Here is a 72,089-nt window from a genome sequence, read left to right as displayed (position 1 = left end):
GTTTAACTATTTCAAACTATTTTAAATATTCTAACTATTTTAAATACTAAAAACTTTTATAAATATTTATTACTGTGCATTTACACATTCTGAAAGTTAAATAAAGAAATGTTGTTTCTGTTAAGGAAGCAGTGATTTTAAGTAATGGGCCAAATCTCCCTGATGGCTGGTTGGCAGTTCTGTACAGAACTGTAACATGTTCCAGACATGTGTGCCAGTGTACTGCTGCTGAGAAATATGGAACACACTGAAGATCAGGTGCGGGCACATCTGATCTCCCTCTGTGTCCTGGATTCACCAATGAGTCCAGGGACGTTCCACGAACTGTAACTGGCCCCTTTGCTTTATACTAGTAATAGCTCATTTGAATTAACTTCACAAGCAACAAGGCAGTTCTGGGAGCAGAATATCAAGATTTATTGTCTACAGGCCTGGTTGCCAGTTGTGACCTGCTCCACTTATGGGCTGGCTGTACAACTGAGGGTTTGAGCTTAATGGGAGCCACATGGTTACAAAATGTTAGTGCAGCCATGTGGCTAGTGTTGGGAATGAATGTAGGAAGCAGGTTAGATTGAGTACAATCCAGTCCAATATCTTTCCATAGCAGCAGAGCATAACTGTGGAGGTGCAAGGGAACATTGAAGACCATATAAATAAATAAGTAAGAGCTAGTGTACAATTACAAAAAAGTAATCAAAAGGATTATCTTATTGAAACTTACAGGTATCCTGAGTACAGAATAGATGTTGAGAGGATGTTTCCCCACATAGGAAAGTCTAGAATTAAGAGGTTGGTTTCAGAGTAAGGGATCATCCATTTAAGATGGAAATGAGGAGGAATTTCTCTCATGGGTAAGGTGTTCTCTATCTCAGAGAGCTGTGGAGGCTGAGTTATTGAATACATTCAAGGCTGAGATAGAATATTATTGGATTATAACAGAGTCAATATGGGAAACAACCAAGAAGTAAGAGTTGAAGCTAAAATCACACCATCCATGGTCTTATTGAATGGCGGAGCAGGCCCAGAGGATCACATGGACCATTCCTGTTTCTCTTTCTTATGTTCATATGTAATGCTGGCTAAAGTGAGCAAGCAATACCATGATGAGAGCACATCCAGAGAACTGCAGTTGGTTTTAGACACTAAAGAGGTCCAGCATCAGAATGATGCCAGGGCTTATGTGGATAAGTTATGAAGCACACATTTTGCTTCTACCTGTGTGAGTGCAGCAGTTACACAGCTTGATTCCATACAAGCTCAGGCTGTTCTCATGCAAGTTCCGTAACTATGCTTCCAGCTCACATTGCTGCAATCATAGCTCTGGATCCCAATGTTCAAAAGGATGGGCAGAGTTTCACAGAAGTCCATCAATTTGTTCTCCATATACAGTAGTAAGATTACTGAGGTGCCTCCTGGGAGAATGGACCCCACCCATGATCCCACCATAGCAATTCTGCCTGTGCGCTTGTTTTGCCTGTAAACCAGTCAGGGTGTGGTATTGGCACTCTTGCCAAGAAGATATAGGCTACAACAAGGCTCTCTAGGCCCAGAGCTGCTGAAGGTTTTCTTCAATAACCATCTGCAGTCTTGTCCTTTGAAAGTCATCAGTATTCCATCAACCACGCTATAGACAATACAATAGCAATGCCTAGGAGCACGAGGTCTAGAAAAGGCAGACAGGGAATGCACAAGGCTGATTAGTTGATGTTTCTATGGAATGCAGCATTGTTTGATTTATAAATGACTTAGAATCTTCACAGTGTTCAAAAAAACGTAGCCGATGGATATGTGACGTAGAAACAATGATTGAACGCTGTGCTTATGATTCACCTGACAAACTCAAGAGCACAGGATTTTCAGAGTCAATTTAAACTTTCCTTGGGGTGATCTGGCAGTGCAGACTGTTGGGAACAGCTGGAATCCTTCCCACTGAGGTAGAACAAACTCCAGCCAAGTCAACTAAACCCCCCTATGATGACAGATTTTGCTCACAACAACAGAGCTCACCCACTGCCTCTCCCTTTGTTTTAAGTATAATAATGACAACCCAAAATGGGCTTGGCATAGTTCACTACGGAAGCTTTGGTAAAACAGCTAGCGGCAGTAAACTGACATCCAGATATTGCTTGCTTCCAATCACAAGAGTATTTTCGGGCGGCTAGACAGAAGCAGACATCTGCCACCTGGGGTCTGCTGTTATGAAGTGGCTTAGGTCAGGAGGCAGTAATCTGGTTTCTACCACATTGCAAGGTAATTTCATGCCTAGCCTTAGGGGAAGTGCCGCTGGCTCTGGGAAACATGAAAGTGGTGTCCTTTTTCAGGATGTCAGCATCTGTTCTCCAACCACTGACACTCTGACAATGTCCTGTCCTATGGTGTGACCCAGACTGCTGCTGCTCCTGTTACTCATAAGATATAGAAGATGACCATTCAGCCCAGCTCTCAGAACAATCCCAGTAATCTCATTCACCAACAAACTATTCTCTCTCACATGCCATCAACTCCACCCTGATATTCCTACCATCCACCCACACTGAGGTAATTTAAGTGGCTAATTAACCTACCAACCAGCATGTCATTGGGCTATGGAAGGAGACCAGAGCATCTGGGGGAAACCCACACAGTCACAAACAGACAACGTTGGAGGTCAGGATCAATCCTGGATCACTGGAGCATGAGATAGCAGCACAACCAGTTGTGGCACTGTGCCGTTGTAGATAGTGCAGTCCTGTTCAGGACATTTAGATCCAGAGCTACTCATAGTGACCATTTTGGCCATCTGCTATTGCACCCACTGAAACGAAACAATCTTCTACTGCCCTCGATAGAGTCTCAAGGAGGGTTCTGCATAAAGCCGGTAGGCCCAGAAAACAACTTGGAAGGCTGTAACAAAAGGGAAGCATGTGAGTTCCTGTTATCACTCTCGAATCTGTGAGAGCTTCTGTTGCCTTTAATTGCCACATGTTTATATTAAATAAATATTTTGTCATTATTACCTCCAGGCTATCAACTTCAGTGAAATATGCAGCAGGGCTGTTGAAGAATGCCTCCGAACTATGGAATGTACCACCGCTATATAGTATTTTTGTAATTACGAGGCACTTTTAGCTGTTGTTTAATGCATATATGTATGATTGTTGCTTCGTGGAGGTCAAACTTACTTATGATATTTGTAAATTAGTTTCAAGCTATATATGATTCATCCTCATTATACTCACATACGATATGCCTGCATAATATGCCTTAGGCAATTTCAGCAAAATCATTTAGTACCATCAAATGTGTTAATAAGGCTGTTTCCTCTATTTTCTAATGTGAGGAATCAATGACTTATTTCACCTTTAAGGATGGCACTCCTTATAGAGCATTTGCATTTATCTTTCATACATGCACTGTTTAGCAATTTTGATGAATGCATCTTAAGGCAATGTGATCAATGATGTGCAGTGCTTGAGGGACAACAGTATTAGTACACAACCTTGGGTCAAACGATAAGCAGATGGCTGGACCTCATCAACATGGTCTGTGGGCAAGAGCCTTCTTTCCGTCCTTCTTTAGGAGACTTGGAATTAAGTCTTACATCCCCTCAGAATCTCCAAGTTCCTCTGCAGCACACTGACACCTAAATAAAAACTGACTGTGTTGGCCTATAAACAATGCAAAAACTGAATGGGGAGTTATGTTCCCTTTGAGTGTCCTACAGTGTTTCTGAATCAGAAAAACAGAAGGTACATTTTAGCTGGGAATGTGAAAATAAGCATTAGATCAGGATTAAGTATAGTGCATACGTATGTTAAACATTCTATGTGCGGTCATTTAATGGAGCACAGATGTTGGATGCAACTTAGCCTACTCGATGAATTAAGTGAGTTTACCATATTTGTACAAATTACACACAAAAAGATTGAAACTATGTGGAAGAATTTCTAGCATGCAATCTTCCTCCAGAATTGATTCTGCTGAAGTCAGTTCTGAAAACTTGCAGTTGAAAATGGGTAGTCTTGGGCCTCCAGAAAGTAGCAATCTAGTTGGCGCCACACAGCTGAAATAGAGGTCAATAGCATGTAATACAGATTTATAAAAATTAACATAGACAAGCAAAGCTTTGGTTGTGAGGCGCGTTTAGTAACGTGAATGGAAACAAGAACAGAGAAAAAACCTTTGTAAAAGAACAGTTAACTTTTTAAAGAGACAGATTTAAATAAAAATACACTCAACTAAAATTGGATTGTTCAGTAGATATTTGCTTTTTCAATTGCCTCATTGATGTCACAATATTACTAAAATAAACTGGTCAGACATATTGTTTTATTTTAACATCCCATATCTCACTTTATTAAAGCACTGAAGCCATTCCTCCTTTTAGTGAATGTGTGATAACAATCAACAAAATTATAGTATCAGAAAATCCACAGTATTTTAGTTGGCAATTGTTATGGAATCATAATCTGCTGTTTAAAAATGGCTCTTAGTTTTATTTACATTGAAGTATTTTATCAACATTTGAATAAAATCACCATTCAAATCAGGTCAATATTTTTCTAAAATCTTTGCCAAAGGTTCCAAATGAAAATATGTGTTATGTAGTCTACAATGGATATGTTTACAGCTTCCTGCCAAATCTGTCTTTTTCTATTATAATAGCATTGAGATTTTCTTTCAAGTATTGCGTGCATGCCAGATATCAAGGATTTAACCCAAGCATCAGCATACACAAGAATTGAAATTTGACCACATTTGGAGAAGTACATTAAACACACACATATTATCCACATTAAGCTATTTCAACATATGCACGTACATCAGCTGCACGAATAACAGTACACACACCATTTCAACAAAAATCCACACGCAATGAGCCATCTGAATAATATAGCCTCTACTGCATTAACCATAACTGGGGTGGTACAAGTGGCGCAGGAGATGAGGAGTTAAAACAGAGGTGAGAGAGGGAAGAATTCTGGCAGGCACTCTGTTAGGCCAACCCAGAGCAAATAGTCTCCATCACTGCCAAACTTATAGAGTGAATAACTGGCACACTTGTCCCAAAATCAGGTAAAAGGTGTTCATATTCATAGCAGCTACCTCAGTATCTCAGTGCAGCACATGTTGCAAGCCCATGCCCAAAGGTAGAAGAGAGCAACTACAGCCCATCATGTTTCCCAGTTGGAATGAGCCATATGTATGTGATATAACAAGGACAATCCAGAGTGTGTTAAACCAACAGAAAGCACACATGCACAATGGCCTCTTGCAAAGCAGTGATCTACAGAATCTGCTGAAACGAGCACCCACCCACCCACAGACACTCAACCACCGGGTGACCAAATGTTGCAATTTGTGTGGGGAGACAGGTCATCTCTACAAAATCTGCCCTAAACCACAAACACAGCTATCCCCAAGGAGTGAGATAAAAGGAGACGCAAGAGCAGAGAGCAGAAAGTCACAGCTACTCCAGTGGAAATCAGAAATCTGACATCCACTGTCACTCAAAGCAACAAGCACCGTGTCAAAGTGGAAGAAGAGGAGGAGGCAACAGGACACCAAGCAGGAGAAATGGAATGAACACCCAAAAACCACCATTGAATCCAATCAGCAAGCTGTAAAGGAGATGAAAAGTGACCCAGAGGACAGGGCAGGCTGATCACACAACAGAAATGCACGAAGCCTACCTCAGATAACTGAACATCAAAGAGGAAAAGAAGTCATTATTGAATTGAATTCCCCAATTAAAGAAGAATCAAGACAAGAACCAAGGTGTTGGGAGTAACAGTACCAACACACCCCATCTCTGGGGAAAAAGGGTGCTATGAAGTGAAAGAAAAAAGCACAGTCACTAGAATCAGAGCAGCACCCCACACATCTCCTGTCCTGGTCCAACCACGTAGATGCCTCGACCAAGAAAGCTCACCAGTGCCTTTACTTCCTCAGGAGGCTAAAGTAACCTAGGAGCAGCAATATTGAAGGCAAAGATCAAGAGGCAACTTCAAATGAGAACTAAGCAGATCTCCCCGCAATGATACCATATATTTTACCACAGCAGAATTCAGCAGCTGGGAGAGATCTAGATCTGTACCCCAATGCTGGGCAATACTGTTTGCAATATGACTTTAGACTGTTTATTTACATTAAAATGGATTTAAAGATTGCATCCAGAAACAACTGTTGGAAGATTATCAGATCAGTGAAAGATGTTCTCTGCTCTGCCTGAAACTTGCTTGTCTTCTAATGCAAGCAGCTGTCCAGAACCATAAACTGCAGACTGGTATTGGTATTGGTTTATTATTGTCACTTGAACTGAGGTACAGTGAAAAATTTGTCTTGCATACTGTTCGTAAAGGTCAATTCATTACACAGTGCATTGAGGTAGTGCACAGTAGAAACAATAACAGAATACAGAGTAAAGTGTCATAGCTACAGGGAAGTGCATTGCAGGTAGGCAATAAGGTGCAAGATCATACCAAGGTAGATTGTGAAGTCAAGAGTCCATCTTATCATATAAGGGAACCGTTCAATAGTCTTATCAGAGTGGAATAGAAGCCGTCCTTGAGCCTGGTGGTATGTGCCCTCAGGCTCCTGTATCTTTTGCCTGATGGGAGAGGGGAGAAGAGAGAATGACCCAGGTGGGTGGGGTCTTTGATTGTGCTGGCTGCTTCACCAAGGCAGCGAGAGGTATAGACAGAGTCCATGGAGGGGAGACTGGTTTCTGTAATGTGCTGGGCTGTGTCCATAACTCTCTGCAGTTTCTTGCGGTCCCAGGCAGAGCATTTGCCATACCAAGCCATGATACATCCAGATAGGATGCTTTCTATGGTGCATTGATAAAAGTTGGTGAGTGTCAAAGGGGACATGCCAAATTTCTTTAGCCTCCCGAGGAAGTAGAGGCGCTGGTGAGCTTTCTTGGTCATGGCATCTATCTGGTTGGACCAAGACAGGCTATTGGTGATGTTCACTCCCAGGAACTTGAAGCTCTCAACCCTCTCGACCTCAGCATCATTGATGTAGACAGGTGCATGTACACCGCCCCTTTTCCTGAAGTCAATGACCAGCTCTTTTGTTTTGCTGACATTGAGGGAAAGGTTGTTGTCATGACACCATGTCACTACAGTAAGCTCTCTATCTCCTTCCTGTACTCTGACTCATCCTTATTTGAGATATGGTTTGCTACTGTGGTATAATCTGCAAACTTGCAGATGGAGTTAGAGCTGAATCTGGCTACACAGTCATGGGTATATAGGGAGTAGAATAGAGGGCTGAGGAAGCAGCCTTGTGGGGCATCAGTGTTGAGAATAATCGTGCAGGAGGTGTTGCTGCCTATCCTCACTGATTGTGGTCTGTTGGTCAGAAAGTCAAGGATCCAGTTACAGAGGGAGGTGTTGAGTTCCAGTTCTCGGAGTTTGGTGATGAGTTTGCTTGGAATTATAGTATTGAAGGCGGAGCTGTAGTCAATAAACAATAGCCTAACATAGGTGTCTTTACTGTCCAGGTGCTCCAGAGAGGAGCGTAGGGCCAGGGAAATGGCGTCCGCTGTAGACCTGTTTCAGCAATAGGCAAATTGCTGTGGGTCAAGGTTGTCTGGGAGGCTGGAGTTGGTGCGAGCCATGACCAGCCTTTCAAAGCACTTCATGATGGTGGATGTCAGAGCCACTGGTCGGTAGTCATTAAGGCATGTTACCTTGTTTTCCTTAGGTACCAGGTCTTCTTAAAACAGATGGGAACCTCAGATTGAAGCAGGGAGAGGTTAAGTATGTATATAAATACCCCCGCCAGCTGATCAGCACAATATCTGAACACATGGCCAGGGACACCATCTGGGCCAGATGCTTTCCTCGGGTTCACTCTCTGGAAGACTGATCTTAAATCCTCAATGGTGTCATGGGTTCAGTTGCATTGGAGGCTGTCAGGGTGGGTGGTGACAATCCACTCCCCTTCTGTTCAAAACGTGCATAGAATGTGTTAAACTCGTCAGGAAGGGATACGATTCAGGAAGGGTCACTCTAAGCCCAGCTCTACATGATGAGGGATACAGAACATGGAATATAGAATATAGAACAGTATAGCACATGAACAGGCCCTTTGGCCTACTATGTCTGTGCCATCTATGATGCCAATGAAACAAATACCATCTGCCTACACATTGTCTATATCCCTCCATCCCCTACCTGTTCATGTCCCTGTTTAAATGCCTCTTATATGTTGCTTTCATATCTGCTTCCACCATCACCCCTAGCAACATGTTCCAGGTACCAACCACCCTCTGAGCTCTGTGTGAAAATCTTGCCTCATAAAGACGGCGGAAGTGGGAGAAGTTCTCAATGAATACTTCTCTTCGGTATTCACCAAGGAGAGGGGTCTTGATGACGCGGAAGGGAGTGCTGGTAAGGGTAATGTTCTCGAGGTTGTAGATATCAAAAGAGAGGATGTGTTGAAATTGTTAAATAAAATCAAGACAGATAAATCTCCGGGGCCTGACGGGATATTCCCCAGGCTGCTTCGAGAGGCGAGGGAGGAGATTGTTGAACCGCTGGTAAGGATCTTTGAGTCCTTGTTGTCCACGGGGATGGTGCCAGAGGATTGGAGGGTGGCGAATGTTGTCCCCTTGTTCAAAAAAGGTAGTAGGGATAGTCCAGGGAATTACAGACTGGTGAGTCTCACATCTGTGGTGGGTAAGCTGTTAGAAAGGATTCTAAGGGATAGGATCTATGAACACCTAGAGAATCATGGACTGATTAGGGACAACCAGCATGGCTTTGTGAAGGGAAGATCTTGCCTCACAAGCCTGATAGAGTTCTTTGAGGAGGTGACAAGGAAGATTGATGAGGGTAGTGCGGTGGATGTGGTCTATATGGATTTTAGTAAGGCGTTTGATAAGGTTCCTCATGGTAGGCTTCTTCTGAAGGTCAGAGGCCAAGGGATCCAGGGAAGCTTGGCTGTGTGGATTAGGAATTGGCTTGCCCGTAGAAAGCAGAGGGTTGTGGTGGAGGGAGTGCCCTCGGATTGGAGGGCAGTGACTAGTGGTGTCCCGCAGGGATCGGTTCTGGGACCTCTACTTTTTGTGATATTTATAGATGACTTAGATGAGGGGGTGGAAGGCTGGGTTAGTAAGTTTGCGGACGACACTAAGATCGGCGGTGTTGTGGATAGTGTGGAGGGCTGTCGGAGCTTACAGAGGGATATTGATGAGATGCAGAGCTGAGCTGACAAGTGGCAGATGGAGTTCAATCCAAAGAAGTGTGAGGTGGTACACTTTGGAAGGACAAACTCCAGGGCAGAGTACAAGGTAAGTGACAAGGTACTTGGCAGTGTAGAGGAGCAGAGGGATCTGGGGGTTCATATTCACAGTTCACTGAAAGTTGTGTCACAGGTGGATAGAGCAGTTAAGAAGGCCTACAGGATGTTAGCTTTCATAAATCGTGGGATTGAGTTTAAGAGCCGCGAAGTGATGATGCAGCTTTACAAAACTCTAGTTAGACCACACTTAGAGTACTGTGTTCAGTTCTGGTCACCGCATTATAGAAAGGATGTGGAGGTATTGGAGAGGGTGCAGAGGAGATTTACCAGGATGCTGCCTGGATTAGAGCATATGGAATATGAGGAGAGGCTTAAGGTGCTAGGGCTTTATTCAGTGGAGAGGAGGAGGATGAGAGGAGACATGATAGAGGTATATAAAATATTGAGAGGAACAGATAGAGTAGACAGTCAGCGCCTCCTTCCCAGGGCACCAGTGCTCAAGACAAGAGGACATGGCTTTAAGGTTATGGGTGGGAGGTTCAGGGGAGATGTCAGGGGGAGGTTTTTCACCCAGAGAGTGGTTGGTGCATGGAATGCACTGCCTGGGGTGGTGGCGGAGGCAGATACATTGGACAGGTTCAAGAGTTTGTTGGATAGGCACATGGAGGAATGTGGGATAGAGAGATATGCAGGAGGAAAGGGTTAGATATTGTGAGGGTGGTTTGATGGATGGCACAACATGGTGGGCCGAAGGGCCTGTTTTGTGCTGTATGGTTCTATGGTAAATCTTCTTTAAAGTTTCCCCTTTTAACTTTAAAACTACACTCTTTAGTATTTGATATTTTCAACCTATCTATGCCTCTCATAATTTTATAAACTTCTGTCTGGTTGCCCTTCAGCCTCTGATGTTTCAGAGAAAACAATCCAAGTTTGTCCAACCTCTCCTTATGAGTAATACTTTCTCGTCCAGGCAACGTCCTGGTGAACCTCTTCTTCACACTCACCAAAGCCTCCACATCCTTCCTGTGATGCAGTGATCAGAACTGTATACAATACTCCAAATTTGGCCCAACTACAGTTTTACAGCGGCAACATGATTTCCCGACCTTTATATTCAACACCCTGACAAATGTAGGCAAACATGCCGTATGCCTTCTTTACCTCCCGAACTACTTGGGTGGCCAGTTTCATGGGAGCTGTGGACTTGGACCCCCAAGGTCCCTCTTTACATAAATGCTCTGCCATTTACTGTATTCTTTTCTCTTGCATTTGACCTCCTGAAGTGCAACACCTTACACTTGTCCAGATTAAACTCCATTTGTCATTTGTCTGTCCTTATTTCCAACTGCTGAATCCTTTAACAACCTTCCTAACTTATTCACAACTCTGCCAATTTTTGTGTCATCTGCAAACTTACTAATCAGCCCTACGAATATGCCAAAGCTTGCTGCAGCCAGGGAAACGTCTCAATGGGAAAAGATCATGGTTTAAGGCCATTGCACACTGAGGGGTTGGAACTGTATAAAAAACTTTTAGACTATTTACTCAACAAATGTAGTTGAAGAAAAACTGATATCATGCTGATATAATGTAAATGGGATGACATAGCCTGCACTAAGAATAATTCCATATATATGCATTTGCAGATTTTATGTCTTTGAAATTAAAAAAATCAACTCACTGCTGTCCATTTCAATCAACATATTATTCTTGGTAATATGATGTCAAGAAGTTCATGAAAACTATTACATACAAAATACTTTTTCTGTGCCTAAGCAACAAGAGGTTACTGAAAAAAATGCACAGCACAAAGAATGCTTCTTGCTGACTCTCACTGTCATCTGTGCTTATTTAATTTTGCTTGTTTACAGACTGCAGTACTATTTTGCATATGCATGAGCAAATAGGTTTGGAGAGAGTGTAAAATCTCAATGTAAGCTCTCATTTGAAAGCACTTAGCTGGAAGCACAAAAGGATTCCAAGAAAATACTTTGCAAATACAGGAAGGGAAAAAAGATGCTTATATTTTCTGGCAGTATTCTATTTAACCTCAGGTTATATTGTTTAACGGAAATTGCTGAATCCAACCTGCAAATCAATGCCAATGTTAACATATTTACAAAGCTCTGAATAAAAAATATTTAATAGAAAACCTTATAATGTTCCAGGCTTTTTCTTAGGCTACATCTTTCATATACACTGACATGAGCATTACAGTCTCAGTTCTAAGGGACAGTATCCACAGTGAACCAGTTTTCTTCCTGCCAAATCCATGTCCTCATCAGGACTACTGCTCAACCACCGTTCAGGACAGCAAACACCTCCATCATCATCAATTGCTTATCGGAGACATTCTCTAATGGAATACAATGTCTGCTACTCTGGAAACATTCCAGTGTTACAATCCAAAAGTTAGTGCAACTTGTCCAGTGACCACACCCTAACACAATTGTCAGTTAATTAAGGAGTTTTCAATATTATTTTTTTGAAATTACATTTTCTGTTATTGGAATATTTTTTAATTATAGATATAGAAGTATAATTTCAATTGCATTAGTAAAATTCACAGAATTCATAAATCATTGATAAATTAAAAGGATAATAGCCAGGATGTATTATTCATTTCTGAAAACAGCCTTTGTCTATTTATGCAGAGTGCAACTTTCCAATCTCCAAGGATGCACTTCAGATTGTACTTGAATACAACATAAGGGTCTGCTAGCTAATGAGTCTACAAATGGAAAAACAGAAGGAGAAACAAATATGTTTGCCTGCTTCAGGCACTATAATGCCTAGTAACTGTTCCGCATGTTCATAACTGCAAGTTGTGAGGAAATACATTTACTTCAGTTTGTGAATGCCCATTTTAGAAAGCATAAAATGCAATTAATTCCTTCATTTATTCTAGATGATTATTGGGGGAGTCATTGACCCTGCCAGCCCTCCCTTGAGCGAGCCTTTGAATCCATGAATTATTTCATCAGTTTTTAATGAGACATCTGAACTCCAATGCCAGTTCGAAATTAGGGTAGACATCGGAACCAAGGAAGGCAGCAAATGCTCACCATGCCAGGGCGAGAGATATTAACTCAGCTACATAATCTCTGTAAGTTTCTCACTCAAAACCAGTGGGAATCAGCAGCTGACCAGAATATCAGGCTTAAGGTAGGAACCCAATTTTCTTCTGCCTGAGTGGATTAATATCAGGGCCTAGGCATCTGTGAAATCTTTGATGTGAACTCATATCCAACTACTTAGTAAACTGATAGCTTATCTATCAATTTACCTATCATAGCATAAAATTCATCAGACATCTCCAGCATATGTAATGTACTACTGTAACCATGATATACAATATAAATACAAAACAAACAAGAATAATCTGTGATATTGGCTTCATTTATTGTATCATTGTTCACTTTTCAGTGCCCCACCAATCTGATATATTTACATAATTCTTGTGGCCAAAACGAAGCTCAATAAAAATGAGCAACAATAATGTAAATCTCAGGGCAACCAATGACAATAATACTTGAAGCAAATTATGCTGTCACTACATTACTGATCTCCATGGCCTCTTCTCATTCCTGATACTATACTTGATAATTTACCATGCTTTCACTGCTTAGTTTAAATTGAGAAATAATGGCTCTGTGAAAGAAAGTTCCATCAAGTCAAGTCTTCCCCTATCCTCAGTAATAACTTTACCTTTGATCTTCAGCCTGTTACTGCTTTTCCATTACATTTTTATGAGAAAACAAAATTCATTTTAATTTGTTTTCTTTTCTGCTGTTTCTGAAATGGCATTCACAGTGTATTGAGGCTTACTAAAGGACACAGGAAGCTGTAAAATGGTAATCTGATTAATCCTTGGTAAATGTGCTGTTGCTTGACTCTTATGTTTGTTATCTTTGGACGGGCACGTAAGAAAATTAAATTGAAAGACAGAAGAAAGAAAATTGAAATGTCAGTGGTGAAGGTTCAGAGCTAAAAATGGGATATTCATTTGAAAGCTATAGGTCACTATGTTGTCTGTACATGTCTAAAATGAGCACTACTCAAGTTGTCAAGCTTATTGTCATATGCACAAATACGGCGAGGTACAGGTACAATGAAAAACTTATTGCAGCAGCATCACAGGTACATACATTCAGACAACACATAGGACATAAGTTAAGCATAAGTTATACAAGACAATGAAGAAAAATAGACTGTGCAAAACATTAGTGCATAAAAAACACAGAGACAAGTCCATAGTAGTGCAAGAGGTGGTCCAAGGTGTTCCATTGCTGAGGTCGGGTTAGGGTTGTGCAGGTTGGTTCAAGAACATGATGGTTGCAGGAAAGTAGCTGTTCCTGAACCTGGCAGTGTGGGACTTCAGGCTTCTGTACCTCCTGCCCACTAGTAGCAGCGAGAAGATGGCATGACCCAGATGGTGGGGATCCTTGATGATAGATGCTGCCTTTTTGAGGCAGCGCCTCATCCACAGTAGTGGATCTTTCCTATGAGGTGCCCTGTGCATCTTGATTGCATTCCAGTATTAACCTTCACATTCTAATGTGTAGTGGTTTGTAGACATAAGTGCTTACTTGAAATGTGCTACTTATTCCATTGGCTGTTTTTTTTTGAAAAGGATCTTGGAGGAACATGGTTTTCTCAAGTGTAATCTCTTGAATGTGAACTGTTGCCTGTGGTATTCAGGTCAACAACAGAGATTACAGAGGACGCTAACAAGCAAAATGCAATCTTTAACATGACAAAATGTACCAAGTTTTCCCATGGGAGTGTCATCAATAAATATTTTGACATTCATCCACATGTGGACATTGGAGGGAGGAAATGCTGGAGTTTAAGGTTCAGCCAGCTGAAGACTGACAATCACAAAGCTATGAAAATCATGGTTGCCAGCACTGGTTGCCGAAATCTCTCAGCATCGGAGAAGCACAGAGATTTTGGAGGTCTGTGGGACATGAGAGAAGCTAGAATATAAAGAGGATAACATTTTGCAAAGTACCAATTAGACCATATCAGGACCATACCAGGACAAAATTTATATAGTTAAAGAAATCATACATCAGAAAGGAAATAATGATAATCTTAGAAAGAGTGAAACAAAGATTTCATCATAATATTAATGGGGCTCTAAGGCTTCTAATGGCACCTTTAAGTGCCTGCAAACATTGGGCAAAACACCAGCAGTTCATCATTGTTTCAACATGTGCTTTCTTGATGCAAAACCATTTTTATTTTGTGTCATCACCTATTCATAAGAGGAAGTTGAACAATAGAACAATAATATGTCAAAGACTTGTAAAGATACCTTTAGGATAAAGGTGTCCCAGTTAAGTTGAATGAATTTTACACACATAGATAAAACCTTTGTAAAGCTATCAGGGATGCCAAGAGACAATACGAGTCCAAAATCAAGTCCCAGACCAGCCTCCGGTTGTGGCAGGGCTGCAAAACGAAGTCGGGCAGCATCGGCGACAACACAGCATCCCTTCCTGATGAGCTTAATGCATTCACCATTGCAGACGTCAGAATAGTCTTCCGGAGAGTGAACCCACGAAAAGCATCTGGCCCGGATGATGTCCCTGGCCATGTCCTTAGATCCTGTGTAGATCGGCTGGTGGGAGTATTTGCAGACATTTTTAACCTCTCCCTACTTCAATCTGAGGTTCCCACCTGCTTTAAGAAGACCACTATCATTCCGGTACCTGAGAAAAACAAAGTAACGTACCTTAATGACCATCGCCTGGTGGCTCTGACATCCACCATCATGAAGTGCTTCGAGAGGCTGGCCATAGCACACATCACCTCCAGCCTCCCAGACAACCTCGACCCACTGCAATTCACCTACTGACGAAACAGGTCCACGGCGGATTCCATCTATATGGCCCTACAATCATCTCTGGAACAACTGAACAGTAAAGACACCTGCATTAGACTACTGTTTATTGACTACAGCTCTTCCTTCAATACTATAATTCCAAGCAAACTCATCTCCAAACTCCTAGAGCTGAGACTCAACACTTCCCTTGCAGCTGGATCCTTGACTTCCTGACCAACAGACTGCAATCAGTAAGGATAGGCGGCAACACCTCCGCCACAATTATCCTTAATACAGGTGCCCCACAAGGTTGTGTCCTCAGCCCCCATACTCTACTCCCCATATTTTTACAACTGCGTGGCCAGATTTTGCTCTAACTCCATCTACAAGTTTGTAGAAGACACCACTGTAGTGGGCTGAATCTCAAATAATGATGAGTCGGAGTACAGGCAAGAGATGGAGAGCCTAGCGACATGGTGTCATGACAACAACCTTTCCCTCAATGTCAGTAAAACAAAAGAGCTGGTCATTGACTTCAGGAAAGGGGGTGGTGCACATGCTCCTGTTGACATCAACCGTGCTGAGGTCGAGAGGGTTGAGAGCTTCAAGTTCCCTTGAGTGAACATCACCAATAAACCTGTCCTGTTCCAACTACATAGATGCCATAGCCAATAACACACCAGCATCTCTACTTCCTCAGGAGGATAAAGAAATTTGGCATGTCCCCTTTAATCCTCACCAATTTTTATTGATGCACCATCCTATCCAGATGCATCATGGCTTGGTATGGCAACTACTCTGCCTGAGACTGCAAGAAACTGCAGAGGGTTATGGACGCAGCTCAGCACATCACGGAAGCCAGCCTCCCCTCCATGGACTCTGTCTATACCTCTCGCTGCTTTGGTAAAGCAGCCAGCATAATCAAAGGCCCCACCCACCTTGGACAAACTGTCTTCTTCCCCCTCCCATTGGGCAGAAGATACAAACGCCTGAAAGCACATATCACCAGGCTCAAAAAACACATATCACCAGGCTCAAAGACAGCTTCTATCCTGCTGTTATAAGACTATTGAATGGTCCCCTAGTACGATAAGATGGACTCTTGACCTCACAATCTACCTTGTTATGGCCTTACACCTTATTGTCTGCCTGCACTGCACTTTCTCTATAACTGTAGCACTGTTCTGCATGCTGTTATTGTTTTCCCTTGTACTACCTCAATGCACCGTTGTAATAAAATGATCTTACGGATGGCATACAAAACAAAGTTTTTCACTGTACCTTGGTATATGTGACAATAATGAACCAATTTGCCAATTTACCACATAAAATACAATCATTAAAGTATAATGCTTCAATAAAACAATATAACAAACAGTTCCACATTTACAAGTTCAATTTATCTGATGGTTTCTTCACTCATTTGGCTCTGAGACATGACCAGTGGTGGGTAACATCTCTTCCTGAGGCGTGTCTCCAGCATTTCATCAATTTCAGATGCAGTTGAGGATACTCTATCTTTGGAAAATCATCACGTATCCTCAACCAAGGTTTGATCAGCCAAGGACAAGAGTTACTCTTAGGTTCTTGCAATGGGCTTAACATTGTTTGTATCCCTTCATAAATGCCAATATAGTCACTGTCACCAAGCAAAACATCTAGCATCTTGCTTGATATGAGATAAACCTGGGTGTTCTTCATGCTTCTTTTTCAGTATCGCTTTTCCTTCTTATGATGAACCAATAAATCTGGATGCTTAAAGCAGTATACCATTCTGCAGTACCTTGTGAGACCATTCTGGATGCTTAACTCATTGTTTTCCTGTAATAATATGTCAGCTTCACATTCTTTTTCCCATCCATGGCAAATGTGTGTTCCGTCCTGTGAGAGGGTGGGGTCATATCTCATTATGGTAACAAGCATAATGTCCATGGACTCTAGCAGTGACACAATCTCATTTTTACTGGTATTTTACATTGAAGTACAAGGAGTTACCACATGCTACTGGCAACCAATGCAGCACTTCTGCACTCTGATTGTTCGCTCCACTCTTGTACTTCAAAATGTAATCATACAAAGCGAATGTTGTTATTCCATCTCTGTATCCCTTTCTTCACCAAAAGTAACCTGCAGGTGTTTGTGGTCCATGAAAATCATAAAGTTCTAGCCATATAAGTACCTGCAGAACTTTGTCACTCTGTTAGTGACATTCAAACCTCTTTTCTCTTATTCTGAGTGTTATTTTTCTGCTTTGGAAACACACAGAATGATAAAAGTACACCAATGTCACAAGGCAATGCATCACAAAAGTAATGCCTTTGCCGGATCATAATGAACAAGAACCTGTGAATTCACCAGGAACTGCCTGAGCTCATGAAACACAACTTATCGTATCTTTGTTCACTTACTCGTCATCTTGCAACATAGCATTTTGTGCAGAGGCCCTAATACCTTGCTTATTGAAGACAGAAAACATTTATAAGAGATGAGGATTCCAAATTAGACTTTCAATTCTGTCGATTCTGTTGGATTGAATGCATTCAGCATGGTTCTCAGCTGCATGGCACCCTACAGCTTTTATCTTACAACCAAGATGAACTACTTCTGATGCAGCAAGGCACACTTTCCTTTCTCAACTGTGCTCCTGCTTCTCAGAGCCAGGATACCTTCTAGGTTATCCTTGTGTCCCTCGTCTGCACTCCAGACACCAAAAGATCACCCAGGTAGCCTATAACACCTAACAGACTATGGAACAAAATATCTGTTATCCTCTCGTTCATCCATTGGGTGCTATACCAAATGGAAGTTTGTTTATGAGAACAGTCCACGGAGGGTATTAATTTTTGTACTCCTTTGAACCTGTGCTGGTATGTACGTGATATGTCAATGCTTCTGTCCTCCTCCTAGTTGAACCAACAAATCAGTCAGAAGTAAGAGGAGTTTATTTTCACTTCACAGTTAGTTACTAATTTATAATCCCCATAGATCATAATGGTGCCATCTGGTTCCACTACAGGAATGAATGGTGCAGTCCGATCAGAAAACTCAGTCAGATACCAGCTTCCCGTGAACTCTCTGTTTTTTCCTAACCTTCAGACTGTAAGCTACAGAATGTACTTTGAAGAATCTAGATGAATTTTGGCGTTTGTACCTTGAATGTTATCTAATTCATCGAGAAACACTTTAGGGATTCTTATCAAGTACAGTTGATACAGATAGCTTCTTCATACCCTTGATCCCATTCTAATTTAGCTTTATCTTTGATAGCCATTACTGACCTGTCACATTCAATCCTTGCCCTGGAAAAATTAGAAGTGGGAGCTTTGCTTCATTTTTACCGGTTCTCATTCTAACCTCATACATCCATGTTACATTGATCTCTTCCCCAGTGTAGTTAAGCAGGAAGGAAGTGAATCCTTAGCTGCACTGTACCATCTGGCATAACTTCCTGCTCACACATCATCATACACAGCATCTTGTTCCATTGACACTCCCTTTCCTCAATGTCCTTCAGACAAAGTAAAAAACAGTACAATTCTAATGTAGCATGATCAGTCTTTGTGACCCATCTTCTTCACCTGGTTCAGCTATTCTTTTCAAATCTGCCACAGAGTCTAACAGTTTTGATATTAATTCTGGCGATTAAACTTTTACTATTAAATGTAGGACTGGGTGTGGGATGTTGATGCTATTCAATTAGATTAACCAACTCTTCAAATATCTAGTTTGGTTGGAGCCAGCAAAGTTGTTATCGACTTGTTTGACCAAGCAACTACAGAAATGAGCAAAATGGACTTTTCTGCAGCAATATCATTAACAGTGGTAAAATTTGTTCCATTTTTTTCTACGTTTAATTCATGATTTGGCTGAACTACTGAAAACACTTGAAGCAGTTGTTATATTCATCTTGACTGGTACAAAACCATGACAGAATTGATGGAAGCATAAAAAAACTGACTCAGTGAGATTCAATTTAGTCTCAATAAGCAATGCTGCTCCATAGCAAAAATAACAATTATGCAAAAGGCAAGCACACACATACACCAGTAATCTTCTTACATCTTCTGCAACCAGTGAGGATAATGGTGCTTCTCAGTGTCTGCAAATATCAAGTAAAAACAACTTAGAATTCAGCAGTGTGTCCCTATGTTTTGGTGGCAAAGCGGGTTTTATTTTGTGTTATTTCCAACCACTGGAGGAGTTGAATAATAAGTCTCAATATCTTTCAGGATACCACAAAGGGTAAGATTATGAGAGATAACATAGATCAGGTTTATGTTCTTTGAAATAATGATTAAAGGGTGGCATGAATGAAACTTTTATGATTTTGATTAAAATTTGATTGGAAAAACTTCTTCGTGTAAACTAATTCGTAAATTTGTGGAAATCTCTCACTCAAAAATGGATATTAGCTTAATTAATTTCTTTTTATATCTCAGATCAATAGAGATATTAAGGATATAGAAAGAATGGAGCCAAGGCAGACGAATTGACCCATGGATCGGATGGAGATGTATTCTCATTGAATGGTAGAACAGATCTGGTTTGGTGAATGGAACAATCTTCTTCTGTTCCTTAACGTTTCTTGTCATAGAGTTTAGAGTTACATAGTATGGAACAGGCCCTTTGGTCCGACCTGCCCATGCTGACCAAGGTGCCTTCCTAAGCTAGTCCCATTTGCCTGTGTTAGGCCTCTATCCTTCCTAAGCCTGTTCTATCCATGAATCTCTCCAAATTCTTATAAATGTTGTAATTGTACTCATCTCTGCTACTTCCTCTGGCAGCTCCTTTCATATACTCACAACCCTCTCTGTGAAAAAACCTGCCCCTCAGGTTCCTTTAAATCTTCATAAATAAACCCAGCACAGAAACTTAACAGGACCAAGCTTTGGATGTTGTCCATTGCCAGCCTAAAACCCAGAAAAAAGCACCTCTGGCCTCATTTAAGTATTGTCAAAAAGTAATCAAAAAGCTGTTCTGATGGAAGAGTTCATCTATCTGAAATGTTGACTCTGTTTCTTCTCCATAGATGCCTGAAAAAATTCATGTTTTTTTTACAGAATCACTCCAGTGACTTTTTTAAGGATTGTCGTTTGGCTGCTTAATTGCCAATACCTCCAGATGGCTGGGTTTGCAGATGGGGCATATGAATTAGTGAGGAACTTGTATTCACATGAACAATTAGTCAAATAGCTAGTTCAGATGAGCATTAAGAATCAAAGAGATGGTCAAGATGTCATAATCCTTTCAACATATTTTTGACTGCCCTGTAAATGCTTTATGGATGGCCAAACTGACAGCACCTCAACATCACTTGTTCAATGAGCCTATCAAGAATTTGCTGGAGAGGTTTAGCATTACAAGGTAAGGAAATTGGATGTAACCGTATCAAGTTATAAATTGTAGGGAAGGGGTCAAATTTGCTACTGATTCACAACTGGCCAACGTTCATTGTTGTTTTTCTTCAAGTTGTTTTTGTTCTGGATTTCCATCGTAATAAATGTGAAGGAAGTCCTAACTCACACAGCCGATAAAATCTCAGTCCATCAAATTGCTTGGAGAATCAGAAGGCCTAATCCTTGTTTTTATGTAACATTGATTGGTTCCACACAAATCATTGTAATATATTAGACCAAATTCACTGAGATCTTTCTGTCTTCTAAATAAACTGAGAGAATATTTCTCTAGGTAAATTATTTTCAACTGTGGAAAAACTCAATGAGGTAATACTGTATGAAATGATAAATTAACCATAAATTAACTCATAAATACCTTGTGGACTTACTTGTGATATTCCTTGTATCTTACTCTGTTCTATCAAACTGTGTGCATGATGCAGAATGCTTTCATTAGAAAGTAATTGTTGGCAACTTCTAAACACATGTGTATCATTTCAACCATGTGCAAGAGTCATTTTTGGTAGAGTGATCTGTCTGCTTGAATAAATTGGAAGTGAAATTGCATAATATTGCATACTGCTGGTTTGATAACATCAAGTTTCCAGACTGCTACAACTGTTGGTACAATCATGTTGCCCCTATTCTAATGATTTCTTAAAATGTTTGTTTAGCCTCCTCTATTATAGATAACACATTGATTTTTGTTTCCTGTAGGGTTGGGTGTGAAAGTGTTACTAAAATAAATTTAATGCATTTTTTAAGGGAAGATGTCGATTTTTTAAAGATATTTCTATAGGCAGCATCTTCAGCTTTCCTTTCTTTCTTATCTATTCCACTACCTTTAAAATAAAATCAGGCAATGTCATTTCAAGACAGTTACAATTAAATGTCACAACCAACCTTAAAAGTCAGGCTTTATTTAGTGTTTAAAGCTGTGTTCCTTTACAACACTGAATGTATTTAAAAATGGTTTTGCCTTTTTAGAGAATTAAAACATTAACTTGGCAATATGATACTGAATTGCATCTCAACTGAACAAGTTTCTTGCCAGGAGAGGACTGGGGGTGCTGTAGGATGAGCTGAGCAGAAATAACCCACCTTGTCTTGTTGCCAAATAAACCTTTCATGAATCAAGTCCCAACATCACAGTGTCATCCATGCATAACGTATTGTGACACCTTTGTCTGTGTTCTCTGTTAACACACATTTGCCAATTCTCTGCCTAAAAGACAATCGGTAAAGAATACAAGTTAGTCAGCAGAAATAAGATGTTCATTTATTCGAAACTGTCACCATAAATTGTGATATTTTTGACTTAAATGTCCCAGAAGCAATGATTCTATTTAGCAATGTTCAAATTATTCCTCAAAAATTATTTGTTTTTTTTTAAGGGTTGAATTCATTCCCTCCTATAATAAAATCCATTATTACTGTCATATTTTGTTGTTTTACACAAGTCACCTTTAAATTAAATTTGACAACTGATATTTGGCAAAAAAGAATATGTCCTCACAATATATTTTTAGGGTTTCAAATGGTTTCTGTAGATTTTCATTGTAAGTCACTTTGTTGAACAGAATCCCCAAGCAACAGTGTGAGAGAGGGAAAGACATGTAACCCCACAGGAAGTTGAACTTCGGCTATAATTTTTAAAAAATCTAAAGAACAAAAATAGTTTCAGTAGATTGTTGCCCTTAAATATTTTCATTAGAAATAACTCCCAGTCTGTAAGAATAAAAGATTATAAAAATGAAAGGAATTAGTGGAAGAAGGAACTTAGAGTGAGAAGGTGTAAGTCAAAAAGAGGTCCTTGTTACTGTTTTTGCCTATTGCTCTATTAGAATCACTGTGATGAGGTAATCCTTATTTGTTTTAAGCTCTGGTGTGAGCTTCATCTTCTACACTTTTACATGCTGGCTGTGAAATTTGCCTCTGTAGCAACTGTTGTTTGGGTGCTACATGTGCTGATTTATTTCCAATTTACTGTGCAATGTATGTGTGAATATTTGTAGTGTTAGCTGTGGTGTCTGTCCTTATGAGAAGGGTGGAAGTGTGGTAGATGTTTATGTATGTCAGAAGTATACGTATTAGACAGATTGTCGTTTCAGTTCTTGTGCAATACTGATTTGACACCAGTATTGCAAAATTGGACAATAATGAGGCAACTGATCCCTTCTAGATAACACAGAGGATCCAGAATTTAGCAGCAGAATGACCCTCTCACCTGTGCTCCATAAAGGGAGAATTGCTGACTTGCAGTTTTGTTGCTAATGATTTGTGGAGTGAATGTTACTGGAAGCTATGGGTTAGTCTTTTCCCAGACCTTCTGCACTTCTGGTAAGCAGTAGTACATTGACTGGTTTTGCAGAAGGAAGTCAGCATGTATGCTGGCTTCAATAGAATGCCAGCCCTCCCAGATGTCATATTACAAGCAGTGTAGTAAAATTGAGAGAATGAGGAAAAGTGCAAGGCAACCTGCCAGAAGAAGAGAGGAGAAGCCCCTATTCAGTAGGAGGGCTGTGGGATCCATTTTCCCAAGTGCACACCAGTGAGGAGAAATGCCATGGTAGACACTGTTTCACTGAGCTGATAATGGAAATATGTTGCCTGCTATTGCAGTGGAGAAGGCCCTGGACCACATTGTCATTGATTGTAACGGTTGTGATCGTCATCAATGCTTCTGATTTTTCTGGTTTGCAACAAGGGCCACCTAAATTATTTCAGTTTGTAGCACATTGGAGCATTAGGGTAGTTACAGATGCTCTCCATTCCAGGAGAGCTGAATGCTTCTCTCCTTTCTTTGTCAGACAACAGCAGCTGGGAAGAGCATGCAGCAGTGGGAGCTTCCTGATGGTAGAGGCTACCTTTTACAATGCTCACACAGTAATAATGGTGCCATATTTGAATGCCAACTTACTCCGTCAATGTAAAGGCTTCCATTCCCTGAGTCTGCTGTTGGCCTGTAACCAAACCTAGCCCATCAATCAGGATGTTTTAATATTGTGCCAATCCACTAACCACTGCCTTTTGAGCTACCGTGCCAGATCAAAGGGAAGCTACTGTAAAACATGGATTATCCTCTTAACAAGTGGCTTTTGACTCTGGTACATTACCCACACTAAAGCACAATATGTCCCCACAGAGAACTATGTTGCCACCCTTGACCTCACTTGGACAATGCTTCCTTTGTCTGGAATTGAAAGCAAATTGCAGTATACATACCAATTAGCCAAATTTGTGGCTCTATGTTGTATGCTGCTCAAGTTGGCAAATTGTAAAGGCTCAGCCCTTGTTGGTTGTTTAAGGGAAGGAAAAACAAGAGACTTCAAGAGCTGATTTCTAGCCAGGCAGTTAGAATTCCAATTACAATACATTTCCAATTGTACCTTCACTCTTTTACTGATCTTTACAGTATATGATTTATGACAATGACAGATTATACTGATCTATAATGAAATGGTGCCACAAATAGCATATGCAATGGATAAACAGCACATATAAATCAGACATTATTAAATAAAGATAGAAGTACTGAATAATAAGTTATAATATGAATCACAAAGTAGACTTTGATGTAATTGATGAAGGAGACAAAGTCTAAAATAAATATTTTATCATAGGTTACATATAAAGTAAATTGTACATAAAATAAGCTAGATTGTGAAGATTGATTTTCTGTTCATATCAAATTCTCTAATTAAAGGCCCTAAAAGGTGTAGGCTTAATGAAAAACTAATTATGTAGAGTGGATTACTCACAGGATAACAGCTGGAATCACCAGTCTGTGATTTTGGGCTCCTGAACCCATTGAGCCATGTTAAGCTAAATTAATGGATTCTGAACTCTTAGGTTAATTCTTGATGGAGTATGAGACAAAGAACATTCCACAGAATTAAGCTAAGTGGTGAAATTCAGTGGAGTCTAAAGGCAAATATAATGTGAAAATGAAGAACAAATATAAAGGGTTAGGATGCTAGAAAATTGCTTTCAAAGATGAAAATAGTAGGGGTCAAATTGGTCAACTTTTATACCATTAAACAATGCCATCAAGCAAGATCTGGTAAACCAGAAAATATTTTGCTTAATCATGGGATTAAATATGTTGAATGAATGATGTGAGTTATCTTTCATTATAAAAGTTTACTCCTGAGATCATGTTAAGTTTATGTTAACTCATATTTGTTATGTTTGTAATGTACTGTGTTGCTGCTGCAGAATGCTAATTTTCATGGCACTTATACCCCGTGTATGTATGCCGATGACAACAATAAACTTGAACTTGAATGACGATATAACTTTTGTGGTAAAGTTATTCATCCAGTGGTTCATCGTTCCAGTTAATTTTATAGTTTCCTACTAGCTGTCATTTGCTTCCTTTTGGATGCAACAGCCACAGTTTGTGGAATATCCAGCATTTTCTTTTTCTAAATGTAAACTAGATAACAAAAACTTGGGAGAATAATTTATACCTGTATTTGATGTGAGCCATAAAACTGGTAAATTGCTTTATTATTGTCACATGTACCGAGGCGCAGTGAAAAACTTTGTTTTGCGTGCCATCCATACAGATCATTTCATTACAACAGTGCATTGAGGGAATATTGAGGGAAAATTGAGGGAATTGAGTGCACTAGGGAAAACAATAACAGAATGCAGAATAAAGTGTTGGTTACAGAGAAAGTGTAGTGCAGGCAGACAATAAGGTGTAAGGCCATAACGAGGTAGATTGTGAGGTTAAGGGTCCATCCTATTGTACTAAGGCGCCATTCATCAGTCTTATAACAGCAGGATAGAAGCTCTCCTTGAGACTGGTAGGTATGTGCTTTCAGGATTTTGTATCTTCTGCCTGATGGGAAGGTGGAGAAGAGACACTGTCCTGGGTGAGTGGGGTTTTTACCGAGGACAAGAGTCCATGGAGGGGAGGCTGGTTTCTGTGACGTGCTGAGCTGTGTCCACAGCTCTCTGCAGTTTCTTGCGGTCTCGAGCAGAGCAGTTGCCATACCAAGCCGTGATGCATGAGATGCTTTGTAAGGTGCATCAATAAAATTTGGTGAGGGTCAAAGGGGACATGTAAAATTTCTTTAGACTCCTGAGGAAGCAGAGGCGCTGGTGCGCTTCTTGGCCATGGCGTCTGTGTAGTTGGAACAGGACAGGTTATTGGTGATGTTCGCTCATAGGAACTTGAAGCTCTCAACCCTCTCAACCTTGCTGACATTGAGGAAAAGGTTGTTGTCATGACACCATGGCAGTAGGCTCTCTACCTCCAACTCATCACTGTTTGAGATACAGCCCACTATGGTGCCATCATCTGCAAACTTGTAGATGGAGTTGGAGCAGCATCTGGCCATGTAGTCATGAGTGTATGGGGAGTAGAGTAGGGGACTAAGGACGCAGCCTTGTGGGGCACCGGTGTTGAGGATCATTGTGGTGGAGGTGTTGCTGCTTATCCTTACTGATTGCGGTCTGTTGGTCAGGAATTCAAGGATCCAGTTGCAAAGGGAGGTGTTGAGTCCCATCTCTAGGAGTTTGGAGATGAGTTTGCTTGGTACTATTATATTGAAGGCAGAGCTGTAGTCAATAAACAATAGTCTAACATCAGTGTCTTTACTGTTGAGATACTCCAGAGATGAGTGTAGGGCCAGGGAGATGGTGTCCGCCATGGACCTGTCTCGGCAGTAAACAAGGTGCAGTGGGTTGATGTTGTCTGGGAGGCTGGAGTTAATGCGAGCCATGACCAGCCTCTTGAAGCACTTCATGATGGTGGATGTGAGAGCCACCAGGTGGTAGTCATTACCTTGTTTTTCTTAGGATGATAGTGGTCTTCTTAAAGCAGGCGGGAACCTCAGATTGAAGTAGGCAGAGGTTAAAAATGTCTGCAAATACTCCCGCCAGCTGACCTGCACAGAACACCATCCAGGCCAGATGCTTTTCACGGGTTCACTTTCCAGAGACTGTTCTGATGTCTGCAACAGTGACTGTGGGTTCAGGTGCATTGAAGCCTGTCAGGGCGGGCGGTGATATTCCAATCCCCTTCTGTTCAAAACATGCATAGAAAGCGTTAAGCTCATCAGGAAGGGATGTGCTATTATCAGCTGCATCATCATTATCAGCCCTCTCTAAACAAGCTTGGATTTTAATGTTGAATGTTTGTGAGCAACTCATTCACATTGTGCTGAAATTTACGGTAATCAAGGAAGGGAAGAAGTGAGGTGCTTCACCGACAGGCAGCAACAACTACCCTGTAAAGGTGGAAACATGACAATAATTTGATTATTAACTAGTATTGTCTCACATTGATGTGTCCTGTTAGCCACTCAGGCTTCTTTATGTCTGTGTAAAATTTAAAATAATCACTTCTGCAATGTGTTTTGTAACTCTGAAATTCACAGAGGACTCATCAGGCAACAGGAGGAGAGGTGACCTAGTGATTTAGTAACCATAGTGAGGATGAAGATAAGGAGGCAGAAGAAATGAAGGAAGCAGCTCCTCCCCTTGGATAACTAGGACAACAGGCACTTACAGATAACTGTTTCCAGTAACTGCAGCTTAACTAATACCTTCCACTATACTCAGTTTTTTTTAACTTATCAGTGAATCATTATTAATGAGAAATACAAAGTGCTTCAAATTTATTAGCTGATACTTAAATAATGATGTGCTGTTGCTATCAACCACCATGTGACCCATTTCATTAATGATGCTTTTTGAACTGTTCATAGTGTTACATCTTCAAAATGTGGAGGAGCAAACTTTAAGCCAAATTGCAGTTTTTCAATATAGATCTAGGGGTATGCCTCCTTGAGGAAATGCAACATTCTGACTAACTCCTGAGAATCTCTGGCCCATGACCACTTAAAGTGGAGAAGGACCATTTGGGATGGTATAAAGGCCATGCATCAGGTATATACAAGAGGCATTATATAAGTGGTGGAAGGAGTGCACCACCTCACCATCTACTCATCCACCTGTCCTATTGGCTGGCATCTGTCCCATAGGTGGAATAGTCTGCAGTTCCCAGATTGGCCTCATTTGCCACCTCAGAACCCACAAAACTGAAGTGGAAGCAGGTCATTCTCGAAGCCAGGGGATAGCCTAAGACTAAAGAGGGGCATGAAGAAAGCCTTGCAGCCCCGAGAAAGGACACAAATTGGTGCTGCTGTAGATGAATTCTTGATCTCCCTATCAACCTCGTCGTACCTTTGCACTTTGTTTGTATACCTACACTGCACTTTCTCTGTAACTGCAACACTATATCATGCATTCTGCTTTTTTTAACTACGTTGATGATATTATGTATGGCATGATCTGTCTGGATGGCACACAAAAAAGCTCTTCACTGTATCTCAGTACATGTATAATAAACCAATCTAATTGAATGTCCCCGTTACTTGACTGATGAATTTAGTGGTACCTATTGCATCAGCAACTTCAATACAGTTAAATGATAGAATGATGCAACTCTGACAGCAACCTTTTGATTTCTCCTTTTAATTATGTTTGCTCTTGCATGAAATTGCTCCAGCATTCGCCAATGAACGAGAAATGCCATTGATCTGTTACTGCAACAATAACCTTTATAATCCTTTGAGGAGGCAGCCTGTTTTGCACATGCATGGATTGACTGGTAGAGTCAATTGTATGGATTGCGTCATTGAGTCAATGCATGGATTGACTGATAGACTGAGAAGAGACTGATTTATCTATTCCTTCTGTTCCCTTGCCACAGGATCTGGACAACCCTACATCATTTTGCTTGATCAGGTATAAAATTAGCCTGAGAGTGCCACTGAGGTCAGCCATCGCGAAATGAAGCAATGTGTTTTGTACCAGACGAGGGGTGGTGGGAGAGGGTAGAATAGGTGGGAAATAGGGGTGATGCAAGTGGGTGCACAGTTTCATGTTCCTTCTCATCTACTCTTGCATCTCCTGAGCCAGCACTAGATCACTCCTACTGCCAACAGTGCAGACCCACTTGTTGGAGGTCAGTGATGCCTTGTAGGGCCATTGATTTGTCATTTTGCCTAAAGTAGAAACCATCTCCCAGGGCTTCTTTTGTTACATTTGTTAGATGGTGAATTTATTGGTGGCCTATCTGCAGTCTTCTTTGTCCCTTGTGTTTTCTATTCGCTGCAAGACACCACAAGTGGACCCATGAGTGAGTGAATGGGGACGATTAACTGGATGGATGCACTGCATTTAGGGATGGTAGGTATGAAACCAATGCAAAAGGATTGAGGTGAACGGCAATGCTGGATAGTTTAAAGGAAAGTTACATGGAAAGTGAACACCATGTGCAGCAGAGAACTGAGTCGCCATGAGGAAGGCTGTGATAGAGGTTGCATAGTGAGGCAGAGTGAAGTCCATGGAATGGATAGTTGGGGGTTGGTGTTTAAATAGACATTAGGGGAAGCATAAAATGTACTCACATGTGACATGATTAAGTCATTAAATTGCTTCCTATGTTACATCCAGGATGAAGACAAAATGATCCAGAGACTCTGGCAGGTGGAGAATTAAAGTAATTAATCTGCAATTTTATGAAAGCAACTCTCAGTAACAATAAACATGCAATTACTAGAAAACTTACCTGGTTCACTAATGTCCTTCAGGGAAGGAAATCTGCCCTCGAGTCCTGCTTTGGCCTATGTGTGGCTTCAGCCTCACCAGGACTAGAATGTAAAAGCAAGGCTGTAATTCTGAGGCTTTATAAGGCGTTGGTCAGACCACATTTGGAGTATTGTGAACAGATTTGGGCCCCAAAGCTAAGGAAGGATGTGCTGGCATTGGAGTGGGTCCAGAGCAGGTTTACAAGAATGATCCTGGGAATGAAAGGGCTAACATATGAGGAGCATTTGATAGCTCTGGACCTGTACTCGCTGGAGTTTAGAAGGAGGGGGGATCTCATTAAAACCTATTGAATGTTGAAAGGCCTGGATAGAGTGGACGTGGAGAGGATGTTTCCAGCAGTGGGAGAGTCAAGGACCAGAGGGCACAGCCTCAGAATAGCAGGACGTCCCTTTAGAACAGAGATGAGGAGGAATTTCTCTAGCCAGAGGGTGGCGAATCTGTGGAATTCATTGCCACACACGGCTGTGGAGGCTAAGTCATTGGGTATATTTAAAGCAGAGGTTGATAGGTTCTTTATTAGTAAGGATGTCAAAGGTTATGGGGAGAAGGCAGGAGAATGGGGTTGAGAGAGAAAAATAAATCAGCCATGATTGAATGGCAGGGCAGACTCGATGGGCTGAATGGCCCAGTTCTGCTGCTATGTCTTATGGTCTTATTATGATCTTATGTGGTTGACTCTTAATTGCTGAGAGCCAGTTAGGGGTTGGAATTGCCAGCAACATTCTCATCCAACAAAAGTGCTGCAACTCACCTCAGCTACCCTCAACCTCAGCAGAACCTGGGATTTCTGCTGTCCTGGTAAAAGTACATACCTCCTGATTGCACCCAATAGTATTTCCAGTGATGCATCATTAAACCTGAGTGCCACTTTGCTCCATGGGTACCATCCATCATGAACATCTTGAATTTCCATCTGTGTGTCAATGCCTCCATTTAGAAACAATCTTCAGATTAATGTCAGCCCATTGAGCCTGAAGGTCACAAAGTCATGAATAAGTTTCAGTGGAAAACAAGCTGAAGTTGGGCTGGAAGTGGTCAATATTATGAAGGTAGAATCAAGCATTCTATAATGGATAGGGTGTGGGGTCAAAAATTCAGCCCAGAGCCTGGTAATTGCAAACAATCTACTTCACACTGAGATAGTGGTCAGGAAAGAGGAATTGTATTAGTAATGACAGTAGTAAATTTTCAATAGCTGTCAAAAGGTTTGTCATTAATACTGTTCAGGAAGAGGAAGTTACAACTCATTAAACATCATCTGACATCTCAGAAGCATGAAGGAATTGAGAGAGGTGCTGAAGTTGATGATGAGCTGAGCACCACCATCCTACTTAGACAGGCAAACCACAAATCTGCAGGTAACATCGCTGAAAGTGAGCACACCAATTTTGAGGATGAAAAAGGGCCAAGTCTGGATACTTGAATAGCTGAAGAATTAATAGTGCTAATGTGGGAGACATTTTTAGGGAATAATCCAAATTACGGGGTTCATGAGTGATCTTTGCTTTTCTACATGCAAATAGAATACTTTTGCAGTGCACAATGTGATCATTCCAGTTATGCTCTGTTAGACTGTGGTTATTATTCAGCAGAGACTAGAAAGAAAAAGTGAACTTTTGAGGGATAAAGGATTTCTTCTTCAAAAAACTGGACCCTATGGTGTTTCAAGGCTTCAGGTCAAACATTGGCATGAAGATTCCCTGTTGGATTATTCTCCACCACCCTCCCAAAATTGTTAAGTCAATATTCCATCATGTTAACCTATAGTTGGAAGAGCAGTTAGATTTCAATATTTTAATATCCATCCCCTAAGAGTGGCTGTGTAATAGCACCATTGAGCCAGTTGGCTGAGCTCCGAAAAATACTACAAGGTTTACGGCAGGCAGCGAGAGAACCAACATGAGGGAGTAACTTACTTGGCCTCACCAGTCTTCCAGTCTAGAATATACAGGTCCTTGAAGCATTGCTAGGTGAGACCAAGCCAAAGTATTGTCAATACAATTCTTGTACCTTGTGGGATAATTGCCAGGCCATGGAATATGTTATAAATACTCCTAGTAGCACAAAATGGAGCATCAATGAGGCACCATGGGCCATCAGCATCAGAAGAATTAAACACTACTAGCTTCACGTTCTGGCATATCCTTCACCCCTCCATCAGACTCAAAGCAGGTGACCTATCTCTATTCAATGAAGAACATAGAAGAGCTTCCAGTGAACAGCACCAACCATGAATACAACTGAGGTGCAAAATTACAATAAAGAACTATATGCATGCTGAACAACATAAGCAGTTTACTGCAGACCAGTACGTAATGGAGGAGAGCTCTGCAACCCTCCATTATCCAGCTGTGAATGGTGGTAACTGGGAGGAGACATCATGGGAGGAGTGCAAAAGCCACAGCTGTTACTCCTTCAATCTTCAGTCATATGTGCTGAGAAGATGATCACGCTCCTGAGGTCTCTACTGTACAAGTGGCAATCTTCAGCCAACTTGATTGACTCCATATGCCATTAAAAGTTGTTGAGCCTACAGGACACAGGGAAAGCTCTCCACCACTGAGAAGAATAAGGGCAGTGAATGTACGAAAGCACCCTCACCTCGGTTCTCTTGAAGCCGCACATGATCCTAATTTGTTCATTGTTGCTGGGTTAAATTCTCCATTTCTCAGCCAACAGCATTGTGAGCATATCTTCACTATATGAATTGCAGTGGTTCAAAAAGAAAGCTCACTAACTGCTTCTCTACAGTAAGTATACACAACACGTGTCAACCTTACCAGCAATAACCACAACCTAGTTATATATTTATAATTTCACAAATACATTGCATATTTTTAAAACTATTTGTTTTATTTTACACGTATTAAAAAAAACATTGGCATTTTATACCCATAATAAACTTCAGGAAAGTAGCTCTTTCATGTCTGAGCAAAAGAAATATAAGTGAGACATGAACAACATTCTGCTATATATTTTCTTGCCAATTTTTTTCCAAGAATCAGAATATTTTAACTGTATTTCATCAAACAATAAAGCAGCTGTTACTGTGCTTTTTGGATTTATGATCTCATAAAGAATACAGAGCATTCACATTTGAAGGATTACAAAATACTTATTTCTTTGACTCATTATAGCTTTTCTGTAATGTATTTATACCAAGTCTAACAGTCTACTGAAAGCATAGCTCATATTATCTACATGGAGGAAAATTATTCACATTGCAATGCTCCCTCAAGTAAGAGGACCTCAATGCTCCTGGAATAAAGAGGGAAAAGTGGCCATCATCCAATGTCATTTTCTGGATTTGCTCCTGGGGTGTGGTAGATTCAACTGTGCCTTTCATGTGATGCAGGGACTTGGTCCACAAGTTCACCAATCTTATTATCTCTGCGTCCAAGTTCACGGTCCTCATTCTGTTTTTAAGTCCTTCGCCAGCTTGATTCATTCTGCCCAAAGGTAGCTTCTCCGTTTATTTATCCAGCAGGTCATCAATTTTATGTTCTAATTACACATTCTTAATAATTTTGTTCTGATCTTTCACTAACTATATTCTTGTCTGAATTCCAAACTCTCCTCTTCATACAAAGCAACACATTAAAATGCTCTAATTTTATATAATCTATAATGTTACGTACTAAACAATCTTAAGTATCTTGTGTATTGGTAATACATTGTGTAAGAATTGATCCATATACATCTTTCTTTGAAAGCATTTCAATAAACACTTAAAAATAGAACATGGTTTAAGTTTGATTTAAGACATAATAGGTACAAATTCTATATTGCAATATTTTAAGCATAAGATTGCTTTTTACCTTAAAAAAAAGCTTTACATGGAAAATTCAAAAGAATAATTGAATATCTTTTCACCCTCATCAAGGGAGCTGTGAGTTTAACACATATATGTTTTAGATATCCATCAACTGGGTGAATCACATTCAGTCATATTGTGCCTCTTTCCTCTTCCAAAATCTGCTCACTACTTCAGGATCATTCTGGAGATGAAACATTTCCTTGTTCATTGGCAAACTTCTACATACACCTCTAATCTCTACTTGATCTCCATCTCCATGGCCTATTTCTGCTCCTTTGTCTTGTCTTGTGATCTTGTGATCCAACAAGTACCATTATGATTGAGATTGTCCTCTCAGCTGCATGTACATCTCCTCATTACTTATGCCCATAAAGACAAACTCCCCACCCACAGCATAGCAGTGACTCCTGCATCTGTTTTCTCTCCTGCCATCTCTTTTCTAAACAAATCTTGTTCTTGTGATTCATGTTCTTGCGCAGCTGTATTTCCTGACCAATGCTAGGTTTGCTTTTAAATGGTTCCAGCTTCCCAAGAACTGTACCCTTCTATTTCAAAATAGTCATTTGTCCTTCTCAAACTACTCATCTTCGTAAACCCTTGCTAATTTTTAACCTTTTTCAAGTAGAGTTATTGTTTCCTAAGTCTTTGTCAATCATTGCTCAACTCCATGTTATAATTGCTTCAACTAAGTTTGCATCAACACTGGTGCTGAAATTGTATATCTTTATTAGTCACATGTACATCGAAACACACAGTGAAATATATCTTTTGCGTAGAGTGTTCTGGTGGGCAGCCCGTAAGTGTCGCCACACTTCTGGTGCCAACATAGCATGCCCACAATTCCTAACCCGTACGTCTTTGGAATGTGGGAGGAAACCGGAGCACCCGGAGGAAACCCACACAGACACAGGGAGAATGTACAAACTCCTTACAGACAGTAGCGGGCAAACTATTCTACACATGGAGCACTCCTCTTCTAATTGTCTTAGAATGCTTCACAGTTTGTAACACATTTAAGCACGTTGCCTTGCTTTATCATTTCTGCATCATTGTACATGAAAGGCTATTTTTGATTTTATGCTTTATCTATTCATAGACAATCATCTCCAGCATTGGCTTCACTTCCTACCTTCAGCCTATTGCCTCTGAAATGAAGCCCCTCCCCACCTCCTGCCCCCTCCTCTCATTGATGCAATCTACGTTCTGGGTTGTTCCTTCTTTGTACACCAGCTCTTGGTGGCATCATTCATAAAGCCGAAGGTCAGCTTCCACACACACTGTAAACACCGACAATTCCCTCTTCTTCATCTCTCTCCATTCCACTGTTGCATCGGGGTTGTCAGACTGATCATCCAAAATCTAACCCTGGATGAGTTGCAACTTTCTCCACTTGGGAAGACTGAAGTCATGATTGCTGTCAACAATAGTGGGTGTTATGGCATTCGCTTTTATTTATACATAAATTATACAGCAACTTCAGGCATGGAATTGTACTCAAAAATTGTGTCACTCAGCCATTAAGATGCCAGTTCTCTATCTGCCTCATCAATTACATCACATGCTTTAATCTGCATGAGGTATTTGACTGGCAGATGTGACCCAAACTCTGGCAGTTTTTGAACACTTGAATTGGCAAATCAATCTTCTTGGAATAGAAAACGACTGTAACCATGGAGTTGCATTCCTTCCAAGTTTAAGTACTGCTGGAGATTTCAAAAAGTCAGATTTTTTTTAAAGTTTACATCTCTACCCTGAATTAATTCCTTTAACAATTCACATTATAATTCAGAATCCTTATTGACAACATCAGTCAATGAATCGGAAGTGGGGTATGGCCTATAACTCAGAGCAAATAGTCTGTCCTACAGGAAACAAGGTTAATTAACTCATAAAATACTAAGCAGAGGGAAAAAAAAGCACTGCAAACATTTCCCGATATAATCAGCATAATGCAGCAGACTGAGGATAGTTGCTTATAAATGTGGTCACAAAGTTTGACTGAGAGTGAAAGTACCATATCATCTCCACTCTAGCTAAGTATTGGCCCTATATGCAGCTTTTAACATTCTCATTTTCTTGTTTCTCTGTCCTCTCTGTAACTTCCTCCAGCACTTCATAACTCTCTGCCCTTCTACATTGGTTTCATGAGCATCTTCCTACTATCACTTTAACTCCTTCATCTCATCCAGGAAGATTGTCCTTAATATTTACATCTGGCATCTTTCCCTGCCCCACTTCCATATCTCCTCTTCAGGCTCAGCATTCATTTTAATTTGATCACACCCAAGAGATCACTTGGAACATTTATAAGATTAAAGCTTTCAAATGAGTTTTCGAAAATTAACTTTGAAAATGGCAAAAATATATAAGAATTAAATTAGAAATTAAATATTCACCTTACAATTGCTGGCAACCTGCAGCAAACCAAAATAATTGTATTTACTGAGCACAACAACTCAGTATTGGTGTTATGTTGATACTGACATTAGATATTTATCCCACTACATTTCAAGGATAAACTGCTGCTTGATACATGAGTCAGTCTGAAGGCAGAGCCAGCACCCACAGCCTTCCAGTGAAATTGTATGGGTACTTCAGATGGAGCTACTCACATACAAATTGCAACATAACATTTAATGTAAAGGAAGTCCAGCAATTAATTGACTCCTGCTCTTGACCTCGTTTCCTTAGGAATGAGTTTTACCCAAGCAATATTTTTGTAAATTGTCAATAATTTCTGATCTATAAACGTTGCCAAAATTTGCTGTTTTACCAGTAATGATATTGTGCAATGTGCAACCATTCTTTGAAAATACATGGAGAGCTTAAAACTAAAAGACAATTCATTTTCATTGGATTTATTTTAAGCTCCAGTGGCACAATTACAAGAACAAATCATTTAGTAGAATAGGTACGTAGCTTATTCTTTTGCATGCATCATTTACAGCATTGCAACAGTTTATCTATTGGCAAAAAAAAATTGTGTGCACAACCTGATACAATTCACTCTTGAATATTAACTTTACAGCTAGTCAGTCATTCTTGAATGATCATGATGATTTCCACAATTCACTGTTCACACAATAAGTAAGTTTAGCATTTGTGCAATAGATTATTTTGCTGGTTACCTACCTACAAGTAATGTAGATCTGTAAATGCTCACAAAATATAAACTGATAATTTAGATTAAAGCTTTTATGTCTTAAATTACATGTTTACTTTCAAGCACAGACAATGTGCAAATGCAATGGTTGCTCAGCAGGTATACTATTCAGTTCAAGAACTTCCACTCTATCACTATCATAGCTGATTAAAGAGACAATATCGTTTTTGCTGACAAAATAAAAAATGTTTAGATCTCTTGACCCAAGAATGTTACAGATAAAGAATAGAAAAATAATTGACTGCCATTTTCTGTCGCTTGTGTGTGAGAACTACGTACATTTTAAAAAATAGTAATATTGTAAGATTTAGATTTGGTCTGCCGTAAAAAGGATCAACAGGATTTTATTATCAATGTTACATTATCTACAACATTACAGAATGACAATGTTAATATTAGGCACAGTATCTGAGGAATAATTTAATTCGGGTTAAATCCTCCTTAAGTGGAAATTGAAAAAATACTGGAGCAATGTTTTAAGCTTAACCATCTTGTTATGTGAAAAATCATGAAAGGAAGAAATGATTATATTGTACATTTGGAAAGCGGTGAGCCACATGCACCCAGAAACCACTTCACCTGATTTCTATTTGTAAACATGTCTTACACACTGAGGGCTCTAAATTGACGCTAATTTTCTCAAAACCTCCCAGGGTGCATGCCATGTTGAAACTAATAAATGTTATAAAAAACTGAATAATTAATTCATTCATGCCTTCGGTATTCCTTACCATTGCACACAATTGGGAATTACAGTGTGTTATCTGCCCAAATTCAGAATAAAGGATGTCTCCTTCTAAACTTAGTGTGGAAGGGGATGGATCCAGTTGTGGTTCACATAGGAATCAACAACAGGAATGAAAATGCTGAGAGAGCTTGAATATCTGAAGTCAAAAATAAAAGAAAAACCTGAGAGTTGATATTTCTTGCATCATTACATGAGCCACATGCCGAGTGGCATACAGACACAGATCAGAGGTCTAAATGCAAGGCTGAAATAGTGATGTGTGGGTGATAGGAGCTTTGGAGAAAGAGTGAACTGTCATGAAGGGTCATTGACTTGAAATAGTAAGTCTGTTTCCTTTCCACAGGTGCTGTCTGACCAGTTGTGTATTTCTAGGATTCTCTATTTTTAGTTCTGATTTCCAGCATCAACAGTTTTTTGTCAGTTCCGTTGGGATGGGCTACCATAGGTGTTTTGCTAAATCATATTACTAGGGCAATATTTAATGAGATGGAGGGCGAGGTGGGGTGATGAGATGGAAGGTTGGTGGTTCTGTTTGCAGGAAAGTTGGAGGATTCAGGGAAGGTTAAACACAGAATCAGCTGGAAGAATAAGATTCTGGGGCAGATAATAACATAGTAAAAATAAGCAGGCTGCAAGTTCAACTGACCAGGTATGAATTTCTACATATGGAGGTCCTGCTGCAATTATACAGGGTCTTGGTGAGACTACACCTGGAGTACAGTGCACAATTTTTAAGAATGAAGATGTACACTGAAAAATCACGAGTTTGATGGTATCTCCTAGAGGAGAGTTTGTGTAAACCATCTTTATATTTCCCCCAGAGATTAGAAAATTGAGAGATGATCTCAGTAAAACACAAATTTCTTAAAAGGGTATATGTTGGGAGCATGTTTCCCCAGCCAGAGAATCTAGAACTAAAGAGTCACATTCTTAGAGTAACTTATCAGAGTCAACACAGGATGATAGTCAAAACTGCTACACAAGAGTTGCGCAGATGAAGGAGATATACGATGTGCATGATTCTATCACTAAATCAATCCATATACTGATCAAAGATTTATATAAATTAACAGGGCTTGAGTTTTTCAGTTTTATTTGATAAACCCTCAAAGGCTTATGAGGAAAAGTGATTTTTAGTTTTTTTCCTTCAGTAAAACCCCGTGCAAATAATAATTGTTAACCATGCAAAATTTACAAGTTCTTCATTTTGCTTTAAGGACGCTGCATGCGGTTTTCCAAATGCCCATATAGATAATGAGTGAAGCCATCTGTTTGTGGGATACACTTTTTTTGTTGGAAAGTTGGAAGAGTAAAAGTAATAGCAGTAATTAAATGAAACACAAAAAAGGTGTTAGTGATTTCATAAAAGAAAATGAAGATTTTGATGACATATTTAAGGTGAAGGTTGTGCTCATCTGCACTGATTATTATTACAAATGTAAATTTGGTTGCACTTCATACGTACAAGACATTGAAGCTTTTTTTGTGTGAGTCTTTTTAAATAACCAAAAATATCCATTAGCCAAACACCAATGAAAATAGAGATATCCTTGAACTGAACCACAATATAAAAATGAAAGAAAAACTAAAATTCTGTAAATAGATTCTGACTGCAGGTCAGAGAATCTATTACATGGATATCCATTAAAAGGATATTTAACTCACTGAGTGTACAGAGTCTAGGTTCACCTGGTCATTCTGAGGATAGGAAATTATTGGTAGGATGAAACTTCTGAGGTACTAAATTGATCTTCAATGGAACAGAGAAAGCCCAGAGAAAATGTAATAAGGATTTTGATTTGACAAACAGGGCGAGGCTTATTATTCTGGAGAGTTGGTTGAGAGGTATTGTCAACTTAAAGTTGTCATGAACAGAGTCAAACCAAAGGTGAGGAGGAATGCCCTTAAAAAGAGGATTTTATTAAGCATGAATATTTTGCTATAGATGATAGTTAGCACAGATACTGGCCTCATTTAATGGAAAATATGGATAAATATTTGAACCAAAGATATTTGACTCATTGATATGAAAAGAATAGGACTGTGGATTAATTTTGGATTGCCCTATCAAAGAGCTGGCAAAGATGCAAATACCTTCTTCCCGTGCTAAAATTTCTACGGCTCTAAATATAACATAGATACCTCTTTGACAATAGTTTCTCTTTATTGCACAATGTGGTATTGGATTATCTAGTCATAACATAAACTGTGGTTATTCTGTATTGTGTCCAATTTAACATTAGTTTTCTACATCAAGTTCTAAAATGAAAACCAGAGCTTGTTCTCTTTGCTTAGTGTATCCCTATGGGAATCCTTCAGCAATGAGTCTACACCAGGACAGATTATATATAATATTGTACAATACAACATAAATGTTCAAATACAATTTGGAAAACTAGTGTCAGTTTCGTGCAGCTTGGTACGAAGCTTTGTTTCATCATGCATTGTTTTCATGCCAGATTGATTGTGCATTCTGGGCTGCCTTTATATCAATGCTACAGCAGATTGGATTAAATGGATTTAAAATTCATTTACAAGCTGATACCAGAACTGAGAAGTAATATAAATCAGGAAAAAAAAACAGATTGAGATACTTTTCTCCAAGATAGAGAAGGCTGAGAGATGACCTCATATAAGTGTTCAAGATTGTGGAAGGGTTTCATGGGGGACATGCAGAGAAGGCATTTCCACATTGGAGAAGCCATAATTAGGAGTACAATAATAATTCAAGTGCAACAGCTTTACTTAAGGAATGGTTAGAATGTATAACTCCTTTTTACAAGGAGTAGTTGAGACAAATATCACACATGTATTCAAGGGAAACTAGATCAGCATGTGAAGACACAGGTATAGAGGCTACACTGACTGGATATGCAGGAGGAGCCAGTTCAAATGGTGCATAACTGTTGGGGTACATGGCCCCTATGTCATACTTACCGTGAATTTTTTTTATGAGCTGCTCCTTCCTTGCAAAAGCTGAATCCCAAGAGCAATTGTCATGGCAAAAAAAGTATGTTCAAATTTACCGCAGGTAAATTTTTATGTTTCATCTGTAATAGGGAGTTTGATATTAAAATCAGTTTAGGAAAGCCTGAATACCATAGTCATCCCAAGGAATAGAACATTAAGTGGGACTTAACAATCAATGTTAATAGACTTCCTAAATGGTCATATAATGAGATTAAACCACCATTTGCGTTAGAGGCTAAATATAATGGTTAAAAGAATGTCAGTATGAAGATTCGTCAGGACCTTGTAACTAAAACAAAATAGGATTCCAATAATTGTCACACTGTTGAATTTGGTAGCATTAGATGCAAATTCACAAGCAATTTGAACGGTACCAACTCCCTAGGAACAATGAAACTAATGCTGTGTGGGATCCATCTAGAGATCTTAACCATACTGGGTTATGTTATAATCTCAATGGAGCCATTGGCTTTCCTAGAATTTCTGTAAATATCAAGCAAGTACCCACAAAAATACTAACATTTATAGAATGAATGCACCCACCATCATCTCAAGTCTGTTTTGAATCAGGGCAACAATCTGTAATGAACAGTCCTCCAGCTCCATTTTTATTTATTTTAATGCAGTTCAGCAAAAGCAATCAACCTTACAGAAAGTAAATGGCTCAATCTGAAGATATTCCCAGGGGTTGGAAAATGCCTTCCAACTAGATACATGTCTCAAAAATGTTCCCAGGGTCAAAGTGAGGTATTTGCCATTTAAACTATTGCACAACGGTTTGTCAGCCAAGTTGTTTGAATTTTGGATAATCGCACAATATTGGAACTTGAAGTATTGTTCAAAAGATCAAATTTCTATTCTGAAAGCTTGATCCATATTGAAGATGAGTTTTTACATCAGTGCTTCAAAGGTGTCTTCCTTCTTCCTTAAGCATGGTTTTCCCCGACCATAATTGACAGGGCTGTCAACCATGCCTTTCTATTTCTCTCACACCTGCTTTTAACCCATCTCCTGCCAACCAGAGCAAGGATAGGTATCCCCTGCCTTTACCTTAAAGCTCACCAACCTCCACATTCAAAGAATCACCCTCTATAACTTCTGCCATCTTCAGTGTGATGCCCTCCCTTATCCTTTCAGCAATCTGAAGGGATCCTTCTTGGAGCGACTCCCTGGTTCATTCTTCCATCTCCACTAATACCTACCTACCTCCTCATGGCATCTTCTTAAGCAAGCATGGGAGGTGGAACACCTGCTCTTTCATCTCTTTCCTTGTCACCATCCAGTGATCCAAACATTCCTTCCAGGGAAAGTAGTGAGTCACTAATATTTCTTACAATTTAGCATATCACATTCAGTGCTCAAAATCTGCTTCACACTGGAGAAAACAAGTGCAAATTGAATGACCGCTTTGCAGAATACCTCCATTTGGTCTGCAAGGGTGACCCTAAGCTTCCAGGTGCTTGAAACTCTGATCTCTGTCTTTGACTTCTCATACTGGTCCATGAAGGCCCAACGTAAGCTTGAGGAATAACTTCTTACTTGCTGGCTAGACACATTACAGCCCTCAGGAATGAAAACACTGAATTTAAGAATTTCAGATAATCAGCCTGTCCAGTTTGTATCAGAATGAAAAACCATCGACCTATAATAAAAAATTGGGTTTTCTTTCTCCAGAGATACTATCCGACCTGCTGAGTATTTCAAGCATTCTCTTTTATTTCAGATTTCCAGTAACTGCTGTATTTTATTTCTAACAGCCCAGCATTGTTTTTGTTTCCTCTCTCCTCAGTTCTTTTATTTCTCCTTCCATTTACCACACCTCCATTCAGATAAGTTGTGATTAACAAGCCAAGCCATCATAGCTCAGACAGCGCCACCACCAATGATTTCCAGCCAATCACAGACATTCACTTTGTTCTTTCCACCCTTCCCCCTTTCCGCAAATTAAAACATATTTCATTTCTAGTTTTTCCTAGCTCTATTTAAGCGTCATCAACCTGAAACATTAACTCTGTTAAGTATTTCCAGCATTTGCTATTTTTATTTGAGTTTCATTTTATTTTTATTTATGGATCAGGTCCATAAATTCTTATGAATTATATTGTAGAAAATGTGCTTGGGAAAGAGTTTTAAATCTTGAAAGAAATCTTCATAAATGGGAGACCAATGGAAGATAATTCTTATTGATAGCACATTTATGTAGGACAGTTGTAGATGATTCCTTGCTTATTTTGATGGGATTTCGTGTGTCTTGCTTAAGGACATTACACACATTGCCCATTATAAATAAAAATCAAAAAACTGCCGACGCTGGAAATCTGAAATAAAAAACAGAAAGTGCTGGAAAAACGCAACAGGTTGGGCAGTATCTGCGAAACGAGAAACAGTTAACATTTCAAATTGAAGAACCTTTGGGTTCTCACTTTCTACTCTCCCCCACTTCATTGCTTTTGTTCTGTTTTTATTTCTCTAACTGACCTCGTTAACCCAATGACCAGATGGCTTCTACAACTTATTCTCGTGGCACCCTGACCTTACCCTGTCAATGATACTCTCTTTGTTCAATTCATCTCTCCCCCACACTCTCTGCAACTTGTAACTAACTTGTTTTCTTTCTTTCCCTGTACTGATGAAGGGTTTCCGACCAGAAACATTAACTTTGTTTCTCTTTCAACAGATGCTGCCTGACCTGCTGAGTGTTTCCAGCATATTGTTTTTATATCCATTGTATGGCTAACCATAATAAATCTTGGGTTGCTCAGTGTGACAACTAATGCTGTAAAAAAGAATTCCATCATTTTCACTCAAAATTTTGCCAAAATTCTTTCAAGATTTCTGTTGACCACATACTACATTACTTGTTATAACTCCAACTAGCCTCTATTGGGTAGGTTAATGTATACTTATAATGTACACTTAAATATTTGTAGTATATAGATTTTCAAAAAAAAAATCAGTCTGAAAGCTAGTTCTATCAAACTGCTATTGAAATATCTTTCCCTATGAAAAAACACAATTACACAGTGTTTTAGAAATGAAGATTGTCTCTAATATCTGCTGTTCAATCAAAACAACAATTTATCTGGGTTCTGAAGAGCGACTTGGAAATGTATTTTCATTTCCTCATCATATGCTATTCATCTGTGATTTGGATTTAACCATGAACTGTAATCTTCTCTGATCTCTTTGCTGTTCTTGCTTTAACTCCACATATGAGCGGGAGAAAGTGTGAAAAATGGACGTTACAGGGAAGGCCATGAGAAGAATGCCACTTAAGATGCTGCTTAGAGCTACCACTTGACCTGGGATGCTTCGTGGCACCATGTCTCCATAGCCCACAGTCGTCATGGTGATCACTGCCCACCAGTAACATGCTGGTATACTTGTGAACTCATGTGAACTAGCCATTTCATTTTCAATAAGATATAGCAATGGAGCAAAGAGCGCAATGGCCACACACAAAAATAAAAGGAGTAGACCAAATTCACGAGTGCATCTGCGAGCTGTTAGTCCCAGAGTCTGTAGTCCCAAGGAGTGCCTGGCAAGGCGCATGACATACAAAATTCTCAAGGCACGGAGTACTCGCAGAACCAGCCCCACCTTGTCAAGGTAACTGCTTCCTCCTCCAGGTTTTCCATTCTCCACCGAAGTGGTGTCCACCAGAAGGGTAATGTAATAGGGTAAGATAGCCACAATGTCAATGATATTCAGAGGGGTCCTTAGGAAATCAAATTTGCTGCGGGCCTGTATGAAACGTAACACAAACTCCAGAGAAAACCAACCTACACATACAGTTTCCACGATGAAAATGTTGTAACACTTCTGGGAGCATATACCCTGCAGATAGAAAATATTAAACAAACAGTGAATAAACGTCCACTATTTTTATTTTTCAATAAATAAAATCTCTTTCATCATACTCAGTCCAGGTTAATATATGGTGCTCTAAATAGTCTACAAATATCATCCTCAAATTTCTTTCCACTGAAGTATGGCGATATGGACCTTACAATAGGATTGATCCATAACTTTTCTCAATTCAGTCTGATGGGATTTTATTATGGTGACTTGTTCATTTAAACTGGTGCTTAATAGGCAGTAAGAATTGCATAACTTTAGTGCAAGAATTCTTCAAGTTCTGATCTTGTGCTGTAAAATATTTCTTCAACTGTAATTGCAAAAGATACAAATCATATAGAGGTACTTAATACATTTAAAATAGTTGAGAAAACTAAACAAATTGATGAAATTGAAAGCTGTCTCAGAAACTATGATGAAATTATTTCAGCCAGATCTATAAAGATAATGCTGATAATTTTGAAAATTCTTTTGGACAGTCATTCAAAATTTCAACCTGTCTAAATTCAGAAAACTGAAACATTGTTTTTTTTTAATATTGATCAGTCTGTGACTGTAGAGGTACAACAAACCATTTATAGGCTGTCATGAAATTGTCCAAGAATTTGAACATTAAAGCTTAAGGGGTAAACAATCGGCTTCACAATCTTTATGACAATATCATGATGAAGTTTCCATATTCTGTAGAAAGGCTGAGGCATTTGAAGATGGCAATGAAAACAGAAGTACTGCTTTTGTGCCATCTATGAACAAGATAGGTGATGCAGATTGTAGATGTTACACTGATTGCTTGCGATATGGTAACACATCGAATGAAATGTAGGTCAAGAGTTATTAATGGAACAGAAACATTATTAAATTGTAACAGGAAATGTACTACCATGGAGCGTTTTGAGTTTTTATTGTACAAAACAATCCCCTGTGATTTTGGACATTAGGAGGTAGAAGTTGGTCCCAGATTTCATGTTCTAAATGTATAATGTAGTAGTGTTTCAACTTTGCATATCACTTCTGAAATTTGCCTCCATTAATTTCAGTGAAACCAAATTTCAAAATTTAAGAGTAATATGCATGCGCTGCTGTGTCCAAGTAGACAAGTGCAAACTCTAAAGCAAAACAAAACATAGCTGCCAGTCTCGCGATCACATAAGAATCAGGGGAGATGGAATTTAAAATATAACAAGCTGCCAACTGAATCACCTCTAGGACTATAGAAGCACCAAAGAAAAAAAATCTAAAAATAAAACACACATACACCCTGCTATGGGAAAGATGCCATTGAGCTGGAAAGAGTGCAGAGGAGATTTATGAGGACATTGCCAGGACTTGGGGGACTGAGTTATGGAGAGAGGTTGAGCAGGTTGGGACTTCATTCATTGGAGCATGGGAGAATGAGGGGTGATCTTACAGAGGTGTACAAGATCATGAGCAGCATAGATAGGGTCAATGTGCAAAGTCTTTTTCCCAGGGTTGGGTAATCAGGAACTACAGGGCATAGGTCTAAGGTGAGAGGAAAGAGCTTTAACGGGAACCTGAAGGGCAACATTTTCACCTGGAGGGTGGTCAGTATATGGAATGAGCTGCCAGAAGAAGTGGTTGAGGCAGGTACATTAACAACATTTAAAAGGTACTTGGAAAAGTACATGGATAAGAAAGATTTAGAGGGATATGAGCCTAACAGGGGCAAATGGGACCAGCTTGGTGGGCACCTTGGTTGGCATGGACCAGGTGGGCCAAAGGGCCCATTTCCTTGCTGTATGACTTTATGACTCCACAGATAAGTAAAAATTCTAGTCAATTTATTGTGGTGTTGCACTTGGGAATTCATACTAAAGCATTTTTCTTGACAGGCAAGATTAGGCAGCTGGGCAATAGGGCCAGGCTGAACCGCCCTCCTCAATCACCTCCCTCACTTCTGGACAACTCCCTGGTGCCATGCAGTTTGGCTGATTTAATCTTATGAAACCCAGAGAGTAATTTACTTTGGTCCTTCATGCTGGTTTGAAGCAATAAGGAATCGTACCCCTTCTGGTCACTGCAGAATATTTCGATCTTACCATTTTATAAACAATCTCTGATACTGATTCCAGCTCTAAAATATCAAATTTCTGAGTGTCTGAAATAACTTTGTAGTCTCCATTTATTTAATCAAAGTATTTTGGTTGTATTTTGACAAAAAGTTAGTTTATGACTGTGATTGACATCCTTAATTAATGGCAAGATTAATTAATTAATTCTCTCAACAACTTCTCAAGTGATCAAACCATTTCATAAAGACAATTCAGCAAATTTATGCATTACTAATTTCTAAGCATAGCTGGGACATATTCCAGTTTAAACTATGAGAAAAAGACAAGCAAATCCACATGGAGTGCAAAATAAAAGTGAGCTAGAAATAAGGCAAGTGATTTAGAATCACAAATTACACTAAAATAATATGTTATAGTACTCCAGGCGTGACCAGGCCCTAAATATTCCAGGCTATGGGATCTTCAGGAAAGATAGGTAGATTGACAATGGTATTGAGAAAAGAGAGATGCCTAAAAATTTGACCCTGGTTGGTAGTGTTAAATTCATGTCAGCACTACTCTGTTTCTGCAATTCATTCCATTGACTTCAGTGGGATAAACTTTGAAGGCAGACTCCAATGCGCTGACACCAATACATAGCGCGTTTGGAGCTTCTGGGGATGAGTTCTAATGCAACAAATACTTCAAGTAAAAAATGAAACATGTTAGTGTGGGTGAAGGAGCAGTAGAAACTTATAGGAGCTAAAGGTGCCATCCTTAAAAATAAGTACGGTGATTATGTTCAGTAATTAACCTGAACCTGTTGTACAGTGGAGCTAGTATGCCAACTTTGTGCTGCCTTCCGATATGAACAATTTCAATACGTGTCCATTGCAAATTTCATTGCTCATGGGTTAGATGCATCAGCAAGGAAACAATATCATGAGTGGCCACCTTGAAACAATGAAAAACGGCACATTATTGAAGAGTGTGCTCCATATTTTCTGGACACTGGAGTCCTTGTTGAGGAGGAATAAAGGTGACATATGCAGAATGCCAGACTCAGAAGGCACTGGCAGCCAATAGACTTGCAGATCAATGGCTTGAGTCAAACTCCAAAGACCTAGATGCAATGCCATAAGAAGTTTCAGGACCTTGAATTGTCAGTGAATGCATCTTCATATGCCATATGCTGCCAACTGCACCATTAGCCTTGTGTGCTGTGCAAGGGTATCATCTCTATCCATTTGCTTTTGTTTCATTACTTGGCCATTGCCACTCTCTGTCATCTTGCACCCCTTCTGGCATTCAATCTCTCCTACAATTTATGACCTTCTTTTTTGTTTTCTTCTCCTCATCAAGTAAAACAAATTAATTCCTTTTCTCTAACTTTTCCCAGTTCTGATAAAAGGCCATTGTTTGGAAATTTAACCATTTCTTGCCCCACAGATGCTACCTGATAGGCTGGGCACCACCATTTTCTCTCTAAATTTCAGGTTTCCAGCATCTGCAGACCATTACTTTCCCCCCCCACCCATACCTCACAGCTTGCACACGCTGCTAGTTGTTCAACAAGATGGTCCCTTTGCCCAAACAGACTGCATGACATTTGCTAATGCATCTCCCTCTCTCTGTGTGACAAGGTGATGCACACCAGAGACAACATGGCTGGCGATTACTGAGCAAGAGAATATGCTGCACTAAATCCTCCTCCCGTCTCCTCCTCAACCCAGCATCTCTTTTGCTTCACAAGCTGCCAATGATGTAAGCATCTATTTCCCAACACTCCCCTTACAGAATTCTTACCCTTGGGTCTTTCTCCTTTCAGATAGCTGCAAAATAAAACATGATGAGGTGATGGAGCTGTCACTCAATTTCACACTTGCTGCTCCTCATTCAGATTCTGACATTATGCACAATATAGAAGACAGCACTTGGGTGCTGATTGCACATCATGAGGTGTGCGGAGGGGAGTAAAAGGCAAAGAGAGCACAGGCGCCAGATTACTGGAGTGCAGCCATACACATTATGTTGTAGAGGATTCAGATAAGGGCTGGAATGGGGGAGGCTTCAAAAGGATTTGGCAGGCAGAAGGAAGTGTGTTGGTACATTGGGAAGCCCACCAGAAAGGCAGAGTTCAGAGTCAATGAGCACAGAAGAGCATGACACCAACTTGGCACAGGGCTTTGTGCAAAGATTGAAGCCCATCCGTGGACATGGGGCCAACTCCATTCACACACCAGTGAACTCGATCATGACGCAGACTCTGGTGGCTGATCGCTCGGTTGCCACTGAACACAGAATCTGCTTGGTCACAATTCAAAAGTTGGTGCCATCAAAAATAAATATTCCAGTCCAAACCAAGTTGTGCCAAATGCTAACTGCAGGCACCTAATGTCAGCGTGTTCAAACAGAAATTCAGGCTGGTGCCATTCAAGCTCAATTCACTGAAGATTAGAATATGCAAAGGGGGTTGGTAGTCTGTCATAGCAATTCACTAGGTTCTTCTAAAATAGATTACCAGTGTTTTCAATGGTGCTGTGATGGTTGTGGTGGCAGATCAAGGTCATTCTGCAAGCCCATTTACAGGTTCCTCCATAGATGGTAAGCTATCTTCTGCCAACCATTGGGCAATCGGGTAGTACTGCAGTATAGCACTGGGACAGGCAAGGCACATGGAAGATAAGCACCTCAGGAATGCAGTAGAGTGAAGAGTTAATGTGTTCATGCAGTTTGGCAGAACTTAGTTTTACATTGGAATATCTGATGCCTCCTGCCTTTGAATTGAATTGAACTGAATTGTGACCAAGCAGACGATGTGTTGGTTTCCTAACAGAGGGACAGTATGGTATTGGACAGTTTGCGGATCAGGAACTGAGGTATTGGTTACTCAAACAAATTCTCTATGGGAAATCTGGGGAGGAAAGGGCACTTCATTTCAGTTGCTCCATTCCACTTGCTTAAGTTTGGCTTCTTCCTTCCTCTTCACCTCAGCCGCTCATTACATGAGATACAATTTCTCATTGGCAAGGTTGTACAAAATATATCATAATCACTGTTAAAACTGACTACAGAGACCACCGAAGAAGGCTGGATGCAGGAAGCATTTTGTAGCAGGCCAGTGGTCTGCTCGACCAATTTAGAGTGGTAAGGCTTTCATTGTATCCACGCTATGCACTTCTGCATGAATGTTGCCTGGGAGACATCAGCAGATAAGCCACGTTGGCTAGTAGTTATCCTCTGGTACGTGCAATAGCTCAAACAGACAGTGCAGCCGATTGTTACAAAATGAAGACACTATGGATGCTAAGATACCAATTTTAAAACTCAAAACAATTTGAGGAAACACAAGTAACATGTAGAACTATAGCAACAGTCAGATGAAACTAACAATCAATTAACCTTCAAGTAGTGGAAGATCCTTTTAAATTGGGTTCAATGTTCAGCCACTAAATTTGAAAGATGGCCTTGGATAAAACATTGAGCTCCAATATGGCAGCACCAGTGTCAATTCATCATCACATGATTGTTCTGCTCTGCATACTCCCAATATGGCAATGGCATGATTCATCTCACAAATATCTACCGTACACAGGGGAAAAACCTTTATATCATTAAGTTTTATATCATTATTTTCATCTCAGAATTGAAGTTCCTTAAATTCATGTTCAACCAATGAAAGAAATGTACAAATCATAACTTGAGGAAACAAAGGGAAAAGAAACTTCAGATACTAATGGAACCTATTTATAATTCCATTTTAATTTGATACATTTTTATTATATCATAGTGATAACATCTATTTATTTCTGTAAGCTAACTATTTAAAAATTGCTATATTAACTTACTAACCATGGATCATTGCCTTTGAAATAATAAAATGGCTTTATAATGCTAGCATTCAGCCTTCCATTAATCTTCTATGTAATACAAGGTCTTGGTCCATGTTAACTATCAACTGTCATTAGATTGTTCTGTTTAACCTCAGTTATAGACAAGATTATTAAAACAATCAGTAAAGCACCTGTTAACATCGTAAAATATAATACCAAAACAGAAATTGCTGGAAATACTCTGCAAGTCATGCAGCATCGGGGGAAAATTAATGTTTCAGGTTGATGATGCTTCAATAAAACTTAAAATATAACTTGGTGATGAATGCAAAGAGGTGTGGATAATTGTATTATATTATTGGGGTTCAATTATGGCAGAGGTGTACAACAGGGAGCCATTGATTATCTACCATTATTTAGTTGGTCTGATTTCCCTTACCGTGGATGTTAATTCTGCCTGTTTTCTGCACTCGCTGAAGTTGCAACTTCTGGCCACTAAAGAGAGGCTTGCTTGGATGTGGACTTCACTTTTGATAATCCCAGAATTAGGCCCAATCCATTTTGTAAGCAGGCTGTAGACTGAAACCCAAGTCTCCATGCAATCTAACTGACAACCCCTCAGAGGCTACCATCAAAAACATTCACATATTAAGATATCATGAAACATTCCTCCTGGCTTGATGTTAAACCCAATGTCATATTCTGGTCACTGCTTGACCCTCCATCCCCATTAATCTCCTAATGCTAATTACTGCTGCTCCAGATTTCCACCATGGTACATGGAACATCACCATGCATCCCCCAAGTACAGAAGACTGGTAAGGCTGCGTAACATTGTAAAGCTTTACAGCCACTGGCCTCCAAGTTATGGGTTCAACCCAGTTCCAGTTAATCTAGCTTCTGAATACACCTAGCAGGTTTCTCACATCCATCGAAAGTTGAATAGTGATAAGCAACCTCAATCAAGGTAAACAAAATTGGTAAAAGATGTGTAGTACAGACTTATTTGTCCTTATTTGGAAATAAAATGGGACTAGGCTTGTTTTAAGTACAGCTATAGACACCTCTTATGATCTACACATCTGGTTCAGTATGCGTCCTTCTTTAGATCATGCATCATGGGCAGTAGTTGACCAGGATGCATTCATATTAAATTTAGCAAAGAAAGCTAAGCCTGAAATTATAAAACTTTTCTTCAGAATTATAGACTGCTTGGTAACGGTACAAATCAGGGAATTAAAATGGAGGTCTGTGTAACTAATCTTCCAATATGCATTCTTACTGACAGAGTTGCTGTTCATGAATTTAGAGCTACTGTTTTCTGAATAGAGTTAAAATCTGGCACAATTTACTTTGGTTCCAAGTGCATAGATATTGCAGTGGTGCTTAACAATGGTACTTCCAGCCAATCACATTAAGGAATTCGGAGTTAATGTGGGAGAATACTGTTTTCTACTGTACACTAACATCTCCTGTAGACTGGTGGCAAAATCTGCTTCAGGCCTCTTCACGCAGCAACATGGCACAGCTGGTAGAGCTGCTGCCTCACAACTCCAGTGACCCAAGTGAATCCCGACTGTCAGTGCTGTTTTGTGAGGAGCCTGCAAGTTTCTCTGGGATTCTTCTGGGCGTTCTGGTTTCCTTCCAGATAGATCCCTAAAGCATGCGAGTTGGTAGGCCAATTGGCCACTACAAAATTATCCCTTGTGTGTAGGTGAGTGGTAGAATCTGGGGGGAGTTGACGGGATGTGGGGAGAATAAAATGACATTAGCTAATGATTATTGCAAATAAGTGCTTGATGGTCAGTACAGACTGAGTGGTTCGAGTTTCCTGCTTCCATGCTGAGTGAGACTATGACTCCTCATGAGGACATTTCCTGAAAAGAAAAATACAGGCCAGATACTTCATTGATGAGATGTGGGGGGTGGGGGGGCGTGGGGGGGGGTGGGGGTTGGTGGGAATGGATACTACAAGGGATGGCTACACAGAGCAAGAAACCTGCAGAAATTCTGCAACCTGCCAAAATGCAATCTTGACAAATCAAAATGATACATAATATTGACCAAACATCTCAAAGAGTGGAGTGGAATTAAAATGAGCAATGATACAATATAAAACATTACTAACCTGTTAAAGATTAAGCTGTGTCTTATAGATTTTGCCCTTTTGGAACTCTTGATTGAATGCTATTCCCCTTTATGGTACTATAATCACAATTCTCCTGGATTCAAAGATGAAGTGGATGCTCTTCAGCCCATCATTGTCAGTTTTGGCTTTTTAAAGCAGCTACCAATTAGTCACATTGCTCTGTGCTTTCCCATAGCCTTGGAAATTACTTATTTTTAAGTATATATCCAACTTGAGTGTATCCAGCAAATAAATTGATTAATTCTGTACTGGAAGGCCAAAATAATTCACATCTAATTTAGCCCAAAATATAGCAAAACTGGAGGAAATTGGAATGCATGAATTTTATTGATAGTTATATCGGGAAGACTGACAATTCTTCCAGAATATTTGGCAATATTCAGGTACCGTGCTGTGCATTAGTTTTGCCTTAAGCCAAAAGCTGGCAGTACCACCAGGCAGTCAAGATGTTCAGCAAGAAAATACAGTTTAAAAGTTTTTTTATTCATCAACAATTTCTCCGTTCTCATCTGGAGCTCTGCCACAGAGTGAGGACAAGACAAGAAACTTCATTCAATGCTTCAGGGACTCTAGGACCCAGTGAGAATAAAATCTGCTTCTATCTATTTCACAGATTTATTTTGTAGTTGCCCTGGCATAAATTGCAGAAATTTCTGGCAAAGGATCAAGTATGTGGATGAATTAAGGAAATTTAAAAAGGATTCAGTTCATCCTTACAACTTTCTCTAGCCTCCATTGTTACTTTAACCAAAACTAATGCTTTCATCAATGATCTTTGAATCTATGTATGACCTCCCAGCTTCTGTACTCTTACTCAGTCTGCAGCATGAATTAGATATTGGGGAATTACAGTTCATGTTTAAATCCATCTCATGACCGGGCTCAATCAATAACATTTTGTCTTATCCTTTTAAAATGAATAATTGCCCTGATTTATACTGTGGGAAAGAAATTGAAGATAAATTAAAGCTGCAATCTTGAAAAAGAAGCAGAAACTAGAATAGAGTTGGGATGCCAAAAGAGTATTTGAAGTAGTTTGATGCTGGTAAAGATGTATAAATACCCGTAGCCAACAATATGTAAATATTGGTTTTAAAATACTCCCTGAGGGCTGGACAGTATTCAGTTCCAGATTATTTATATACATAACAGACAAGATTTAATGGAAGGATTTTTTTCCCAAAAGCAGTATACCTCAATAATTTTCTTGCTCCCAACTATAACTCCCACCACTGATCTATTTGCCTCTGCCACAGTTACATTAATACTGATGAATTGAAGCAAAATTGGCTCATGGTATCTTTATGAGGAGCCATCTAACCTGTTCTCGAAACTTCCCTGATGGCAAGGAAATTGCTTTGAATTCACTGTATAATTTCAGTTAAAATTAAAACCAAAGGATTAATTTATGCATCTTTTCCATCCTATTTACACCTAAACAGTGGGATTAAGCATGCAAAAAAAGAGATGGCGAAAATAGAGGAATTTAAAGTCAATAAAACTCTATATCTGATGATTTTTAGCCCCAAGTATTCAAATAAATAGATAGGAAACTGTAGCTGTGTAGTCCTCATATTTCAGAGCCCTTTAGATTCAAGAACTGTACCTTTGGGATAAAAATATTATTCCATTATTTCAGAAGGGAAAGAGAAACTACAAACCTTCCAGTTTTTCATTAGTTGTGGAGAATATATTGAAACCTGGTGTACAATTCCGATTTTACAAACACTTAGAAAAAATATAAGCTAATGAAAGAATTAGCATGAATGTATGATTACATATGACTCGCCAAGTTGTATTCTTTTATGACTGTTGACTTTATAGACTTCCAGAGAGCATTTGATATCGTCCATTTGCAAACTTCATCAGCAAAAATGAAAGTGCTTGGAAATGAAAGTGTGTTGTGATATGGGTTTGCAATGGGTTGGGAGTAGAAGTTGGTAAAATTAAAAATATTCCATGCTCTATGTTCATGTTCCCATAAAAAAGCTCCCTCCATTCTACTTCATCTGACTCTAAAAATAGAGAGTAATGGCTTGAATGAAGTAATGATGAATTCTGTACATAAATTCATAGAAGACACTGTAAGGAAGCTGAATAAATTGTATAAATGACTGTGGAAGTTGCAAGATGGCAATAACTATATTAAGTAATAGAGATAACTACAGTAGTTAGAGCCTATTGTGGGAAACTATGAATCCATCCACTTTATTTCTAAGAAAGACATATGAAAGTAGGTTCTTAGTGACTAAGCGATTTGGTAGCCCACATACAAAAGTCAAAATAGCAAGCTTACAGCTACATTTAGTCTAATAGCCTATTGGGTTTAATACAAGGGATGAAAATACAAAACTGAAAAAACTATATTTCTGTCTTACACCTCCTTGCTCCAAATCCATTTGTAATGCATCTTTCACTTTTGTGCATCAAGTTACTTTGGCCTTGGATCAGGTACCAGAATGATTCAAAGGGATAAATTATGAGGAAAGTCTGCAAAACTGTTTCATTTTCCTTTGAATTTTGAAGGTTTGGGGAAATTATCCAATTGAGTCTTTAAAATGACAAATGGATCCTAAATGATAAAAAGAGAGAAATTATTTCCTTTGGTGGAGAAATCCAAAACAAGGGTTTTAAAATTAAACTTAGGGCATTAGAAGTGAAAATCAGGAAAGAGATGTTCACAACAGAAGGTGTGATTAAAAGCTAGACCTCTATTCCCCAAATGGACTAGAGTTGTCAAGATGGAGATAGATATATTTTCAGAGCATAAAAGGTATCAAGGAATATGAAACAAAAGCTAGTTAAAGGATTTAAGGCACAGACCATCCATGATCTAAAGTCATGAGGAAACAGTCTCTTTGGTGTTTAATGTATTTATTTGATCCTCCATTTAAGATTCTCCCCCACTTTATGGAGAAAAAATTATGTATATTTGCCCAGCTTTTGTTGTTTGTATCAAAGCATTCATTTTGTTACCAACAAGGAAACATTCCAGCTTCAGAGCTCCTTTCCCTTGCAGGTAAATACACAAATCAGGAGCAGGTGTGAGCCCCTCACGCCTGCTCCATCATTCAATAAGAACATGGCTGATCTGATTGTAACCTCAACTTCATATTCTCACCTACTCCTGATAACCTTCCACCTCTTACTTACCAAGAATCTATCAAACCCCTGCCCTAAAAATATTCAAAGACTCTGCTTCTATTTTCCTCATCTCAGTCTTAAATGGGTGACCCATTATTTATAAATAGTGACGTCTAGAGTCATAGAATCATAGAGCAATAGAGCACAGATAGAGGCCTTTTGGACCAACCAGTCCATGCCAACCACGGTGCGCACCCAGCTAGTCTTAACTTCCTCCATTTGGCCCATATCCCTCTGAGCACCACCCTCCACGTACCTATCTTCCTCTGACAGCTCATTCCATTTACTCACCAACCTCTGTGTGGTGAGTGTATGGAATGAGCTGCCTTTTTAAAGCTCCCTTTTAAATCTTTCCCCTCTCACCCTAAACCTTTGCCCACTAGTTTTAGACTCCCCTACCCTGGGGAAAAGACAGTTACCATCCACCTTATCTATGCCTCTCATAATTTTAAACACTTCTATAATGTTGCCCCTTCATTCTGCTACATTCCAAAGAATAAAGACCTATCCTGGCCAACCTTTCCCTATAACTCAGACCCTCTAGTCCTGGCAAAATCCTTGTAAAACTTTTCTGTACTCTTTCCAGCAGTTCCATTTTCTTCCATAAGAGAAACATCTTCTCCCTATCTGCCCTGTCAAGACCTCTCAAGACCTGATATGTTTCTTGAAATATTACTTCTGTTTCCCTCTCCATAGATGCTGTCTGACCTGAGTGCTTCTCGCATTTTTTTGATTTTGCAGGGAAACACCCCCATCTGCAGGTTCCCTTCCAAGAGGCACACCATCCTGATTTTGAGATATAATGCTGACTGTTGCTGGGTCTAAATCCTGAAGCTTGCTAGCCAACAGCATTGTGGGAGAACTTTCACCAGAAGGACTGAGGCGGTTCAAAACAGTGGCTCACCACCATCTTGTCAAGGGCATTTGGAGAGAGGCAATAATGTTGGCCTCGCCAGTGACCCCCAGCTCTCAAAAGAATGAAGAAACCCTAGGATCCCACTTATAGTGTCATTGTGTTGGGTGGGGGGCAAAAACAGATAAACCTCAATGTTGCTCCAAACTACATAGCCCCACTTAAATATCATTTCTCAGAATCAGCTGATTCTAGATTGTCTTTCAGTGTGGGACAAAATTCCCTTCTACAGGTTGAGAATTGGCCTATCTGCCAATCTCTAGTTCTTCTTTTGAAGTCGCCAGAGAAGACCAGCATTTCAGTTCCAAATATTCAAATCCAAATCCTCCGCCTAGACGTTAGCACTGATATTTAAATCAGCAAATACAATTTGGATTCAGCCTTTAGCTGGTACAAGGAATAAAGCCAATTTGGAATCTCAAATGACTTAAATTGGAATGCTTCATTTTACAGTACAGATATTCAAATTAGGTTCTGATGCATATGTATTAAAGACATCATTCATGTATGGGAGCACAAAGTATTTTGTGACAGAGTGCGTGTTGATCAGATAATGCTCTGTCTCAGATCATCAAATTATATAGTTTATGCCTCATCCCTGATGTCTAATTTTGTACGTTTCCATTTCCATGTGAGCGTTCATCTGAGTTTTCCATGGGATAGTGTTGCCTCTGCTATCCATCATCTGACTGCCAATTCGGTGAGGGACTAACACGCACAGTTTCAAGTGTCTTTTGAAACAAACACATTCGATCCCCAGTGTTTTAGTGATGATTATTTTTGGGCTTGTTTTGGAAGTAAGCAACCTGCAGCTCTAATCAGAACTGAAAGATACATGTGATAGGTGGGATGGATCCGTGAGGTTTTTCATTTCAGTCATTGTTAATATGATCACACAACTCTAACAATGAGGGGGCATGTTTGTGTGCTGTTAACTTCCTATTTTTGTAGAGAAATCGTTTATGTAGGGAGACAGCTGAGGTGATTTTCCTTTGAGCAGAGATTTAATAGAGGTGTTGAAAAGTATGAAACATTTTGGGAATATAAGAGAAAATAAAATGCTTTCAGTGGCAGAAGCATTAGAACCAGATGAACAAGATATGAGGTGATTGACAAAAGAATGAACGGTGACATAAGGTAAAATTTTCTTACACAATTTTTTGTGATCTGTAATGTACTATCCGGAAGAATTATGGAAGCGGATGCAGTAATAACATTCAGGGGAATTGGATAATACTTGAAAGGAAAGGCCATAGGGAAAAAGTAGAGGAGCTGAATTAATTGAATAGCTATCAAAGAGACCGCACAGGCACAATAGGTCAAATGACCTTTTTCTAATCTGTATCATTCCGTGACTTTATGAAACTTGTTATTACATAATTACTGAACTTTATGAAAATAAGCTATAACTATTTTTAAGCATGCAGTAATTATATTGCCATAAACTTGGCTGAGCTAAGTTTCTATGCATGTATTTCCAAATTATTGGTTAGAATAATACCACTGAACATTGAAACTAAATTACATCTTGTATTTTGAAGGTGACACTTGTTTATAAAATATGGTTTAACTGTACACTGTTAAACCAAGTTTAACTCATTATGAAGTGTAAAAGCAAACTTACTTTATCTTCTTCTGCTCTGAGGTCAGGCATGGTACTGATGGATAGATTAACTACAGTGATTGTCACAAATATAACAGAGAGACAGGCAAAGATTTTTCCTGGAAGTCCTGACTGGGGGTTTTCCACCATATCCCTGAGTTTTGTCATGAAGTGATTACATTTTGATGACTCAACCAAATCAACCAACTTTTCACCTTCTACCAGATCTTCCTCAATAGCATTCATTTCTGCAAATTCCTCAATTTTTTGCAGGTATCGGCGACGGCAGCACCACTCCAGGTTGTCATCTTCAATGCCCCAGTACAGCAATTCTTCTTGGAAAGAAAGGGCACACATTTCCCTCAAAAGTCTCAACTTCCCAGCTCTTAGAAAAGTCAGTATTGTTTTAAAGGCACCTGGGTTTCGATCAAAGAAATATTCATTGGCTGTCACATCATAATCATCGCAAATTTTCATTATTTCATCAAAGGTATGGCAAAATCGAAGTTGTCCTAGACGTGTTAAAGGAAAGTCATCCAGTGTGGTCCATGGTAATAAGTATTTTATTCCCCCAACATTTATTACAACGTGGTGTTTGCGATCCCCTGGGAGTGCACTGCCATACAAGTCTTCATTAGGAGAAATGAGGTGAGCTCTATTATAAAACACACCTTTCAGAGTTTGTGTTTCATTATAGATTGTTTGATTAAAAGAGGTGTCAGAGGCACAGCTGAGGGCGCTGTAATCATAGTCCGAACTGTCTCCGGCCAGCAAAGTCATCCTGGATGAAACTCCTCACATCACTATAACCGGGCACATTTAGAAAGTGTAGCAAACTATAAGAAAGAGAAGAGGATGAAAGTGCCATGAATGTTAAACTATGTGAGAGCATTAGCTACAGGTGGCCCTTTAATCTTAAAGAGGCATAGAATACGACTTATATCATGAACCATCTTATAATACTTATCACCTTATAGTTACATAAGGTGTTATAGTTATCACCTGTGGAGAATATGAATGAGACTCCAATAGTCCTTATCCTGTGATTTCACAACCTACACAGTTTACATCCCATATAAAAAATTAACTTTGAACTTCTAATCACTTTATAGTTAATAAAATATAAACTATCACATCGACAACATTATGATGCAAATCCAATCCATCGTTCCTGTGGGTCCCATGGATTTAGCTTCTACTAATAGCAAATGATTAAATAACACTTATAAACAACGCTTTATTATATTGATTAATGGGACTAATTAATAAACGTAGGCACAATAATTAAGGCCTATTAGTAAACACTACATTAATGAAAGACTCATTGCTTGGCTATTTATTTATCCATGTTGAATAGAAGACTTGGGGAGAGGCAGCATTTGCTAGAGGGTTGCATTAAGAGGCTACTACATTTTCATTTTTGCGCACTACCAGTAATCTACTGAAAAGGAGTAAAGTTCTCTCCTCCAACCATACCTCAGTGAGATTGCAAATATTTTTCCAAACTAAATAACAGATGACAACAAACCAGTTTGAAATCCTTGAGAGAACTGGGGAACCAAATGTGTTTTATTTAAGACTGCTTCCGGTGAGTAGTGTTTTATTTTACAAACAGCAACCTCTTGCTGAACCTTTTGGTGAAACTACCCCGTGCTCAGAACCGGGTCCTACTCTGTAGCTGTAAGTGATGTAGCAGAAAATGACTTGAACTACCAAGTGGATACAACATTCGGCTGGGTCCGGACATTCTGAAAAAATAATGAATCACAAAGGAGTTGCAAACTGCCCAACTAAGAATGCTCGGAATTAATCGCTGAATGTAAATTTCCAGTTTCAACCTGATACAAATGACACCTGGTGGATTCAACAGCCCCTGTTAAACAAACATTTTCACGTGCGTTATATGGAGAAGACAACGTCGGGTATCCTTAAGCTTTTCAAAAAAAATAATCTTGTTAAATTGACCTTTGAACTCAACGTGATTTCACGGTGGGATCAATATAACCCATATACAACCCAGGCAGAAAATATAACTCGTATACAACCCAGGCAGAATATATTTTGCTGCATCTAAATTAAATTTTAAAGGTTTTTCCCCTTATATTTTCGAGAGACTTCACAAAGCACGCACACGCACACGCACACGCACACAAATCCATATCTTCACCTGTTGCAGACTGCTGCAGACATTTGTGTTTTTATTAAGCACTATTCATTGCCATTTGCCACTCCAAGCTGCCACACAATAACATTCAAAATTAGCATCGCCACCATATCAGGAACTCGTCGTGGTTGTGCTGATTCTGTGATTAGCTCTAACATCTTCGAGAGAAAGGAGTAAAACGAACTGTACACTCTATATCTCAACTACAATATAAACAGGCAACAAGACGGTGGTCCTGATAAGTTCCTGGCGTGGAGCGTTTGTACTTACTGCAAACTAAACGAAATGATTGCTGTTTAATCGAGTTACATTGCTAGGGAGCTGCACGCTGGACATTAAACACGTATTTCACTGGAAATGAAAAGCTCTAAGGAAAACGGATGCACTGACCAAAAATTCAGATATTTCACTTGGTCGCCACCCAGTATTGAGCCCGACTTAAAGTTTCAAAAAGGTCTCGTGTTCCCTTTTTAACCCGGTAATGTCGATCCCTTTGAATTACTCCCACCGTGCCTGCCAATATAACGCCCCATCATAGGAAACAACAAGGTCTCAATTCATCCTTAAACACTTGTAGCCACATCATGGGTGAAATTGTAACGAATTGATATTTGAACACTTACACTTATGCGAATCTAATGCCACGCGGAGAAAGTTCTTCGGATCTCCACCTTAGATTAAAGTTACTTTAAACTGGGGGTTTGTGACTCGACAACTCGCTGCAACTACACCTTGCGCCAGCGCCTATCCATATAAAGTATAAAGAGTGGAAATGGTATGTAAAGTACACAAGCATCAGAGCCAACAGGCTGCAATCTCATCGTCTCCAACAGACTGTTCTGACGCCACTCGGAGGACGTGCTCGGTGGTTGAGAAGGTTTGAGTGAAATCCATGGCAACCAGCGCTTTCAGAATGGAGGATTTCCCCACACCCCCCTTAAATGGAAATGATCAAGCTGAGGGGAAACAATAATTCACAGTGAACATGTACGGTGTAATAAAAGGGACGCTCTCCCGCATCTACTGATAGATACAAGTGTAAGGTATCTTGCAAATAAACTCTCAAATGGACTCAGAAATGAAAATCCCGAACGTTTTGTTTCACTGTATTGTTTAGGATTTATGTCAAAATCGACACTGAGGTGTAGTTCAACATATCCGTGGAACAGTTCAGTTTAACCCTCACGTCCTCAAGGTGTTTTGCTCTGAAAGAACTGCAGTTTATCCAGGGAAGAGCCTGTTCTTTTGCTTCTTCAAAGCAAAACCCGAGATTGTCTACAGCTTGTCATGGTGGGTAATAATGATCAGAGAACAAAGTAACATCAAGTAATGGGACACAACTAATATTTAACCTAGTTGTACATTGTCATCATTGTGTCATAGTGGGACAATTAATCTTGTTGACTCTTTCTATGTATTTAATTTTACATTTTAATTCAGTTTTATTTACAACTTTTGATTTGTTTATTTTTGCTTGTTTCATTAAACGGAAAGTTACCCTAAATGATATTTGTAGTAGATTGATTTGCCAGTAAACATGAACTTATTACCTCAAATTATTGTTTAGCTCCAACAGAGGTGCACTAAGTGCTTCAAATGCTGTGTGTGAACGATTTCCCTTATAACCCTGCTGTATATTTAGTTCCTTTCCATGCAGTGTTACAGTACTTGGATATAGTTCCAGATGCTGGAGCAGTCAGCTAGAAGCAGTACCCATCAGTGAGGAAAGAGCCTAGGATGGAAAACCTGCTGCAGTTTCTGTTACTAGCATATGTTGATTTGACCTAACAAGCTAGAGCATAATTAGAAACTCCTAGTAACCTGTAGTTGAAAATGCCAGGGTTTCAAACAAGTATGAGCAAGAATAGTCAGTAACAACAGATGATCTTTGAATTAAACCTACAAAATCCCTTGCTTTTTCCCCCACATAAATGGATGATGTCAGAACTGATTTGTAACGTAATTTCTAATGGCCACGCTTAGAAGACATAGCTATTAATGAAATAATGTCATTAATGTATCACTAAGTGCCTTCAGTGAAGACAGGAATTGTTAGAAAAGTAGATTTATTAATATCAATAAATCAAAAGAATTATGTGTTTTAAACATTTGCATTTTATCAGAATATCTCACATGTCCAGTTCTGACAAAATGTCTGTTGCCAGTTCCAGCTGGAAAAACTGAAGGCACTTTGGTGCAGTACCAGCATTTTGTATTTTCATTTCAGTTTCTAACATCTGTGGGTTCTTATTTCTATTTCCAGTGAGGGTTATTTCTGCTGATGACACATTTATCTCAGAAGTAGAAGGCTAGGGGCTTAAATGTGGCACCAAAGTCAGGGTGCGTATTATCTGTTGACACCTTAAGATGGAACAATCTGGATAGAAAGTGATAAGGAGCCAATTCCTAACCTTAATGCCCAGACAGCTGAAGGGAAGGCTACCTGTTGTGGGGCAATGAAAACTGGACATGTGCAAGAGGCCAGAATTTGAGGAGTGCAGAGACCCTAGAGGGTTATAGCACTTTAGCAGGTTACAGAGCTAGCAACAAAGTTCAGCTGTAGGGGGATTTGAAATTGAGGATGAGAATTTCAATATCAAACCATTACTGGTTCAGGAGGCAATCCAAGGGTTGTGGTGACCAAGATTCAATGCAAGTTAGGACAGAGGTATCAGAGTTTGGAATGATGTGAAGTTTCTGCAGGGTGCAAGGTCTGAGGCTGGCCAGGAGATCATTGAAATAGTTGAGTCTTGAGATAACAAAGGCATTCTTCAGGGAGTTAATAGCAGGTGAGGTGAGGTGTGAGTGGAGTTTGGGGATTTCACAGAGGTGGAAGGCACTGGTATTGGTAATGGATATAGGATTAAAGGTTAGTTTAAATGAAATACAATGCCAATCTGGTGTGGTATGAGATGGTTCCAGGCATTGTTGCAGGGACTAAAGGCAATGACTTAGTCTAACAAATATTTAATACTCTCAATATTCCCTTAAATTGTTCTGAGGTATTTTAGCACAAGTTTTATCACTTCAGACTTAAATGTATTCTCTCAAGTAAATAGATCCAAAAGTTCTTGATTACTTCACTTGTTCTCGGCTACATCCCAAAGTTCCACTGGAGAAATATGGGGCTTGAAAATTGCTCACACAAATCCAAACAGAGCACAGTGCTTGCTGTTGAAAATTGGCATAACTCAGAGTAGAGTAATTTGATATAAATCTTTGGGTCTCTTGGGCAGTATTAGGATAGTCTCCCTCTTTTTTTTGGTGAGATTTTTATTCTTAGCACATTCTTTTCCAGTGTAAAACTTTACCAAATGACATCAACAGTAGCAAACTTGCAAGGTTTGTCTGCAGTGAGATTTTCAACCTGACATGCATAAAATGACAGCAATTTGTTCTTAGAATTAATTCTTATGAACTCTATTTCCCCCGAAACTATGCTATTTAAAGGGTCCAAGCTCAAACTGTATTCTTTGACCTCAAACACAACCTCACATGTGGCTTGACCACTTTCCCCTTAGAAGTCAAATTTAGAGTCATTTCATCCTTGGGATCATTCCAGGCAGCTGCTGCAAATCTAATCCACATCTCATAAATTTGTTGCTCACTGCTGGATGAGGCAGGTTATCTAGACTCCAAATTCAAGGACAAAAGACTTTATTTACTTTTCCTTCAGCCTAGAAAATCAGGAATAGCAGCAATGTTACTTGCCTGCATTGCATGCTTTCACAGACTGCACACATTTAGAGACTGTACTCACGTCTTTTCAGAGGTCTGTCTGACAATCTTTTGTCAGGAACACTTGACTGGAAGATCTCTGTGGCCAATTGCAGAAAGAACATTACTCCTGTAGGTACCGTTCACCATCAGCCTCTCCAGATCCCTCGAATCCCTTGGAAGTGCTCTCCCACTTTCCTTTCACTGAAGGATCCCCTGTAGCTGGGAATGTGTTGCTTGTATTGTGGCATGCCCCTTTAAGCTGGCTGCAAAAAAAAATCACACCTGCTGTGGGTTACATGCAGAGAACTGTGAAAACTCGCAAGTCATCAATAGGGAACACAGCGCTGAAACCGACAATGTCAATTTCAGTGCTGCATTACACAAGGAAGTCTAACAATGCTGTTCTGGGAGCCTCACCATTGAGGATCTTGCTCTTTCTGTGACCTGCACAAACAACATTAGGGTGACCCACAATCTTGACTTGATGTCAAAAAAATGACATGGAACAATTTCTAGACCACTGCATTATCCGTGATGTGGTTTTGGTGAAAATAAACTACTTTCACAAGCTTTTACTTGCTCCAGATTGCAGCATCTGTGGTCTCATGTCTCTTGTGTTTACTTTCACATTCAGATGTTTTACTGATGTATGTTGAACTTTAACTGTAAAACAGAAAGTAATTCATGATTTGAATACAAAATTGGTAAGTGATTAGAAATTCCTAGATTTTATTTCATTTTGCAGAATATTTATGGGGCCTCCATTCATATAAAAGAATCAATGGTGTATGGATATTGTGTAAAAATATAAATGTGAAATATTCTACATTATGGCATCAGGACAAGAAGTAAAGGCATCTCACTCATCGATGGCCAATGGTGCCGGCAGTTTTTGTACAAGATCATTGTCTCGGAACTTTGTCTCAGGTATTTTCAAGAGCCAAGGAGAACATTTGACTCTCCTTGAAAGATTTCGACATGATTAGTCTCCTCTTTCAATGGATTTTCAAATGTAAATTGCACATATTCTTTTGCAAGGTTTTGAGTCAATTGGCTAGATGACCTTGCATTTGTTAAATACTGTTGTTTTAATTTTTGTCTCCTTTTCTGCCTTTTCTTCCTCATTCTGGAATGCCATACCACCATTCCTTTCCCCAAAGAGTTGAAGCCTTGTTGAAGGATGCTTCAAAATCATCCTCATGGCATATGGTGCAACTGCTCACTATTCCTGGTATTGATATAGCTTTGACTTTGACTGATAGTGCACAACTAAGGCAGATGCCTAATACAGGTATGTATTTTTCTCCAAATGGATTATGATGGTGATCAGCAGTAAGAAACCATTTCCCTACTGATTAAACCAGAAGCATTGAAACTTGTGAATCCCTTCCCAGGATTTCAGCTGAGACAAGGAAACAGCACGAAGCAGAGATTGAACACAAGGCTTCTTCATCTGCTCCTCTAAACATCCTTCCATTGAGGAGCTTTATATATTTGCTTTATTGATCAGTTGGACATTATGCATATTATACATTGGTCCTAAATTTCTTCTTCTTTGAAAGCTTTAACATAAAGAATGCTAACAATTATTTTCTCACCTTGTGGTGTTCTGAATATTCCCTGCCCTACATAAAGCAAAAGAACAGCCCCATATGCTTAACACCAGAAGAAAAGCCAATCCAGTAAAGACCTGGTACTCTGATAGTTGCCCGTTGACTTTTGACTGAATCGTGATAGGTTTCAGAAAGATTCCATGGTGTGGAGGTTTTGGGGAAGGAGCTTGATGTGACCCAGATTTAGCATGTGAACCCCAAGAAAGAACCTTTCTACTTCTCTTACCCCATAATGTATTTTATATTTAAAAGTTGGAAACTTCCACTAGATGCTGTAAGCTCTCACTGGCTAGAATGTTTACAGGAATCACTCTGGCTGTTAGGAACTTAAAATTACCTCAGGATATTATTTGAGTGGTAGGATTTTATTAACATAATAATAAAGTGAGCATCTGAGGCAGGTAGACAATTCACTAGAATATGCTATCCACCTGCTTCAAGTACAGGCCCGTTCCTGAGAACCATTTGCAACCGGAATGGTTCGCAAGTCAGAAATGCGGCTGCAGTCTGAGTCCCCACATGGCAGAAGATGACTGCAGTCCCTCAGCAGCCAGCAAATCCATCTCACCGGTTTCCCAAATGCTTGTTCCCATGTATGAGATGTACATAACTGGGCCATTCGTAAGCTTGTGGGAACCTGTACTCATTTTGTTAGTACCACTGCAGAATGGAAAAATATGTTTCAGCTTTAACCCCCCTTTCTGCTACAATTAGTGTCTTACCCTCAAATAAACACCTGAGATCAATATTCCAAATAGCAGAAAGTTTAAGGAATTTAACACCTAACAGAGGATAAATGAAGCCACATGGGCTTTCAAACAACTGAAAAAGGGGGAAGAGAGTGCACATTTCTGGCTCAGAAATATACCATCTCTCCCCAATGTTGCTAACAATCCACTCACTGATGGTTGTAATGCTTCAATTTAACCTTACAATCCACACATACTGTATTTATTATATTGAACATTGACATGATATTTTGTCATGTTTTGTCAATTTGAAATAATACAAATATATTTTCTAAACATTGGCCTTGAAATTACGTTGCATATATTCAAACATGAATGCATGAAACAATAATGTGAAATGCATTTATCTACTTTTTTATTGCGGTCATAATCATTTCACTTTAAGTGGCTTGAAGTCTGTTAAAGTAAAATACTAAGGAAGTTAATACAAATATGTTAGCTGTTTCAATGTTAACATGCACAGAGTGAATTCAAAGCCTTTGTGGTTTTAAACAGACTAATCATTGGAATTTGTTTTCTCAGTGTCACTTCCTGACAGTGGGAGATTGATCATATCCCCAGTGATGTCCAAACCACAGTTTTCAGTCCCAATTATTTTAAATTGTCACTTACTCGAATATTATCAAATCATCTTTAATGTTACTTTTATATTTCTTGTGTGTAGACGAAGCTTGATATATGACTCTGTATCCCTCACACACGACATGGTTAATGCGTTTCAATGTAGTGCCTTCAATAGAGATACTAATATGCAGTTTTGGGCCTTTTTATTAAAAGGTTATTGCTTTCCTGTCATGTTATCACCTTGCTTTTTTTTAAAACAAATGTAACTCTTTAATTAGATTATGACTGGTTTTCTTTGATAACTGTGGGTGAAAACACTCTAGAGTATTGCATCCAATCACAAAGACAAGGAATGTCTGGATTCGTTTACTGGTTTGTAATGATTAAAAACATGACAATTATGATCTACATCATTCAAATCAGGATGAGGAAATTGGCTGGAGTTCTCACCACCAACTGTTATTCATTGTTGACCTCTGCTGCCTGGCGTGGAGGATCAGGTGCACACTGGATTAGGTTTGGCAATTATTTTCTGGAAATCCCAATCTGGCCCTTGCCCGAATGGCCCACACCTTACATCAAAGAATTAAAAAAAAACTCCTGATATATTGAATCTTTTACTGTTTCTTAAGAACTGTATCCACTTTGCACCTTTAGACTAACTGGTAGATGGTTTTCTATTCAATAAATTGGTAAAATAGATTTCACTTTTGTGCATCACAGTCATATATAATGTTTTGCACAGGACTCCCTTTCAAATTTATATTATTTTATAATGACGATAGTTTAAACTATGCAAAGATTTTGAAAACAAAATCTGCAATTAATTTTGATTACAATGAATGTTGTACATTTTTGAATCAGTTCTGACTCAATTTAAATTATGGTTTTGCATTTTGAAGTTTTTAGGTTCCCTGAGCTGGAAGAAAGTGACACTGTTTTAGGCTATCTAACTCCTCTGGGACCTAAGAACAAACTTTCAGCAGTTCTTTCTTCTGTTAGGATATAATCAATCTTATCACTGAGTGTATTAATTTATCATTATTGAGTTTTTTTATATTTGGATTATTACCTTTGCTATGCCAGGTAGGAAATCGGCAGGTAGCATGTAATTGAGACCCGGTTATTGAAAACAACACTGGCAGTGGCTCAGTTACTTGTTGGTGTGGTTCTTCTAGAAATCCAGCATGAGTTAAAATCCAGCTAATGTGGGGGAAGGGGAGATCAGAGTAGTTCAGCTCTAATGTGAAATTAATCAGCTGGAATAGTCATAATCATTGAAATACATCTCAGGCTATCATAAAGGTTGCTTGGATTCAATTTCTTGCACAGCCTTTCTGATTTGGTTAAATCATTGCGCACCTATAGTTCAAAGACTAGGTCCCATTCCAGGATAATGACTTTGATTGACAGCTTTTCCAAGTCCTTGCAGAAACGGGTAGACCATTGTTTAGCTGGAACACTTCATGATTTAACAGCTTCTTATGCAGAAGTTTCAGCTCACAGTTTTTAAAGGGCATTGCCCTGAGGCAGTGTTTAGTCTTTCTCAGTTATACTAATGCTGCAGACATAATCCCTTGCATAGATAGCATGATTCTAACTAAAATTTTCCTTTTAAACCAGCCTGCAAAATTTGGTAAACAAGAAAGAACTATATAAATTGCATGGCTTTAGAACATTCCAAAATATTTCAACTTAGAGTACAGTTACTGATGCCTTCTTATTTAAATAGCAGATCTGTAAACCAACAATTTTTTCCGAGCTAGGAAATTGTACTGACTTCATTGTTTTGTGGACTCAAATGTGAGAGAAAACTATTCTTAGTGGGAGGTAAATAACAATAATTATGCTGGTCAGTAACAACATGAAGTAGATTTATTTTTGGCAGGAAATTTGCTGCTGCCTGTTATCTGCCAGTGTTTTTGTTTTGGATGGAGAGGGACTGAGTAAAAAAAAATCTAACTCTGAATGTCAAAGATTGATAATTATTTCCCCAGTTCTATGGCCCATAGCATCCTGTAACAGTAATATTCCCTTTGACTCTAGGAGAGCTGATCTTACCCGGATTCAAATTAAACAAAGCAGCAAAATGCTTATGTTAAGATATGTATATTTGACTTCCCGGAACACAAAGGAGGAAAGCTTCCTTGGAGATCTCCATCACATTCAATTGAGAGGAAGCTGACTGAGATATACCAGGGATCTTAGCCGTAGTCAGTAGTGTACATGTAGATGGTACTAGATTTTAAGTGGACTGCTTTTCAGCTCCAGCTGGGTTTATAAAGAATGGCTCTTCACTCCTCACTTTTGAGTTCCTATCAATACTGACAAAATTCAGGCCTGGGCTGATTGGTGGCAATCAATATTTATGCCATACAAGTGCCAGGCAATGATGATATCCAACAAAAGAAAATCCAGCTATCACCCCCTGACATTCAATGGCATTACCGTCGTGGAATCCCCCACTGTCAATATCCTGGGGGTTACCATTGACCAGAAACCGGACTGGAGTAGCCATACACACAATGGGGATACAAGAGCAGGTCAGAGGCTGGGAATCCTGCTGTGAGTAACCCGCCTGCTAACTCCCCAAAGCCTGTCACCAGCTATAAGGTTCAAGTCGGGAGTGTGATGGAAAAGTCTCCAGTTGCCTGGATGAATGCAACTTCAACAACATTCAAGAAGCTCGACACCATACAGGACACAGTAGCCCACTTGATAGGCACCCCACCCACAACCACTCACTCACTCCACCACCGACGCACGGTAGCAGCAGTTTGTGCTATCTACCTGGATGCACTGCAGCAACTCAACAAGATTATCTAGACAGCACTATCCAAACAAAAGACCTCCACCAGCTAGAAGGATGAGGGCAACAAAAACAGGGGACAACACCAGCTGGAAGTTGTCCTCCAAGTCATACCCCATCCTGCCTTGGAAATAGATTACCATTCCTTCACTGTCGCTGGGTCAAAATCCTGGAACTCCCTTCCTAACAGCATTGTGAGCATATCCACACCTCAAGGACTGCAGTGGTTCAAGAAGGCAGCTCACCACCACCTTCTGAAGGGTAACTAGCGATGGACAATTAAGTGCTGGCTTCGCCTGCTAAGCCCAAATCCCTTAAATGACTTAAAAAAAATAAACTTTACCCTTCATCGGTTTATTTTATCAGTAATGATGATTTCTGCTTCACCGTGACCTGTACACATGCATAAACATGTTTTAAATTAGTTGGGTGTAGATTTCAGGGGCATCTCTGTTGCTCCCATGATTTGCCATCATTGATTTACCATGGAATTGAATAAAAACTCCCTCCAGTTTTTACCTCTTGAGTTAAAATCCAGGTGCAACTGATAAATCTTAATGTAAGACATACGTTAATATGCTAATCTTTTGCTTCTTAGGCAGTCCCTCAGCATTGAGGATGACTTACTTCCGCTCTATGTTTTTTGGGATCTGGGGTGGCTAATGAGGTTAATGTGGGAACTATAGGCTCTGCCACAGATTTCAAAGGGGGTTTCTGACGTGGCAGGTTGATGTGTGATTTGTGAGCTGGTGCCCTCCTGCTGTTCACACAGTGCTTGTGTGTGCTTCCAATGCATAGACTAGATGTGCCATCCTGAATGCTCCTTCTCCACTTTAAGTAATGGGCCAGGTTTCCCGGGAATCAGTGAGGATGTTGCGCTTCTTTCAAGGAGGCTCTGAGCACATCCTTGGATCTCTTCCTCTGTCTGCCAGTAATCTTGTTCCATGACGGAGCTCAGAATGGAGTGTCTGTTTCGAGAGGCTGGTGTCAAGCGTGTGAATAACATGGCATGCCCAATGGAATCAACTGAGAGTTACTGGGGCCTCAATGTTGGGGATGTTGGGTGGGAAGAAATTTTTCATTTGTTTGTCCTTCCAATAAAGCAGCTTTTAGAACTAGTTGGTGTTTTATTCTTGATTGCAATTAAGTGGTCAGTAGGAAAATGTCTTAGGAAATATCACAAAGATGTAATATTTAAAAATGAATGCTGAGCCATGGAGGAAATGGTCAAAAAGATGGGTTGTGATGAAAGGGTCAACATGGGGGAATGCACAGCTGTTTACAGATGGGATTCCATAGTGCGGGGACCAGGCAAGCAAACAGTGGTTGGTGCACAGGAGGCCAAGATTGCACCATCCTTTAGAGTACATCTTTGTCCTCTAGCAAGCCAGGCTTTTGTGCTCGAGTCCTCCAGTGTATGCTAGAAGAGGATGAATTGGAAAAATGCACACACTAGATTTCCATTTCCCATCCATTTAAGTGAGTAAGAAGAAAATGAAGGTTTGGGGCTTTTCAAATTTTGTTTGCCATTTTTGAAGATTTCTGAAAAAAATTGTCATGGAAAGAATTAAAAATTCTTTATATCAAAATGTTATTGTTATGCTAATTTTTCTGACAGTCATACACTCTGAGCAGCACTGTAGGAAGATATAATTTAGAATCAAGAAAAGTGAACATACAGATTGCGTGATAAATTTGTTCACCATTTACACTTATTAATATTGACGAGTGCCTTTTTATTTCAGTATAGCAGGGATGAGTTATCAGGAAAACTTTGTGTGGGTGATATATGCAACTTTATACACAAATCTCAAGAGAGGGAAGAAGGCAGAGGTCACTCCACAAACCATGTATTTAGGTAGGGAGTTAAGACCAGAAAAACACATGGTAGTGTTTCAGTTATGGAAATTTTAAGATCCACTCACTTTGGGGGCAACAATTTAAATTGGAAATATTACAGAAAGCTATTCATTATGCAGGATTTATATAATAGTTATATATTGCAGAATGGTCAGGATTTATTCTTCAGATGGTCACACACAAAGAAGGAAATGTGTTTTATTCATTCGTGGATGCCACTGGCAAGGCCAACGTTTATTGTCCATTCATAATTGTTCCATAAGGGCATTAGGAATCAATTAAATTGGTGGGACTCAAAACATGTATGGGCCAGACTGGATAAGGACAGTAGATTTCCTTCCTTGAAGGACATTATTGAACCTTATGGGTTTTTCATGACAGTTCAGTAGATTCACAGTCAGCTCTACTGATACAAGCTTTTTATTCTGGATTTAATTACTCACATTTAAGTTCCCCAGCTGCCATCTGGAGATTCAAACTCATGTCTCCAGATCAATGGAAGCTGCTGCAGGAAACTAGTCCAGTAACTTAATCTTTATGCCATCATACTCCCATGGAACCTAGGTGGGCGGTCCAGGTGTTCCATCAGTTTCACCGTCAATTATAATTTCCATTATGATGGACAAAACAAATCTGCTGTATGATTTTTCACTGACTGCATCTCATTACCTCGTCTTTTCAAAAGGCTTGAAAAGCACACATGAAATCATCTGAGAGTTTATGGTAAGAAATAACCAGTTCATACAAGAATGGAATTTCATTGTTCTATCCCCAAATCATACTGCCATAAGCTAGATATTGAGCAATAATGCTAAGTTCCTGATTGTTGCAGATGTGGGATTAAGTTATGCAAGAAATTTAAGACACTGAACTGAACACAAAAGAATATGTAGATAAGATTGAAAATGTGTATCAGTGGTCATGGTGCAGAAGGGGAAAATACTACCAATCTTGTTCTATCTTTGGCTTGTTCATTTGAGGTGTGGTAATGAAAAAATGCTAAGTTTCTTAATTAATAATGAACCAAATTCAGTGTAATAGGCTCTCTGCTGAAAGAACAGATGGTTCAAAGTCTGCTTAGTGACGGCTACCAAACCCTTCTGTGAAAGGATCTGCACTCTTTCTGACCCTTACTCTGTATTCTTCCTTAATGCAGCCTTTCCAGGCTCCAAGCATCAGACACCAACAATTGATGGGTTTAACCAAGATTCATGTCAACAGTGCAGCTTTGAGTGTTGGTGTTATTTCTCATCACTGGAAAAGGAGCTGAAGAGTAATACATTTTTGATCAATACGACTAGTCAGGCTCTCAGAA

At 39.5% G+C, this 72,089-nt stretch overlaps 1 protein-coding gene across 1 annotated transcript; it reads right to left on the bottom strand.

The window, feature by feature from the left end:
- Positions 1 to 40,008: 40,008 nt before the first annotated feature.
- kcng1 (potassium voltage-gated channel, subfamily G, member 1) lies at positions 40,009 to 60,251 on the bottom strand. Its single transcript, XM_052031492.1, has 3 exons — positions 60,083 to 60,251; positions 57,317 to 58,131; positions 40,009 to 43,623 (listed from the first exon to the last, which is right to left on the bottom strand). Exons 2-3 carry the CDS (start codon positions 58,073 to 58,075, stop codon positions 42,913 to 42,915), a joined length of 1,470 nt encoding a protein of 489 aa, XP_051887452.1. The 5' UTR covers positions 58,076 to 58,131; positions 60,083 to 60,251; the 3' UTR covers positions 40,009 to 42,912.
- Between the last annotated feature and the right edge of the window lie 11,838 nt (positions 60,252 to 72,089).

This window comes from Pristis pectinata, chromosome 16 (genome assembly GCF_009764475.1).
Source record: "Pristis pectinata isolate sPriPec2 chromosome 16, sPriPec2.1.pri, whole genome shotgun sequence".
Lineage (NCBI taxonomy): Eukaryota > Metazoa > Chordata > Chondrichthyes > Rhinopristiformes > Pristidae > Pristis > Pristis pectinata.
Note: the sequence above shows the minus strand (reverse complement) of the source record. Positions and strands in the feature narration are given on the sequence as shown.

Coding starts and splice junctions, on each gene's coding strand:
- kcng1 (XM_052031492.1), bottom strand. CDS start 58,075: ATGACTTTGCTGGCCGGAGACAGTTCGGACTATGATTACAGCGCCCTC. Junction 43,624..57,316: donor TCAGAGCAGAAGAAGATAAA/GTAAGTTTGCTT, acceptor TTCTATCTGCAG/GGTATATGCTCCCAGAAGTG.